General features: G+C 35.8%; 3 protein-coding genes and 1 long non-coding RNA gene across 6 annotated transcripts; 3 read left to right on the forward strand and 1 right to left on the reverse strand.

Moving 5' to 3' along the window:
• The first annotated feature begins 9722 nt into the window (after positions 1-9722).
• LOC141623250 (TPR repeat-containing thioredoxin TTL4-like) lies at positions 9723-21164 on the forward strand. Of its 3 annotated transcripts, none has more exons than XM_074439336.1 (10): positions 9724-9922; positions 11248-13845; positions 14262-14351; positions 15414-17257; positions 17466-17661; positions 17826-17998; positions 19193-19526; positions 19805-20012; positions 20296-20396; positions 20666-21164. In XM_074439336.1, exons 4-10 carry the CDS (start codon positions 16281-16283, stop codon positions 20816-20818), a joined length of 2142 nt encoding a protein of 713 aa, XP_074295437.1. In that variant the 5' UTR covers positions 9724-9922; positions 11248-13845; positions 14262-14351; positions 15414-16280; the 3' UTR covers positions 20819-21164. The 3 variants fall into 3 exon arrangements, with proteins under 3 accessions (XP_074295439.1, XP_074295437.1, XP_074295438.1); XM_074439337.1 differs by having other exon boundaries at positions 11248-12483; XM_074439338.1 differs by having other exon boundaries at positions 9723-9922; positions 11248-14351; positions 16261-17257.
• Positions 21165-21639: 475 nt separating this feature from the next.
• Positions 21640-23472, reverse strand: LOC141623251 (PLAT domain-containing protein 3-like). Its single transcript, XM_074439339.1, has 2 exons — positions 23281-23472; positions 21640-22233 (listed from the first exon to the last, which is right to left on the reverse strand). The coding sequence occupies exons 1-2, from the start codon at positions 23344-23346 to the stop codon at positions 21769-21771; spliced, it is 531 nt and encodes a 176-aa protein (XP_074295440.1). The 5' UTR covers positions 23347-23472; the 3' UTR covers positions 21640-21768.
• A 21137-nt stretch (positions 23473-44609) lies between these two features.
• On the forward strand, positions 44610-44993 carry LOC141621353 (uncharacterized). Its single transcript, XR_012532253.1, has 3 exons — positions 44610-44687; positions 44783-44867; positions 44946-44993. It is a non-coding gene; the product is annotated as an uncharacterized LOC141621353 (long non-coding RNA).
• A 120-nt stretch (positions 44994-45113) lies between these two features.
• LOC141621354 (uncharacterized) lies at positions 45114-46428 on the forward strand. The gene is made up of 6 exons (XM_074437924.1): positions 45114-45193; positions 45311-45442; positions 45542-45651; positions 45731-45815; positions 45908-45973; positions 46110-46428. Exons 2-6 carry the CDS (start codon positions 45362-45364, stop codon positions 46119-46121), a joined length of 354 nt encoding a protein of 117 aa, XP_074294025.1. The 5' UTR covers positions 45114-45193; positions 45311-45361; the 3' UTR covers positions 46122-46428.
• Positions 46429-72089: the final 25661 nt, after the last annotated feature.

The following is a 72089-nucleotide window of genomic DNA, read 5'->3' on the forward strand; positions in this document are numbered from 1 at the left end:
CTTAGTTTTAATCGATATTACCCGTAATGAAAGGGAATATTGATTCGGTTGTAATTTAATGTGATCTCGTATCACTTTTATTTTTATTTTTATTTCATTGGTTTTTTCCATTTTACAAATGTATAATAGGAATAGCTTTGTATTTTTATTATTATTTGTAATTATGGAGCATCTTCAAAGACGGTGCCATTCGGAAGGGTGATCCGACAAAGACGGTGTCTTGGGAGGCGTGCCATTTGAAGAATCAAGGGACCAAAGGAGTTGGTTTCCGAATATGTAATAGATTATTTGATTTTCTATTTTTAGGAAGGCCATACTAGGAATTTTATTTATTGCTTTGCATTTCTTTTAATATGTTGCATGCATTGCCAAATCGTCATAACAACACATGCATTTCATATCGAGTCTTCGACCGTGTCAATTATAATTATCGTAGTTCACCGCTTTAGTTCACTCAAAACGTGATAGATAATAAATTGACAAGACCTCTCACATATTAAAAATTGAGAAAAAGCCTTACCAAATAGTAGAAACTCATGAAGTACCAATTTCACAAGGGAGTTAATCCGGCTTCACCGTAATACAAACCTTGTTACGTTGGCGAAGTGGGGTAGTAAAAAGTTATTACATCGAAATTTGGATTGAGCTCAACGGAAGTATTGTTGACCGTAGTCGCATGTGTTCCGGGCTAAAGATGAGAATTAGAGTAATTTTTATCGACCGAGAGTTCTAAAAGTAGAATAGATTAAAAGGTTAATCTACCGAGTTATATTAATAAGGGATGAATCGGCTCACCGTGCCCAAGTTGATATGAATTTGGATCTCGGAATCATTTATGTAGTTGGGTGGAGGTCACTATATAAATGCAATACTTGTAGTTAAATTTACGAGTATTATTAAAACGATAGATGTATATTAATTCCTCATTTCCTATTTTGTAGTCAAAATTTGTTTTAATCAACTGCAATGACAACTCCAAACGCGTCCGCATCCACTAGTTCCACCCCGCTTTCCAATGTGTCATGGCTCCGATCCTTCATGGATCGATGTAAGTTAGAAAAGAATGGGTCCAATTTCGCCGATTGGGATGCACAACTTCGCTTGGCCGCGCAAGGTGACGACAAGCTTCGTTACCTTACCGAGGCATCTCCCACCGAACCACCTAATACTAGGTCCGCCGCTAGGCAATCCTATGAGGATTACCAAAAAGAGTCGGCCGCAATGAAAAATGTATTGATTTTTGCTATGGAGGCCGAACTCCAATGAAGTGCTATAAAGATTAGCACCGCTCATGAGATCTACATGAAGCTTGTGAACATGTTTTCACGAGCTCCTAGGGTCATTCAATATGAGGCGGCTTCCGCATTCTTTGATCTAAACATCAAAGAGGGCCAAAAGGTGAGCCCACATGTGCTCAAGTTGATAGAGCATGTTGAGACCTTGAAATCGCATAAGGTGGAAATTCCCGATGAACTCGTGATTGATCGAATTCTTCATTCCCTAAGCAAAATCAAAGCATATGTTCAATTCCGGGTGAATTTTAATATGCAAGATAAGAAGGTTTCCCTTGATGAATTGCACAAAATGCTTGTGCAAGCCGAAAGAGATATGGGGCTAAGTGTTAGCACCACCAAAGATGTGCTCAACGTCAATCAAAAGAGCAAAGGAACCTTCAAGAAAAGTGGGAAAAAGGGAAAGAAGCGAACTCCCAACAGGAACAAAGCTAAGACTTATGAAGCAAGCATCTCCAAGCCCAAGTACAGTGCCCCATCCGGGGACAAGTGCCACTATTGTTGTGGTGTTGGGCATTGAAGAGAAACTGCATTCCAAGTATCTTGGCGACATCAAAGTGGAAAGGTTACTCCGTAGGTATATAAATATCCCTATCTTTTATGTTTCAATCTCAATTAGTATGTGATACAAGTTGTGATGATTACCCTTTTTATTGTAAATAGGGCCCCCTCCTAGCAAGGACAAAGGCAAGGAAAAGCAAGTCTAGAGGATCACGAGGGAAGCTAGAGTAGCCGACCATGGTGATGGATCAATGGAAGCTTGGCTTTTAAATTTGCTTTGTCTTTAATTTTATGATGAATTTCATGTTTTTAGAACTATTTTGATTTCCTCGTGTGACTTGGAAATTGGTTTGTATCCTTTAAACACGGGTTGTATTTTGGATATTGGTGATTTGGTTTTCAACCCAAATCACTTGTTTTATTATGTTGTTTGTTCTAAAATCATCATCATTAATTACTTGCGTAGAGAAACATTAGATGAATAACTTAAATTGATCAAGTAGACGATTATGATGATGGGATCATTATATGTCCATAAGCTATGAATCTGATTCTCCTTATGACTTTGTTACTTAAAGTAACAACTTATTTATATAAGATCAATTCTAAAGTTGTAATGAGTTTTTGAATTCATCAAGTAGGGAATTCATAATAGTAATTGGACATATTATTCTAATTGGATGGTCAACCGTGAGATACCTAGAATAGAGAGTCTATTAAACCAGATTACATGGATCAGACTGTCATATTATCAAGCTGCCATGTGAGGATGGCCTCTTGAAAGTTAATATATTGTCTTTGAAAACTCCTAATACTCCGTTAAATATATCTTTGTGACTCACAAAGCTATCTCTCAAGAAATTAGGTGTATTCCTGAGAGATAGAGTGGGAGAAGATTGTATCGTCACAAACATCTCTTATAGTAGTCGAAGAAGCAAGATTCCTAGATGTATTTGGTGGTCGGACATCTAATGGTAATAGAGTCTCTTGAGCCACCCATGATTGGCGTATGGATAGGGAAAATACAGGATTTCCCGTTCCTACTCCTCTGCTCCCTGCTAGCTCATCTGACGAAAGGGAACGAACTTTGTTTCGTTTCCGGGGGTTATGGATTGGATTCAGTCAGCGTCACGTCATAATAAAAAGGAAGGAGTGACGGTTACCGGCGAACGCTTTCATACTTTGTGAAAGTAATAGAATTATAGAGTTGGAGTGTATATGAACTATAGTCTATGAAGATAGATTAGAAGTATAGTTCAGTGGGAGTTTATCGCACATGTCTTATTGTTTAATAATATTACTTTGTGAAAGTGATAGGATCATGACCATCATACATACGAGCCGAAGCATTACAATCCAAAAAATTGTGACTCAAGAGTAGATTTACTTTAAGGCGCGGGTCTCCTCAAAAGTAAATAGAGCTCCAGAGTACACAAATGCATAAGATTTACATAAAGATGTTGATCAAGACAAATTGTGTTAGGAATTGCCGCATTTCATTTTAATGAAGAATGGCAAATAAAATTCGCTTTTCTAAAATGGGAATTTAGAGAAGGAAGTGTTTGAAACACAAAATCTTAGATGAAGATCTAAGAATCCTAACATATTATGCATAGCTATCTTAAGTGATCACAAGATGGTCTTAAGCTAGCATTAAAGGATTATACTTTTCGTTCATGTGATTATAGTGAATTGTTTCATTCACATGATTGAAGAATCATGATATACATGAAGTTAAGTGGGAGCTATAATTGTTTCTCCATGTCTTATATGTAGATAACATATTACTTATTGAGAATAATATACCAATGATCTCTTCTGGTAAGAGTAATTGGGAAACATGGAAGGGATGCAAAGTATTCTAGATTTTGAATCTATGTGAGAGAAAATTGGCATAGAATTGAGAGTCTTATGAAGATAAGTTCTTTCGTATCTGTTTAACATCAACAAAGTTGAATGGCTTATTCATGATGATGAAAGTGGAATTACTATGATGGAATCATAGTCGTTCACTGAACCCATTAAGTTGTTGATTACATGAAATCGATTACTAATGTTTCCGCCATTAGAGCGATTATGTATGCCAACAGACGCACCTGCTGTGATGTATCATTTGCTAGGTACATTATGAGTCAATAATAAGTTAATTCATATGATGGGCTTGTGAAAGCCTTAAAGTACAATTGATGACTTATACACTTGTTTGGATGATAAACTAAGTTAGGTGTTGAAGGGTTGCACAAACTTTAGTTTCCAAGCTTAAAAGGATTTGATGAAATCTTAAGCAAATGTTATTGACAAAGGAGTAAGAAACTAAGAAATGTGTTTTAGTTTCGCACATTGCAAATTCTACAAAAGGAATCTAAGTAAAATTGTGATAAAATAGTCAACGGAGGGATTAAGAGTGAATCTCTCCACAAATGACTTTATCACAAGTCATGCGATAACAGTGGGAGCTTCTTTCAAGTTAAAGAGCTCGGGTCTAGTATGAAGTCTAGACATATACTTAAAGAAATTCATGTCATTAAGAGATGACATTGATGTCATTAAGAGATGACATTGAATGGAAGGAAATAACAATTAAAAAGGTTGGAATATATGGATATCAGGTATATCCAGTTGCCAAGCTTGTATTGCATTTTAATTAGTGTTTTTATACACTAAAGATTATAGAATATGAAGTAGTAATAGTGTATTGACTATTCATATGTGATGATCACATTTATCGTTTGAGTTTTATTAAACTCACCCGCTACCTTGTCGTATCCGAATGGGTTGTAGAGACAAATTGAACCCCATTAAAGTGAACTGGATTGACATGGTATTCGCCCCTAGTTACTTATATGAGGTGACGTCTCCAAGTGACTAGAGTGTGATGCGATTGATGGCAAGTTCAAGTGTCATAGAGTCATATGGGATGACTAGTCGATCACATAGGCAGACTGTATGGGACAATCTGTCGGGCAGTGACCACTTATAGAGTTCTGGTAATTCATAAAGCCTGGTCGTGGCAAGAGCTACTATAGTTTTCTTATGAGTCAATTCTTTTGACTAGAGACTATTCGCCCAAGTTAGCACAACTTCTGACTAGCTTTGATTTATACTCTACGATTTCTTAAACGAGGTCAAACTGGGTATATTTTGGGTTATGATGGGTGTGGGTGAACGAAGGAATAGGGCGATAGGAATTGTCCACCTTGTCGGGTTTGTTTGAAATCTCAAGGCCACTCGAGGAGTAGTTAACCGGAAATGCGTGGCCACGCTCGGAAGGTATCTATGATTGATAATTCGGTCGACAGTTAATCTCCAAATCGAGAAAACCACTCAAGATATGATCAAATGTAAGTACGACTTCAAGACACCTTGCATTGAGTGGGAGATTGTAATAGGACAAGAGAATTGGTGACGCACACTTGTCGAGGACAAGTGGGAGATTGTTGGGAAATGTGTCCTCAACAATAGTGCGATCACATGATTTAAATATCATAATTAAATCTCAAATTAAGAATACGTGAGGGATGATTCTTTATACTGATGTTGGACCGTCATTAATCGGTAATGATTGGCTAACTAGAGTTTGACATTCTTGTCGTATGACGGTGGTGGTCGATTGATCCCTTTAGGTCACACCTATAGGATGAGGCCCAAGTAGATATTTAATTAATTGTATGCGATACGAATTAATTAATTCCTTAATTGTGGGAGTGCAATTTTGCGTCTTATTTTAATGTGATTAAATAAAGATTAAATTTAGTAATTAAGCGTTAAATTGCTAAATTAGTTGAGGTATTAATATAAGTTTTGAGGTAGAGGTAATTAGTTATTTAAAGTTACAAGAAGTTGTAATTTTAACTAACTAGTAATTTTGGGACCCATTATATGTTGATATAATGGTAGTATACTACTCAAAAAGTGGAGTGTATATTATATTATTAATTGTAATATTTAAGTGTTAAATAATTACATTAATAATTAAATATGTAAGATTGCTAAACATAAGACTTATAAGCATTTGTGGGACAAATGACAAAAGGCAAAAATGGTCCATAAAAGACCAAAATTTCGGCCATAATAAGATGAGCAAAGATGCTCTTTTGTCTTATGTTGTTGTTGGTTATTGTGTGAAAGAGACACTACATACTAGCATTGCATACTACATCTTACACCTACATCCTACAATCTACCAAAAGCAAAAACAAGTGAATAAAACAAGTGGAAAAAGATTCCCTTGTAGCTCAAAAAGGCCACCGGTTTTGGCACCATTTAATGGGCATTTTGGTTGCTCATTTTTCACTTGCTTGTTTTGCTAGTTTTACTTGTCTTTCTCTCTAAAATTCCTCACATGCAAAATTCATTCAAACTCTCAACAAATACTAATATACCAAATCTATTACTAGTAGTAGTAATATAAGAATATTAGTATTATTAAGGTATTGTTTCTACTATATATCTAGTTAATATTAGTAGAGATTTTTGGGATTCATCTTGGGTGCAATTTATTGGAGTGGCTTCTAAACTTGGAGTCTTAGGAGGATCATCCATTATTATTAGCTCAAGAACAAGTGAAGGAAGGTGACCTTACTTGTGCCCAAATTTTCGAACCATTATACAATGTAAGGAACATTGTTTTTCTCATAAATCTTTCATTTTGTTATGCATGCACTAGATCTAAAGAACAAATAATTAACAAGTTAATTAGTTCACTATTAGAGGAGTCTAATAATAGGTATATGAACCTAACACTCTCGACCTTATTGTCGACCATAGAACGGGTCCTAACGAGCTCTCGCTATGGCTAGGTCGGTCTACTAAAACATGCTTAGTCTAATTCATTTTCGTGCCTCTCGACTTATAAAAGTGAATTAACAAATTTAATCAACGATTATGGCCAATAATCAAAGACTAACAAAACAATGCAATCATGTTAAAGAAACAATGAATTGATATTAAAACATCCTATTTTAACAATTACAAATACTACTCATGCATGGCTCCCTTAATCCCTAGACTAGTGAATTACTCATGAATAATGAAAACTAAACTAATGACAAATGATATAATAAAGATGAACATACTAACTACTAAAGTAAATGACAAATGAATAACAAAACAATACTAGAAATAAGATTACCTTAACAATTGGAAATGAACTTGGAAATGAAGAACAAGATAGAGCAAATGGAAATAACTTAAAATGTAATTGTATATAACTTGAACAAAATTGTTTATAACATAAAGGAAATGCTAAACGGAAAGCTAATCTAAACTATACTAAGAACTTGAAATAGTGTGAAAAACATGTAAAAGTTGTGTAGGAGTTCTGTATGAGGTGTGTCGATCAACACCCTTTATATAGGAATAAGGGAGTAACGTAAACGGGCTAGAAGGGGGTAACCCCGATCGGGGACACCACACCCCGATCGGGGTCGTGGTATTTTATGCTTTTTCTCTTAATTCCGTCTTTAATTTCATGAGGAATCCAATGTTGTATGTTAATGCTTCATAATCCTCCGGTTAAATGCTTCAAATGGAATCCTAAGCTTGCATGGACACTTGATCATTTGGACTTTACTTGGGCTTATATTTCATTTCTTTACTTGTGTATCAACCCAAGTTAGTTTCGTGCTCGGGATTTTCCAATTCTTCCCAAAATGCCCCTATGCTTCCCGATACACCTTTGCATGATCAAGACTTGCTCTTATTAGCCTCGTTAACTTGGGTAATTGCTAATTTAACGGGAAAAAGCTACCAAGTGCTTTATTTCCTACAAAATGCAATGAATACAAGAAAAATCGCCTAGAACACGGAATTAGCTCACAAACACATTATTAGAAATGCAATAATCAAATAAACCGAGCTAAAATAGGGGGTTAAAGACTAAAGTATATATAAAATGGACTTATCACTTGCGCAAACCTAAAATAACAGAATCCTCAACCCACTGCCTGCACTTAAGAGGTATATGTAATATAGCAACTGTCATAAAATATCGCGAAGAATAGCGGCGCGGCGATTCATTTTAGGGATGAACAAACATAAGGGTTGACCCGGCCCGACTCGACCCTCAGATCACTTTTGACCCCACCCGCTCGCCCGCATGCAACCCACCTTCTCGTTCTGGGGTCCCCCAAGTGAAGCCCGATTACGGATGGCAGTGTCACCCTTATTCTGTGCATATCCATCCATCTTAAATTAAATGGGTAGGACTAGGAGATGGATAGTGATTTTTTTTTTTTTTTTTTTTGGGAATATAGGGTAGAATATGTATATGGACGAATTAAGAGTGGGATATGGATGATCGTTCATCACCAGGTGGATATCCTGAATTGATATTCCTAAGTAATTTAATCTACATATAAAGTTAGAAAAACCGACACAAGAAAATAATATCCTAACATATTTTAAATTCATGTAATCTATTGTGTTTCAATATGTAGTATATCTATTTATGTTTAATTAATTGGTTTAACTAGTTAAATATTTAAAAAAAAATCATTTTTCGAGTTTTATCGCTTATAAAAATATCCAATGGCTATCCATTTCCTTCACCCGTTTTGTGTTATCATGTGGATATGAATATAGATGGAGGAAAAAAAATATCTAATGGATATGGATATGGATGGATGGAAATTTATTAAATGGATGCTATGGATACGACTTCATTCCATTCGTATCCTGTCCATTAGCATCCCTAATCCCAACTCGTCCCCAACCCGAACCCATCCTAGGCCTGCCCCCGGGCCACTTTTTGCATGGCCTGCTTGTAGCCCGGCCCGACCCACCCTCTATTTTGGGCCGGTTTCGGCCGTAGAGCTGACAAACAATGCCACGACACAAAAACACGACATGAACCCGGCACCAAATTAACGGGTTTGTGTTGAGGTTTAATGACTCATTTATGTAAGTGGTCGACACGAACACAACACGACATTTAATTGGGTTGGTTTCGGGTTGAGCTCTCTAAACACGAACCCGACACGAATTACCTGTTTACTAAATTAAATTAATCCTAATTTTTCTATATCCTCCATCGCATAAATATACTTAAACCTTCAAATATGGATAGGGTACAAAAACACGACACAAACCCCGATACGAAATTAACGGGTTATGGTTGAGCTTGATGATCCATTTACGTAAGTGGATCGAGAGACACAACACGAAATTTAATTGGGTCGGGTTTAGGTTGACGTTTTTGTGACTCATTTACATGTGACACGAACACGAACCCCGACACGATCCATTCTGTTTGCCAGGTTTAATGGGTACCCCAACCTAGCCCGACCCGCCACCTCTCGTTTGATCAGGCCCTAGCTCATACAGTAATGTTGTACACATGGCAAAATATTCCCGAACCCGAAAAACCGATCGAAAATATCTGAATTGATAACTTATCGAACATCCGATATCTGTAACCTGAATAGTACCCGGAACCTGACTCAATCCGAATCGAACTCAAAGGAACTGAATTCAGTAATAACCGAATGATACCCCAAACCTGAATATATCCAACTCGATAATAATTGAATCGATAAATCCGAATTATAAAAGTTATTTTCTAAAAAAACTACATATTTTAGGTGTTCTTCATTAATTTTTTATTTATTAATGATTTATGAATTATTGTATTCAAATGGAAAAGTATAAGGTGCATTTAAGCTAATTTTTTTAGCTTTATCTCAAGAAAATTATGATATGAAATTAAATTGAACTGATGTTGACCCGGTCTGAACCACACATCCACACCTGACTCGAAATAACACAATCCGATTAAAATGGCTGAACGAAATGAACCCAATCGAATTCGAACTAAACATAAACTTAGGTCAGCCCGATGGAAACTGAACTGATTTTATCCGATCCGAAATCGAACTGAATTAACCCGTTTGCTAGGTCTAGTACTCTAGTTGCAATGGCTTCATAAGTTATGCTTCTTTCACACGTTACATTTGAGAATTGCGGCATTTGTGTAGTCCCGTCGCTTCAAAATTCAGACGAGAGTGCCGCATTGCCAATTTTGTGATTTACAATATACAATATGGTGACAGTTCACATAAACTTATATATACTTCCGCTTTTCTATCCTCCAGATTTTTTCGCAATACTCTATTTACCGGTTTACTACAATGGTTAGTTATTGACTTGTTGCTTAGTTTGTTATTATATGAATACTCCTCCGTCCCGATCATTTGTTTATTTTTTTAAATTCTTAATTATCGAAACGGAGGGAGTATAGTTTTGACGATGTTATTGAATTATGGATGTATTATTTATATGCTTGACTACTTGCAATTTGCGGCGGTCGGATTTTATGAAGTGTTCAATTCATGATATATTAATAGATAATGTCGTTTTAATTTGATGTTAGGGTTTCGATAGTATTCAGTTCTATTGAATTTCCCTATTATTTGCGGAAATGTAATTTTTGATTAGTTTTTCTAGTTCTTGGAAACTCGTATGTAATGTTTGTGATTGCGTTATAATAGGGAAATTTCCGTCAATTGGAAGAATTAGTAGGGTGATTATACTGTTATAGAGATAACACTGGAAATTCATAATAATGAGGCTTATGCCTTAACCAATCAAGCACGCGTGATAATGTATGTAATTTTAGCTGATTTGCGGAGTATAGCTTAGTGCTCGTAATATTCGATTGCCAGAATGTAAATACCAACATTATCTCAACACTACAAGGTCTCCACTCTCCCACAGATATTTGGGAGGTGAAGAGGGGGGAGGTGTTTCAGAAGAATACAGCCTTAACCTTATGTTAGCAACATAGAGATCTCGTCTATGACGCCAAATGGAAATTATGCCAAGAATTATGTTGCGTGACTGTTACTTCTCAGTTCAAAAAAGCGCAATCAGTTTAGTGTGTCATTTTGGTTTGTTCTATCATTATCTCGAACCAAAGAATAATGAGTCTGACTCCATTGGAAATGTAAATAAATGCAAAAATAAGTATTTACATGGAGTATTCATCTATATACAAGTACACAAGTAGAGCATATTAGTTACTTAATCTATACGGAGTACAAGTAAATCAACTACCCTAGGATTTGATTGCAGATTACGCATTATGATTTTATTCTACTGTGAATTGTTATGTTCTTGATCGTAGTTACGATCATGACTGTTATGTGGGCGAGGTACAATCATCATGATTATGATTTTGGACTATGTTGTGGTTTTTTTCATTCATTGTACTTCTGTTGCTTCCATTTCCAGTTGATGCAAAGTCTCATTATTGTCTGGTTATGCATTTTGATGGAATGTAATAAAACGGTTCATTAATCTAGTTGCACCTCTTTTTATTGTAAACTACGAGTAGCTGTTTGTTAATGTAGATTTTGATACAATTTTAAGGTATGGGTTGTTTGGAAGTAGTCTCTTTGTGTTGTTAAAGTAAGTTAAGGCTGCATACATCTGACTCCCCCAAACTCGGCATTTGCAGGAATCCTTGAGGTATTGGGGTACTGTTGTTAAATCGTGCCTGTGTAAACAGTTCTCATGGATGGGATTGGGCTTTAGTTGCTTTGTACCAGTGTTACTCAGGAGACATGTTAAAGAGCTACATGTAATTTGAAGAACACAGAAGCCACCAGCTTACTTAACTTTACTGAGCAATTGAGCATTGTTGCTTTCTTGCTTGTGGGTTACATTTAGTACTGTTCTGTAGAGAGGACAATCAAGATGGTCTAACATCACTATAACTTAAAATGACCCGTGTTTGGGAAAAAAATATTTCTGCAGTTGTTTTGTACTAGCCTGTTTCACAGTTCCTTGACCTCTTGTATTTGGTGGCTACTAGCTAGTTATGTTTGTACCGTTGATGAGAGAAGATCTCCTTATAAATGTCCTCTGTTCCATTACTCAACGGTTACTTTCTTAAGGAACCTTCGGTTTTAGTTAATTTTATGCATGTGTAGTAATTTGTCCACTGCATGTTTGGGGTTGCTAATTTATTACCAGTATGTATTTTCACCATATCAACTTGGGTATCTGCTGTATATGAGTGTTGGAGTGTACTTGTGCTACTGCAGTTTGATCTCAGCTATCACTTTCCATGTGTGAACTGTGAAGCAGTTTTTCAATTAGAGTCAAACCTTGTTTCTGAATTAGCAGAGTCGGCTGAGGTAGTTTCTTCGTATTGAAATATCTTTGGAAGCTTTGTTGGTTACATTAAAGGGTGTGGCTTCAAGATTTTTGGTCTATTCCTTGTTTAATTCATTTACTTTTGGTCTATGGTTCAGATCTTCTTACCTCCATATGATTATTGACAAAGCTTATAAGCAATCTACTCAAATTAAGCTCAATTAAGCGTATGATGGGATTGTGATGATGAGCTATATTTTGCATGAACATTTTTATCCTTCTACATGCTGAAGCTGAATTATTGAGGAGCTATAGATATTAGACAAGCTTTAAGCTTGTGTATGATTTTTACATGATTTATTATGCTTAGTGAAGGTGTGGAGCTAGGTGGGTGAAAGCTATTTTCCTTAATTTAACGTTGTTTCAGTTGATCAGGCGAAGGATCAAAGATACAAAGGAAGGAATTACGGTAAAAGAGCCCACAATCGGTTGGCTGTTTACTATGTTTAATACAAAGTTCAAATAGATGATAAAGGGATCTAGCTGATGTAGGCCAGCTGAATTGCAGAAATTGGCAAAGCCATTTTCATGTCAGGTTCCGTTTTTTTCCCTCTAGTTTATGTGTATTGCTTGATTATATGCTCCAATTAATTATACATCTTCTGTTGCATGTAATAAGAGCTGCAACAGAATATTATACTTCAGCCTTACTAGGTGAAAATTGTCCACAATGTGATTCACCTTCACAACTGGATGATTATCCTCAAGGAGGTGGGTTTTCCTGTTGTAATAAATGTTTCTACTTCATACCCATCTAGTATTAACTTGTTTAGAAGCTCTCACAGTCAGATTTGTTTCTCCTTCTTTCAAGAATTGTATTAATTGATTGAAGATTGTGTAGTTCACTTGACCTGTAAGCTCAGTAAGGCAAATGGCACAAGATTATCATTTCTTTTTCAATGGTTGAAGAGGATGCAAGTGACTTCTCTTATTGACACTGCAGTCGCATGAGAACACCCTAGAATCATTTTTGTTATCATAAAGGAACTCTACAAACTTGATGACAACAAACATGGATTTAGTAAGATGTTTTGGGATGGAGTAGGTGCTGAAGACCTGTCTAAAAAATGATGAAAATTAAACGTAAATTGGCTATTGTTGAGTATCATACGTAGTTTATTTAGCGGAAGGCATAAGTGCACAACTCATGTTAGAGGCATTTTGCTGCTAAGCTGATGATATTATAGGACATGCAAACCTCTTTTATGTTTTTGCTGGCAGGTTGGCCAAAAATATTGAATTTTTAAGCTTGCCAATTTGAGATTATTTGCCATTTTAACTTATCAAAAGGTTTGTATGCAAAGCTAATTGTTGCAATGTAGTGGTATACATTCATAAGGATTAATTTTCTTTTGAGTAATTGCCCCAATTATCTGTATATGTAAAATATCCAAAACTGGACATTGAATAGAAATTAGGTCCGAAATTTACGAAGTTGCTGTTGACCTGAACTCTTGAAGCGAGCCTTGAGGATAGGTGGTAACAAATGATGTAGGTTGTTGCTGATACAGCGGATCTGACTTCAAAACATGTTTGTTTATGTGTCTTAGTCATATCCATAAATATGTTCTGTCATTGATGCTGGATTGCACAGCGAGTTGGCATTGTTTTTCACTATTTATATAGCTCTGCAATATCTTATTAGTTTCTGCTTATGTTATGGTGTTGACCTGCACGTTTTGCAAATCAGTAGAGGAATTGGTCCTAACCAAGGTATATTCATTCTTGTGAATTAAAGTCAAATGTTTGTTATTCCATTATATGATAGCCTGATGCATTCATTTACCACCTTAATTACTGCTTGACAGAATTACTTTATTGAGTGCTCCATTAGAGTTTTATGACAGATGCTAAATATTTATCCTACTGCTGTGCATTTACTGCTCTGAGCGTCCAGGTACCAAAATTGGCCAGTATGGTATTTTCGTCAGTTCTTCTCAATATTACATATTTGTAAAAGTATATCAGAGAGTAGGCATGACATAACCGACCCTACTTCGAATGACTTGATGACCTGACTCGAATAACACACATTTAAGTTGTAACAGATCCAAACCTGACCCGTGCATAATACGCTCCAAGCGACCCATACCCGATGTAAATGACCTGTTTACCAGTCTTGCTAAGAGCAGAACCATGCATGTTCCCGAGTCTTAACCCTTACTAGCGAGTTAAGCGTAAAGTAGATTTAATGCAACATACGATGTACTTCTTGTCCTATCTGTATGCCTTGCCATTATTAATCCCTCTTGGATTTGACAGTTGATGAAAGCTCTAAAATTTAATATTATCTTATTATGTCATTTCGGTCAGGGAAACGGAATGTCATTTTCTGGTGAACAAATCAAGACTTTGGATGCTAGTCTGTGCTTGCTGTTAGGTGATGATGATCGCGGTTGGATGGTAAAATAAGGACCTCTCTTCCCATGACTTTTTTTTTTTTAATTGTTTTCAGACCATAATATGCATTGCAAACTCGGCTTCAAGACTTTAAACCTCAAATACATGTTTTGATATAAAAAAGTTGAGCTATATTCTATTACGTGTTGTTGGTAGATATGGACTCTAGAAACGTGGTATAGACTACACTATATATTTTCATTTTTCTCCTCTTTGATTAGTTTAATGATTTCGTCATTAAGCACATCATTTTCTTTTGGTAGTTGCACACATAGTAAACTGATTTAATCTTCAGTTGAAAAACAGCAATACTTTTAGGTTTGGTGTGTAGATGAAAATGGTAAGAAATATGACTGTAAATGTTTGACTAAAGGAGCATAAAAACTAACACATGGATATGCTTGGAGATTGCATGACTATAGTCCTGTCCTTGGCCTGGAATCTGTACTAGCTTGATTATACTGCATTAGTGTTTACACATCAAGGACTCAAGGCGAGTCTCTTTCGTCCTACCGAAACTGTTGAAACTGCAGTTCGTGTGCATGGTTGTACACACTTCCTGCTAAGTATACACTCAAAATTGTGATACAGAATCATTCTGTACACCCATGTCTCTTTCTTCTTTCTTGTGAATGGAACTACGTTTTTATTGATCAAGCACTTTAATTAAGTTCACTTTTAGCAGTTAGCTAGCATAGTACTTGAAGTTCGTCGATCTCTCTCAAGAGACGATCTCACATGTGATGTGTGAGACAAGGTCATTAACAAGTTAGTTAAACCCGTAATTATTTTTGATAATTAGTGTGTGACAAGAATAATTTGTGTTAGTCCGTTTCTTGAAAGTATTTGCGTTCATCTGATAGTACGTGTAGCCTGAGTTGGAAATATATTTGCATTAGTACAAAAAAAATACTCCCTCCGTCTCCTTCATTTGTTTACCTTTTTATTCTTTATGAGAAGTATTTTATCAAAGGTAAACAAATGATTAGGATGAATAGTCGAATATTAGATGATAAATTTTCCCTGGTATTTGTCTCTAATTTCCAATTAATTCTATTCTCCTAGATTTACGAGGACCCAACACTAAAATGGTGGGGATATGAAGACAAGCAAGGAGATCTTCATTTTGTTTTAAAAAAATGGATTTCCAAAATTGTAGAGATCCTTGTTCTTCCCCACGACCAGGTCCCCTATCTTTTCTCTGTCCCATCAACCAAATGCCCAAACAAAAACTTTTTGCTGATGGAAATCAATTTTACTATTGAAAAAAGGGAAAAAAAAACTAAACCAAATAAAATGTTAAAAAAATATACTCCCTCCTATTCTATATTTTCTTCCCTATTTCCTTATTCGGTTATTCAAGTTTTCTTCCCTATTTCCTTTTTTGGGATGATTTGTGTGGTCCAAATTCAATGACATGTGAGATAGTGTGTTTTGTGTGGTCCAAATTCACATTATTATTTCTTGTGTAAAAATGAAAGGGGAAGAAAATATAGAATAGGAGGAAGTATTTCATAAAAAAAAGGGAATATATTTTCTTTCCCCCCTCTTGTTCAACATTATTTAAATTAAATATATTTGGTAGTATTTCTTTAAAATCCTGTGCATTATTACCTCCTCTCTCCATTACATTTTTGTTTACATAGTTTTTTTCATAATTGAGAAAACATAAAATACGTGCATGAAGTAAGGATTTTGGCATTCTCCTGCAGCCACTAATTAGGGACTTTCTAGCCCTTTTTTTTAATGAAATGACATGATGATCAACCCTACATTTTAAGGGAGGCTTAATATTAATCCCTCCTTTTTCCATTTTCAATCATCTAGTTACCTTTTCCATCTTTCTCCCTTTTTTTTCCGGTGCGTTTGCGTGCATGGATGCTCAAACTTGTTGATATATTTGTGGGGGTAGTTTAAGGAGGGAATTTGAAGATGAGCAGTGTTTCATCCCCGGAAAAGAAATCAGGATGTGGGCTTTTGAATGCTGTTTTCGGAACAAAAAAGTTTTGGCCTCGAAGAACCACGTCTACAGGTTCCATCCCTACCCAAAATGGGAGCATTAACAGTATTGAAAGTACAATGAAAATTCCCAGTGCCGGCCATAATTCCAAAAATAGAAGGGGCAGTTTTGATGACTTGGAAGCTAACAACCCTGGTGCCTTAAAACCCCAACCTAAGGCCCCTCTTGCAAAAGAACATCAACAATATCAGAAAAGTCATGGAAGAAAGCTGTTGGCGAATGACACAAGTATGGTCCCGGCAGCTTCAAGGAACAATGGTGTAAGGCAAATCCAGGTTCAAAGTCAAGGTCAAAATACAAGAAAGATGGTCCCTAAGGAATCAATGGGAATCTCTGGGGAATTAGAGATGATGCTAGCTGAGAATCAAAGGAATCGAGGAGGGGCTAATCTTGTCCGGGTTTCTTCTGGGAATGTGATGGTCCATAGCAATTTAGGAAACTTAAGGCAGTGTGGAGGAACGGCTTATACGTATACAAAACCCGCGTCTAGTAATAACAGGCAAGAGTATGAGGTGGGCAATAAGCATGATCAATCAAGGTATGGGGTGGGAAATATAGTGAATAAGAAACCGCAGCAAAATGGAGGCAGTAAGGCAATTGAACGTAAATCAAATTCACTATGCAGAGCATTGTCCTGTAGGATGGACCCTGAGGAATTGAAGATATTGGGAAATGAGGATTATAAGAATGGAAGGTTTGCAGAAGCCTTGGCATTGTATGAACGGGCCATTGATTTGGACCCATCCCAGGCTTCCTATCGGAGTAATAAGAGCGCGGCTTTGACTGCTCTTGGGCGATTGCTTGAGGCTGTTTTCGAGTGTAGAGAAGCCATCTCCATTGATCCTCATTACCATAGGGCTCATCACCGTTTGGCAAATCTTTATCTTAGGTACCATGTCAATTTTCAATTTCATGAACTTCTTGTTTTTTGTTTAAAAAGAGGCATCATGTCAACACAATAAATGACTTACGTTCACAGGCACTCAAAGACTCAACCACTAGGCCAAAACCTCAACGTTTTTTCACAGTTTGACCTATACATGAATGAATTTTGGTCTTTTACTTATTGTTGGTAATTTTTTATGGATGCTTGTTAGATTAGGAGAAGCAGAGAAGGCGGTATATCATTTCAAACAAGCAGGTCCAGAAGCAGATCCAGACACGACAGCTAAAGCGAAAGCTGTTTTAGGCCACCTGAAGAAATGTGATGATGCAAAGAGGCTAAAAGATTGGCACACAGTTCTCAGGGAATCTGGTAAGGCCGTAGCTGCTGGAGCGGATTCTTCACCTATGGTATGTCCCTTCTATCCTTAATCCTTAATACTACGTACCATATTCGTCCTGAATTTTTATGTTTTTTACTCTGCATTAATCCTTTTATAATTTTACTTTTATGTCCAATGTTTTATTTCAAGTACATAGCAAAGTAACAATGTTGTTTTATTCACTCCACACAGATTTCTGCACTGCAAGCTGAGGCATATTTGAAGCTCCACCGGTATCAAGATGCTGATATCACATTAACAAATGGTCCAAATTTTGACGTCGATCAATGTACAAAATTCTTTGGCCCGGCTGGGAATGCCAGTTTTTTGGTGATCAAGGCTCAGGTTGACATGGCTGCAGGAAGGTTGGTATATTTTCTTTGTTTATTACCTTTCCATATCTGGCATTATCTTTGTTGTTGTATGTTGGTTTCCCTCTTGGGACAAAAGTAAAAGGCGATACTAAAAAAATGTAGAACAGAACAAAATCTGATTGGCCAAAAAGGTCACCTTATTGATTAGTAGCTATAATGATAAATCATGATTATGCTAGTCACGTATTTGTTGACAGCTCAAGATGCTTAATTGTAGATTAAGATAAGCATAAAGTCCATACTAGTCAGTAATTACCCCAACAAATCACCTATTCAGTACTAACAAATGTCTAATATGATCTTTTCATGTGTGATTTGGTCTTTTTGTTTGGTCCACTTTCGAACTTGTCAAACAAGAAAAGTGTCCTTGTCCGATTCACTGTCAATTACAAATAAAGGTTTCATTCCTAGCAAATATCATTTCTGAAAACTTGCTATTTTACTAAGTATGATAAATGTTGGTGATACTTTTATCGGGATTGGAGTTCTAACCGTGGTGGTATCAGTATTAGCACAAGCCCTCATTGATTTCAAATATATGAATAAAATAAAATAGTGATGGTTTGAAAAATATGTTTTCACTAAAGGATGGGGAATGATAACGCCAAAGGGTAAATTGCCTACGCCACTCGTTTTGTGAGTGAATTAATTAATCGGTTTACCTGAGTGGCGTTATGGCCACCCTAAAAGTTTGGACTTGGACAACATGCTACAGTGTTTACTGTTTAATGACTTTTAAGCCTGAAAGGTTCCTGTAATCAAGCATAACTCGCCTAAAAATCTGTGGTGGTTTAGAATTTGAATGAACTTTACTTTCTCTCAGTAAGTTGGCTGTTATTCCTTCTCAAACAAGACACTTTTTTTGTTGACAAAATCTCAAACGAGACTTGTACATAGATAAGTTTCCAGCGACAGTCTTACATTATTTAGGTCATATCGTGATCAACTGATCATGTTAGTCGCCGTACTAATAGCTAGCCATGAACGGAAGTATTTCAAAATACTGATCTAAAATAAACTCGGTAAAGAAAAACTATTGCGGATATTGTTACAACTCTCAAACTCATGGACTACAAAAGTAATTTTATACTCCATAAGTCCATATGATTATGAGGAGCTATAAAAAAGAATTGATTTGAAATTAGGCATTGTAGTGGTTTTGAGGAGGATGAATGGTGTTTGAAGGTTTGACGATGCAATGGAAGCAGTACAACAAGCAGGTAGATTAGACTCATCTAACAGGGATTTAGGCGTTGTCACACGAAGGGCTCGGGCTGTGTCAGCTGCCCGATCCCACGGGAATGACCTCTTCAAAGAAGCACGATTCTCAGAAGCTTGTGTGGCCTATGGCCAAGGGCTTGAACATGAACCCTACAACTCTGTCTTACTATGCAACCGAGCTGCATGCCGTATCAAGCTTAGCCAGTTTGAGAAAGCAATCGAGGACTGCAACGCTGCACTCAATGTCCGCCCCTCATACTCCAAAGCCAGACTAAGAAGAGCAGATTGTAATGCGAAGGTATGTTGTTTTCAGATCGTAGTGTAGTTGAGTCTTCGATTGACTCATTTTGTGACTTTCGACCAGTAAACCAAGGAGGAAAGAATGAATCTTACATATTCTCTTAAAGATTTTGGATCTGTGATAAATGTTGAGAGTTTGAGCAGCACCTCTAAAATACGTAAGATAATTTTGTTGATGTTAAGACTCATGCAGCCCTGCTGAGTCGTAGGTACAAGGTTAGTCTTAGGGCTGTTTTGATACTTAGGATTCGCATTTTTTTCCCTTTGTTTTTATAGTTACGAAAATGGGAAGCTGCAGCAAGAGATTACGAAGTCCTGTTGCAAGAGTCACCAGGAGATGAGGACGTGGCAAAAGCATTGTTCGAAGCCCAAATGATCGTGAAGAAGCAGCGTGGAGAAGAGGAGTCAACTATGAGATATGGGGATCTTGGTGTAGTTAAAGCCGAAAGCAGCGAACACTTTAAAAACTTGACATCCTGGCCTGGTAATTCGATATTCTAGAATGATATTTTCCTCAATAGGGGTTAGGCATCCTTAATTAGAATTGAGTTCAAGATTGAGTCTTAGCTTCAGAAATTTATTCATACTTCTGTAATATATGCAACATCCTCATACAAGTTTTGAATGGGAACTACGGAGAAAGAAAGTGAATCCCACATAATCTCTGAGGGACGAACTAAACAATGTAGTGGGTTGAGTCTAATATACTTATTTCGAGTCTGAAGGAGATAGTCTTAATTTTTGTCTTATGTTGCTGGTTTGAACAGGTTTGTCAGTGGCTTGGTTCCTTAAGAAGCCAGGCGATAAAAGAACGCAGAAGTTTATGGAACAACTTAGCAAGAAATATCTAACTGTGAAATTTCTCAAGGTTGGATTTCCAACTTTAATTATTAGGCATGTTGCTAGTAATACCAACAACAGATTGTGAAGTAGTAGTCATTCGATACAAGTTTTGCTCATATTTCTTTATGGGTCAGTCAAAACAGTCTATATCATTAATATATGGTGTTAAGGGTGTTGACACCCGACTCCACTTACCCCTGCCATTGATTGGAGTCTACAAGACATTGTGAGATAAATTGTTATTCTTCGTGTTTACTTTAATAAATCGAATACTGATAATCACAACGTCTTCAGGTTGAGGTTGACGATAACCAGAGCTTGATGAAATCCGAGAGCATTAGCTCAGTGCCGGTGTTCAAAGTATACAAAAGTGGCCGAAATGTACAAAATGTTCAAGGAGAAGACTTCGAGTCACTTGAGTCCTCCATCAAAGATTACATAAGCTAGCATTCCCAGAAAAATCTATTGACGAACATGGACCTCCCCATTTATTCATGGGCTTGTTGCCATGCCATAGAGATAGAGGGCATTGTGACGATAAGGGGCAATATGGCAAATATTTTCGATTTTAACGAAGATGCCGGTATGACTTTCTTTCTGAGTGTATAACTGTGGAAAAGAACCCTCCATTCATATCACTGCAAATCTACAATGTGAATTATATCATCATTTCTTGTAAAAAGGTTAGCTTGGTGGGTTTTTTTTTTGTTTTATCTTTTTGTTAGCTCATTCAACTGAAATTCGGATTGATCGATTCAAACTAATGAAGAAAAACATTGTTGTTTCTTGAGTATTCTTTCACACACTATGAAAGGACTTTTATGTTCCTTTTCATCTTGAACTTTCGTCTCAATCAGTTAGCCAGCCTATGTCACTTTCAAGAACTTTCGTCTCAATCAGTTATGCTTATGCATATTACGGTTCTTCCTTCCGGTCCTTTGGAAATGTCTCACTTTTCAGAAATTGTGAGGGGGATTTTGACTTAATTGGGCAATTTGTGATTTCAAAGAGGATGAAGTATCTTACAATTGAGGTTTTCCAATGTCCACTATTATATAATCACCTGTCGAAATACTATCGATTCATCTAAAACTCATTGTTGCTGGAGAAGATGCAGTGAAATACATACTTACTTGCTTTTTAACACTTTATAGATATATCATGTATCATGGACATTAAAACATACCAAACTTATATCCGTAAAATTAAAATGAATTGCGTAAATCAAAATTATGACGTAATTATTTGGAAAACAAAATACAAATTCATTTTATTCGATCAATCACATAGTATATGCATCAAATGAAAGTCAGTCTAGTACAAATTACAAAGACAGAGACGTCAAAAACGAAAAACAATACTTGAGCTTACAAATCTCAATGCAAACAACATCCATTTTAAGCAGAAGAAACAGCCCTCAAATTTGTGGGACGACCCTTGCTAAGGTCATCGTAAGGGCAGAAGTCCCTCTCCGCGGTTAGCTCATATGGTGCAGTGTCAGTGGCTAGCCACTGCTTAACCTCAAACTTGTGTTGAGCACAACTCGTGTGGGGGCCAGTGGTGGTAACCTCAACGTAGTCGAGGTACCAGCCGTGGTGTGGGCCAGACCCGTCTGAGACTACCTTTAAGGCGCACACTGAGGCACTAAGGCATGGGCCTTTACCACTGAATATGTCCAAGTTTCCTCGCTCGAAATAGTCGTATTTTTGGCCCATTAGCCCGCCCCAGTTCTCAATGTCTGAGATTCGAACACCGTCTCCATATTTGTTCCAGAGTTCTAGATTGATCTTTGAGTCTGTTCCAGCCTTGATTATTGACCCGGTTTTAATGTAGAAGGTGTACACACAACTGAAATCATCTGCCTGTCGATCCGGATTATCCGTTAGTTAAACCCAATACATTTATCATTAATTTAGCGATGTAATGCTCCATCTCCAAATTTTAGGCTAAATAAGTATTCTTGTATGAAACGGTTTTATAATTTGTGTTTTTTATATGAGACTGACCCACGTAAAATCATATCATCCCTTGAATTCACTTTCTAGTGAGTCAATGGTCTTTTTAGTTACATTAATGAATGATTAACAAATCTCATTTACATTATTATTCCTTCTATCTCAATCATTTATTTGCCTTTTTTTTTATTCTCTGTGAGGCGTATTTTAATCAAAAGCAAACAAATGATTGATACGAAGGGAGTAAGATTTCACTAGATATCATTCTAGTGAAATCTTATCATTAATCCAATTCAATAATCAATGTTTAAACTTAGGTGGCAGATCAAAAAATGTACTCCGTACATTAAATATTTAAATCAGCATGATTTATAATGTTATGAGACGATATAACGGTAGTTTTACTTGATTAAATGTTGGGTGACAATGAACTCCTGGTTTCGAATTAGTTATATGAGTCGATCTCACATCCTCACGTTATGTTAATATGAGACGCTGATGTTAGAAATCCTATTGATAGATCTTACTAGCGGATCCATTTAAAGTAATCGTACTCATATTCATTTCAATTAGTCTTGCTGAAGACGGGTCGGAGCAAGTGACGGGTAATGTCACTCACAAAACGAATAGGGGATAAGGTGGGGTACCTCCATGTGCTTCCCTCTCTCCTCTATTTGGGTCATTTGTGAGAGAAAATGGTATCCGTCACTCCAAAGTGACGGATACGTGCCGTCACAAATGAGATTTTGTGTATTCTTAAACAAACTATAGATTCAAGCTGATCGAACAAAAACAAATACTACGTCCATTCATATCCAAATAATCACGTACTTAATGTTGATCGTTCAATGTAGGAATGTAGTCAGGGAAAATAATAATGCAGAATTAAGGCAAAAGATACAATTAAACTAAACTAATTAAGATTTTAAAAAGTTAAATGAATAATGGACTTACAGATCGAGCAAGAAATGCAAAGGATAACCAGATCATGACTTTGAGCAAACATCTCATGCTCTCCATTTTTGTCGACTTTTTTTGTCACCTTTTTGTTTACCAATTTCTCTCTTTTTTGTCTTAAAAATTGGAAGATGGATGCGCCTTATGGAGGAGATTTAAATGATCTTTATGGAAAACACGTTGGTAGGGACTGGGACACTTCCCCATTTTTTTTTTAAATATGCATTAATCATAGTAGTGGACTTGCATGACATTAAATCGTACCATATGATAATGTTATTCCAAATTCTTGTTTTCGACGGCCACTTTTCGTCTAAAGCTTGAATATTTTATGGTTAATGCATATGTGACCATTACATGGTTAAAGCTCTGTTTGGTAAAACCAGCTGAAAAGTTAGTTGAAATCTGAAAAGTTAACTGAAACCTGAAAAGGTAACTCATATGATAACCGAAAAGTAGAAGTTGAGAAGGTAACTAATTATAAAAAAAATATTTGGCAAACTAGTTAAAAAAGTGGCTGATTTTTGGTAAAATGATGTAAAAGGATATGATTATTATTTAATATTATAGATTGAAGGGTAATAAATGGAAGATAATTTAGGTAGTATTTCGTTTCAAGTAGCTTATTAGACCAAATAAGCTACTTGCCAAACACTTGCAAAAAAATCAGGTAGCTGAATTTTTGGTCAAATACGCTACTTTGGTCCAATAAGCTACCTGAAGTGTCGTGGCAAACGGAGCCTAAATGTAATCATAATGGTACAACGAGTGTTATATCTTATGGTAACTTGTATTTCAATAGTGGTTACATTTGACTGTATTACAAAATCTCATCTTATTATTTCAGACCAAAATAGCATGTATGAAGAGAGACAATTGTAATGTTATTAATGTAGCTGAAGGGTTTTGTAACAATTTTCAACATATTTGAATTACAAAATTTCCAACATCTCATGCATGCTCAGTATTAAGATTAAACAAAGGGGTGATTAACAAACTTACTTGAAAGAATTCTAATAAGATGCTAATAATAAGAAATATAATAAACTTAAATCGAAGCTTCTTGAATAATAATATAATCTGTAAGACCGTCTCACAATAGTGTTGCGCCTCTACTGGTACCCACACATTATGGGCAATTTTCTTCCCTTTTAATCCTAGTACAATCTTAAGGGCAATTTTCTTCCCTTTTACTCCCTTGAGATTTTTATCTTTTTAGAAAAATTGATCATCAAAGATCTCCCTTATATCTCTATATATATCCCTATATATAGGGAGTTCAATATATGGAAAGTTTAACAGAATAAGCTTTATTTGTAATACTCCGTATTTATGAGTCTTCGGGTACTCTATCGAGTAGGCCTTACTCTGTCAAGTAAGGGTGAGTTGCGTTTTAGAATAGCTTCTGACCTGTTGGGTACTCGATCGAGTAACTAGGATACTCGATCGAGTAAGGGGGTACTCGATCGAATACCTTGGGTACTCGATCGAGTAAGCCAGGTTTGGGAAGTTTTCTCGGGTTTTGTTAATTATGCGATTAAGATATATAACCTTCGTCGTCATTATTCTAAACACTTTTGCAAAACCTAATTTACTATTAAAGAGAGAAAGCAAGTACGTCCTTAATCCTAATCGCATCGTTAGCAAATCCCGGAGTTTGGAAGGTCGGTTTTCATCGTTGGTTATACCGTTGAGATCCTTGCATCGAGGGTAAGATCTATGTACCCTTTTTGTTGTCTTTCCTTTGTTTTGGTTAAATCCTAATATAGGGATTTGGGGGTTTTTTTGAGTAGTATGTGATTTGGTAGCATTTGTATGTTGTATGATAGGAGGAGGTTTCGTAGAGGAAGCTTTTGATACAAATTTGTAGAGACCGTCGATAGTGTGCTTTCGGGTAGGATTTCCTACTCGGTATTAGTCCCATAATGGGATGATTGTTGATGTGTTGAGATTGATTGTTTGCTATAGTAATTGTATTGTGACGGCTATGATTGTGATTGTGATTGGTTGTCTATGTTTCTCGAGGCGTGCCCTCGGCTGAGTGGGGTCACTTGCGGGAGTGGCTTCACGCCCTAGTTTCTCCTTCTGTGGAACCCGCCACAGGAGGGATGTGCACATTAATGGACAGGGTTATCGCTCATTACGAGGAGCGGGGATTTGGTGGGTACGGCTGCGGTCCCCCCAGCGGGAGGATCGGGTCAGTGGCGATCGGTGATTGAGATTGTTGGAATTGGTGTGGTTGTGTGTGTGACAGATTAAGGTCATGCATTTATCTTATTGTTGATATATATTGAGTTGTGTGATTAATCGACCCGGTTGTTGTTTTGTAAACTGCGGTGATCCATTCGGGGGATGGTGAGCAGATATTGAGCAGTATGAGATGAGTCTTTGGGATATTTGGGATTGCCACGATATGATGATAGAAGTCTTCCATTTTGTAGCTTAGTAGTTTCTTTACATTTGATTAGAAACAAAATGTGATCGGTTTGAGAACATGTATTATACTTTTGGTTTTGGTTTCGAGAATTGTAACCCTTCACTAAGTATTTCTATTTAAACGTTGTTTCTTTATTGTTTATTTGATTATCATTGCCTCGGGTAACCGAGATGGTAATATCTTCATACCTGAGTGGTCCTGGTAAGGCACTTGGAGTATGGGGGTGTTACAAATGGTATCAGAGCGACGATCCTGAAACCTGTAACCAATGAACCTAATGAACATAGGGAGTCAATTAAAATGAACCCGGGGTAAAGGTTGTAGGAGCTAATGCAAAGGCTTGGGAGACGTCTTGAAGTCGCGAACTCGCCCTACAATTTTGAACCGGTCACATGGGAGGTGTATGTCAAGGTCGTATGCGTTGTTTGATTAGCTTGTGTGTGTATGTGATGAAGTGTGTGTAACCGTTGGGTGTTTGCGGTAGGAAGTTGAGAATGTGAAAGAAAGGTTGATGATATATGTAGAATTGATGTTGGAATGAAAACATGTTGGGTGTTTACAATGTGGCATTTAATAACATGATATAATGATTTCGTAGATCGTATGAAAAGATGCGTAGCATTATATGCTTAGTTATGATATAATGTTGGTTTTATAAAGTTTTTAGCATGTTAGCATATGATATAGCATGCGAGTAGCGTTTCTGAGTTAACATGACTCGATCGAGTGGGACTGACTTGATCGGGTGGGTTTTTGACGATTTTGAGTCCAGAATCGTGTTTTTGGGCACTCGATCGAGTACTTCGAGCACTCGATCGAGTAGGGGGTCACTCGATCGAGTAGCCTAACTACTCGGTCGAGTATGTTAGAGATCAGAAGGTCTGTTTGGGGTCTGATGTTGGGGTTGGGGCACTCGATCGAGTATGTTGGGCACTCGATCGAGTGTGTTTTGGAACTCGATCGAGTAGGGCCTGGGCAGCTTGTTTTCGTGTTTCGAGGTTTTAGCGCGTATGTTTATATCCACCCCTTTTCTCATATAGTTTCAAGATGCCGCCCAAGAAGACTGCTTTGTATGCGAGAGCTGAGCTTATGAACTTAGATGACATCGTTAAGATGTTGGAGCATCAGGATGCTCTTACTGAGGCTTTAAAGGCTGTGGGGAAAGATAAGGATAAGGATAAGGAGAAAGAGGTTGATCACTCTAAAATCAGCCTCTATATAGCGAGGTTTAACCCGAAAGAGTACAAGGGGGTTGGAGAGCCGAACCTTCTTGATAGCTGGCTTAGAGAGATGGAGAACATATTAGATTTGGTTCACTTCGTCACGATGAGATGAGAGTGGAACAGCTGCATTCTATCCGAGGGAGGCGGTGGTAAGTGGTGGGATACGGTGAAAGTGAGTGCTAAGGAGTTGTATGTGAACCAAGGTTTACCTGCTATACCTTGGGAAGAGTTTCTTAGAGCTATGAGAAAAGAGTTTGTCTTGGAGCATGTGAGGAGTAAGTTGAGTGAAGAGTTTGTGAGTTTTAAGATAACCGAGATATCGTGGCCGAGTACTACAGGTTCAATGACAAGTCTAGGTATCTTTGAGGATATGGGTTTGAGTGAGGAGAATTTGGCGTTGAGGTTTGAGAGGGGTTGACCCCTAAGATTATGGATAAGTTACCCGTGGGAGTCCTTACTGATGTTAAGGAAGCTTGTGAGAGGGTGGAAGAGCCGAGAGGTTGGTGGAGATGGCTCGGGAGAGGTCGGGTGGTGAGAAAAGGAAGTCGAGAGCGAGGGTGGTGGCCAATCTAATCACAAGAAAGGCAACCACAATCGGTCTAAGGGGTTTTCTTCGGGTCGGGTTGATCTTTGGGGCTTCCTTTGGGCGTGGCCGTGGAAGTGTTAGTGGTAGTTGGGAGTGACTGCTATAGTTTGTGGTGGTGTAGGCCACAAGAGACATGAGTGCACAAGTGCACCGGGAACCTTCCAGAGACTGCTTGCAGAGCTATGCGAGCAATAGACCTAGGGTCATGGCCAAACCGGGAAAGTCGAGTTACCAGTGGAGGCAACCGCAACGGCGGTAATTCTTATCGAAACCACCAACGAACAACAACAACAACCAAGGGTCGGGTGCTAAGCCGACCACATCACCAAGATCTTGTCCAGGAGGTGGGAGAAGACCAATGGAAAGTTATTCATGATGAGAAGAAAGCGGTGAGGAGGATGCACACGTTATCACCAGTACTTTTTTGTTAATGGTATTCATACCTTTGTTTTGTTTGATTCGGGGGCTTCTCAGTCGTTTGTATCTTAGAGTCATGTTAAACGGTTGGGTTTAAGGGTGTATGAGTCACATCGGTGAGAAAGTTTTTATACCTTCGGGTGAGTACATATCTTGTGGGAGGTTATATAGGGATGTACCTATGATAGTTGGGCAAGTTGATTTCCTGTAGACTTGCTAGAGTTTCCTTTTGACGGTTTTGAGATGATAGTTGGGATGGATTGGTTGGGAAAGTATAAAGCTAAGATAGACTGTCATCAAAAGAAAGTGTCTTTAAGAGGTCCTAAGGGCGTTAGTGTGTCTTATCGTGGGTTTCTAGTCAAACCCAAAGTTAAGTTGATTGCAGCTGTTACTTTGAAGTCATATTTGAGGAAGGGATGTCCTTTGATATTATGCCATGTGAGAGATGACCGGATAGAGGGTCCGACAGTTGAGCAGATACCAGTGGTGGGAGAGTTTGAGGATGTGTTTCCAGAGGAGATTCCGGGTTGCCGCCGGAAGAGAGATAGATTTCACAAAGAGAGTTGAAACCAGGGACGGGGCCAATCTCTAAGGCACCGTACCGTATGGGTCCTAAGGAGATGGAGGAGCTTAGGAAGCAGTTGGATGATTTGATAGAGAAGGGATACATTAGAACTAGTGTATCGCCGTGGGGAGCACCAGTTCTTTTTGTGAAGAAGAAAGATGGAAGTCTGAGGTTGTGTATAGACTATAGAGAGTTGAACCGAGTGACGGTGAAGAATAAGTATCCTTTGCCAAGGATAGATGACTTGTTTGATCAGTTGAGTGGTGCATCAGTCTTTTCTAAGATTGATTTGAGGTCGGGGTACCATCAGGTGAAGATTAGAGAGGTGGACATACCAAAGACAGCTTTCACGTCGAGGTATGGTCATTATGAGTATGTGGGGATGCCGTTTGGGTTGTCTAATGCACCGGCAGTGTTTATGGATTTGATGAATAGAATCTTTAGACAGTTTTTGGACAAGTTTGTAGTGGTGTTTATCGATGACATCCTAGTCTACTCTAAGACTAAGGAGGAGCATGAGGAGCATCTGAGGATCGTGTTGCAAACTTTGAGGGAGCATGAGTTGTATGCTAAGCTATCCAAGTGTGAGTTCTGGTTAGAGAAAGTTGTTTTTCTGGGGCATGTGATCTCTAAAGATGGGGTAGTTTGTGGATCCAAGCAAAGATAGAAGCAAAGTGACAAAGTGGGAAGCACCAAAGAATGTTCTTTGAGATCGAAGTTTCTTGGGTTTAGTTTGGATACTACGGGACGGTTCGTGAAATATTTCTCCAAGATAGCTAGACCTATGACAGCGTTGATGAGGAAAGAGAACAGGTTTCGTTGGGATGAGAGTTGTGAGACGGCGTTCCAAACATTAAAGGAGCGTTTGATCACAGCTCCTGTCTTAGCATTGCCTGAAGGAATCGAGAACTTTGAGGTTTATACAGATGCCTTAAAGAATGGGTTGGGATGTGTGTTGATGCAGAACGGTAAAGTGATTGCCTATGCTTCTAGCAAATTGAAGCCTTATGAGGAGAACTACCCTACTCATGATCTGGAGTTGGGTGCAGTGGTGTTTGCTCTCAAGATTTGGAGACATTACCTTTATGGAGCAATCTTTAAGGTATTTTCTGATCACAAGAGTCTCAAGTATATTTTCACTCAAAAGGAGTTGAACATGAGACAGAGGAGGTGGATGGAGCTGATTGGCGATTATGACATGGAAATTATCTACCATGAAGGGAAGGCCAATGTAGTTGCTGATGCTTTGAGTAGGAAGAGTGTACATTCTCTGTGTACAGCTCTATCTTTGATAAGACTGAGAGATGAGGTAGCGAGGTTTGGGATACATATGATGCAGAAAGGAGATGCCATGGGCGATATGACAGTGCAGCTTGAGTTTTATGATGACATTCGAGGTAAGCAGGCGTTGGATCCTAAGATGATTGAGTGGAGAGCTGGAGTAGAGAAAGGGACAGTGTCTCGATTCTCTATTCATACAGATGGTAGTTTGAGGTTTGATGGTAGGTGGTGTGTTCCTAATGATGAGGAGTTGAGAAAGACTATCATGACAGAGGTGAAGGAAATCTATATCTCATTACTTAACATATTCTTATATGTTTCAAATTTATTTAGTCATAAAATAAATTCTAGATCTTATGCATGCAAACTAAAATAAAAGGAGATAAGAAAATCAATTTCTCACCAAATAAATTTCGGTCATATTGGGCACCAACAAGATCTCCTTCTTGTTAGTTCTTGAGCTTTCCATATTGGATGAACATACATGACCTCAAAATAGAAGCCCTCCAATTAGTTGCACCCAAGACAATCCCTTAAATCCACAAATAAACATGTACTAGATGTTTGTAATGTAGTTTACCTTAAAATCTATTACTAATACTCATATACTACTTTTAGTATTATTAGTGTTTGATTTAAACAAATTAGATTCACAAAAATGAATTTTGTGAAGAAAAAGAGAGAAGTTTTTATGTTTTCTTAGAACATTAGAAAGTGAATGAAAATTGAGAGAAAACTCTCTAATTAAGCTCACAAAACCGGTGGCCTCTAGGTAAAATAGACCATAATTATTTTTCTTTTTGTCTTCACAAGACAATTAGGTGTAAGTCTTTTTCATTGTCATGTCACTATCATGCAATTTGGACAAATGAATAAGACAAATGGAAAAAGACAAAACATCTCACAATGCCCACCAATTTCGGTTTTATGTGTGTAATATGGAGTCCATTTTATTTTTGTCAATTGTACAATTGTATTTCATGTGACATGTGACATGTCTTATGTCATGTTTTAATTTATAATGCATATTTAACAAATTAAATATCATTTACAAATTAAATAAATCATATTTAACAAATTGACTAGTAATTAAAATTACTTTCTCATAAAATGGTCATTTAATTACTAGTTAGTATAATTCACAATATCTTGTAATTATAACTAACTTATCATTCTCTTCTCGCGTGTTTCGCAAACACCGATTAATTTTAGTAATATAACTTCTTAAATTACTAAATAAAATCTCATTTAATCACATTATAATAAGATGTCATTTTCTCTCTTATGATAATTTGTTCAATTTTAAGGAATTAATTAATATGTATCAGTATACAATTAATTAACCTTTTCAATTAAGGGAATCGTCCTTTAGGTGTGACCTCAAGGGATCAACTGGTCACCACCGTCGCACGACAGTAATGCCAAACTCTAGCCAGCCAATCATTACCGATATGTGTGGACCAGTTGCCTATATATGTAATGTATCATCCCTTTCGTATTCTTGGTATGAGATTTAATAATGATATTTAAATCATGTGATCGCACTATTGTTGAGGACACATTTCCCAACAAGAGGCACATTGCACACCATATTCAGTTCATCCAGGTGGAGACAAATTGTACAAGGATTTAAAGAACACGTTTTGGTGGCCTGGGATGAAGAAAGAGACAACTGAGTTTGTGTCCGTTGTTTGACATGCCGAAGAGTTAAAGGGGAACAATGACGACCACAAGGTAAGATTCGGTCTTTAACGGTGCACTGAGTGGAAGTGGGAATCCATTTCCATGGATTTTATCGTGGGTTTGCCAAAGAGTCAACAAGGTAACAACATGATTTGGGTAATAGTGGATCGACTGACCAAGTCAGCTCACTTTGTTCCAATGAAAGATACATGGACTAAAGCACAATTGGCTATGGCCTATCGAAAGAACGTGCTTAAGTTACATGGAGTCCCTAAGTACATAGTGTCTGACAGAGATGCGAGATTTATATCAAGGTTTTGGAAAGAGTTGCAGGAATCGTTGGGAACAACTTTGAAGATGAGTACAGCATTTCATCCTGCGACAGACGGACAGACTGAGAGAACAATCAAGACTCTTGAGGATATGTTGCGAGCTTGTGTGATGGATTTTGGTGGTAGCTGGGAACAGAGGTTGGACTTGATAGAATTTTCTTACAATAACAGCTATCACACTAGTATTGGTATGGCACCGTTTGAGGCTTTGTATGAGAGGAGATGTAGGAGTCCAATTTGTTGGGACGATAGTGCTGAGGCAGTGGTTTTAGGACCGGAGATGGTACATGAGATGGTTGAACAGATTAAGATGATCAGGGAACGGATGAGAGCAGCTCAGGATAGGCAAAAGAGCTATGCAGATCTACACCGCCAAGATATAGAGTTTCAGGTTGGGAACAAGGTTCTTTTGAAAGTGTCTCCTATGCATGGGGTTATGAGATTTGGGAAGAAAGGCAAGCTAAGTCAGAAGTTTATAGGGCCTTATGAGATCTTAGAGCGAGTTGGGGAAGTTGCATATCGTTTGGCTTTACCAGCTGCGTTAGAGAGAGTGCATAATGTGTTTCATGTATCGCAGCTGTGGAAGTATGTGAGTGATCCGTCACATGTGTTAGAGGCAGAGAACTTAGAGCTCGATGAGTCCTTATCATATCTTGAGGTGCCTAAGCAGATTCTTGACCGAAAGGTTAGGAAGACTAGGAGTGGTGAGACAGTTTTGCTTAAAATCCTTTGGTCTAACCACGAGACTGAGGAAGCTACATGGGAGCCAGAGGAAGCTATGAAAGAGCGATACCTTTTTCTGTTTGATCAGGTATGTGTGGTTACGAGGACGTAACCTTGTTTCTTTTAGGGGGTAGGAGATGATCGCAAAGAGTTTTTAACCGTTTTATACCCTTTTTGTATGTTGTGTCGGTATGTTTGTCGGGATGAGTTGGGTTAGTAACATGTTTTATGTTGAGTTTTGTTTTGGTAGTGAGTCGGAAGCGTTGGGGGAGTACCTTTGCTTAATAGTGGTTTGAACTTCGAGGACGAAGTTCTTTTTAAGGAGGGAAGACTGTAATACTCCGTATTTATGAGTCTTCGGGTACTCTATCGAGTAGGCCTTACTCTGTCGAGTAAGGGTGAGTTGCGTTTTAGAATAGTTTCTGACCTGTTGGGTACTCGATCGAGTAACTAGGATACTCGATCGAGTAAGGGGGTACTCGATCGAGTACCTTGGGTACTCGATCGAGTAGCCGGTTTGCGGGGAGTTTTTCTCGGGTTTTGTTAATTATGCGATTAAGATATATAACCTTCGTCGTCATTATTCTAAACACTTTTGCAAAACCTAATTTACTATTAAAGAGAGAAAGCAAGTACGTCCTTAATCCTAATCGCATCGTTAGCAAATCCCGGAGTTTGGAAGGTCGGTTTTCATCGTTGGTTATACCGTTGAGATCCTTGCGTCGAGGGTAAGATCTATGTACCCTTTTTGTTGTCTTTCCTTTGTTTTGGTTAAACCCTAATATAGGGATTTGGGGGTTTTTTTGAGTAGTATGTGATTTGGTAGCATTTGTATGTTGTATGATAGGAGGAGGTTTCGTAGAGGAAACTTTTTGATACAGCTGTAGAGACCGTCTGATAGTGTGCTTTCCAGGTAAGATTTCCTACTCAGTATTAGTCCCATAATGGGATGATTGTTGATGTGTTGAGATTGATTGTTTGCTATAGTAATTGTATTATGACGGCTGTGATTGTGATTGTGATTGGTTGTCTATGTTTCTCAAGGCGTGCCCTCGGCTGAGTGGGGTCACTTGCGGGAGTGGCTTCACGCCCTAGTTTCTCCTTCTGTGGAACCCGCCACAGGAGGGATGTGCACATTAATGGATAGGGTTATCGCTCATTATGAGGAGCGGGGATTTGGTGGGTACGGTGCGGTCCCCAGCGGGGACCGGTCCAAGGTGGGACGATCCGTGATTGAGATTGTTGGAATTGGTGTGGTTGTGTGTGTGACGTTTAAGCTGTCTGTTTATCTTATTGTTGATATATTGAGTTGTGTGATTAGTATCGACCCGGTTGTTGTTTTGTAAACTGCGGTGATCCATTCGGGGATGGTGAGCAGATATTGAGCAGGTATGAGATGAGTATTGGGATAGCTGGGATTGCCACGATATGATGATAGAAGTCTTTTTTGTAGCTTAGTAGTTTCTTTACATTTCGATTAGAACGATGTGATCGGTTCGAGAACATGCATTATACTTTTGGTTTTGGTTTGAGAATTGTAACCCTTCACTAAGTATTTCTATTTAAACGTTGTTTCTTTATTGTTTATTTGATTATCATTGCCTCGGGTAACCGAGATGGTAATATCTTCATACCTGAGTGGTCCTGGTAAGGCACTTGGAGTATAGGGGTGTTACATTATTATTCTTATTAATTATAAAATTGCAAAACTCATCTAGTGTGTGATCGTGTAGGACCGATTAATACTACCCGAACCCTAACTCATTTAGCGCCTCCTAGCAGAATATCGTAGCCACATAGGATAAATTAGTTATACAATATTCTAGACATATGAGCACACTAACTCCTTCGGTAGCCATCTTGGAAATTTTATTCCTTTTAATAATTAACTAGTTTAGACCCATGCAATAAATGCATGGTATATATATATATATATATATATATATATATATATATATATATATATATATATATATATATATATATATATATATATATATATATATATATATATATATATATATATATATATATATATATATATATACATATATACATATAGAGTAAAGTTCTTATAAGTCCTTCATATCTTTTGAGTCCATAAGTCCCTCCCATATCCCTTAGATCATGCTTGGTGGATGCTTGAGATTGAAAGTACGAAACACACTTAACACTAATTAATTCACTTCTCTCTCTAGTTTTAATAATACATTTACTATTCATTATCATACACAATTAACACCACCATTTATCTTATACTTCCAAGTTTATGAAAATTTTGTTAACACTTTTCCAGTTTCAGTTTTTTTTTCGTTTTTTTTAGACAAGTTTTCGACATTTTAGGATTTTACTAGTGTAATTCTAACAGCAAAAAATGCAATTTTAATCTACGAAGCGGTTTTGACGGATATTATTTTGAAATTTGTAATTTTAAGGAATGTTTACGAGAATTTTGCGTCTTACGAGTTTAACTTCAGTCTTTTTTGACTGATTTTGACGAATAATATTTTAAATTTTTGTAATTTTATCACAACTTATTGTTATTTTAGCATTTTACGAGTGTTATTTTAACGACAAAAAGTGTTATTTTAGTCAAGGAAAGTGTAATTTCAGTCCAATGAGAGTGTTATTTTAGTCCAGGAAAGTATTATTTTAGTCCAGGCAATTGTAATTTCAGTCCAATGAGAGTGTTATTTTAGTCCAGAAAATTGTAACTTTAGGCCAGAAAAGTATAATTTCAGTCCACTGAGAATGTAATTTTAGTCCATTGAGAGTGTAACATTAGTCCAATAGTAGTAAGTGTAATTCTAGCAGAAAAAGTGTAATTTTAGCCGAAAAAAGTGTTATTCTAGCAGAAAAAGTGTAATTTTAGCCGAAAAAAGTGTTATTCTAGCAGAAAAAAGTATAATTTTAACAGAAAAAAGTGTAATTTTAGCGGAGAAAAGTGTAATTTTAACAGAAAAAAGTGTAATTCTAACAACAAAAAGTGTAATTTTAGCAGAAAAAGTGTAATTTTAGCCGAAAAAAGTGTTATTCTAGCAGAAAAAAAGTATAATTTTAAGCTAAAAAAGTGTAATTCTAACCACAACAAAAAGTGTAATTTTAGCAGAAAAAGTGTAATTTTAGCCGAAAAAAGTGTTATTCTAGCAGAAAAAAGTATAATTTTAACAGAAAAAAGTGTAATTTTAATGAAGAAAAGTGTAATTCTAACAGAAAAAAGTGTAATTCTAACAAGAAAAGGTGTAACTTTAGCAGAAAAAGTGTTATTCTAGCAGAAAAAAGTGTAATTTTAACAGAAAAAAGTGTAATTCTAACAACAACAAAAAGTGTAATTCTAACAGAAAAAAGTGCAATTTTAATGGAGAAAGGTGTAATTTTAAAAGAAAAAGATGAAATTTTAATGGAGAAAAGTGTAATTTTAGAAGAAGAAAGTGTAATTTTAACTTCATTAGAACATAAAAATCAACAAATATAAAGAAAATTTGGAAAACAAAAAATAGATCTAGGTTTAACTATTCAAAAATAGATTTAACTCTTTCATTTGTTTTGTTACAAACAAACTCAAATTTCCATTATCAAAACAAAACCAACACAACTTAACTAAAAAGAAGGCGACCTCCACTCACCCCAACACAAAACTAATATATATATATATATATATATATATATATATATATATATATATATATATATATATATATATATATATATATAGAGAGAGATTGAATCATGTGAGGCACCCTTCTTAGGGTAAGGCGGCTGAACCATTTACTCACCATTGGATCTAATTATTACAGATGCACCAGATGTTGACACCTGTCCCCTATATACTCCCAACTAACTCACTTTCCCTCATTTACAATCTCACTTCCCCTCATTTATTTCTCTCTCTTCCTTCAGTTACTTTTCCGCCATTTATTTCTCTCTCTTCCGTCTCGCTCATCTTGACTTCACTCCGTCTTCGCCATTCGCTGAACTCCGTCACATTTGTTCCGCCATTGAAGTAGATTTATCCTCTTCTTCGTATGTTCCTTTCCGTTTCTTTACTAAATCGACTTCGTTTGATTTTTATGCATTTCGTTTGTTTATTAGGTTTTTCTCATTGTTCATTGCTTAATATGTTTCGTTTTTGTTAATATTGTGCTTTTTTGTTGTTGTTGTTGTGGTGATCTGTTGATTCTGCAATGTCGACATAGTTCTGTGTTTGTGTATCATGAAACTTGGAGGTGATTTTGTGAATATTGGTCTGATGTGTTGTTGTTAAACCTGAGTTAATTTTGTGAATTTTGGAGTCGTTTTTGTGAATCTGGTGGAATATTTTGTGAATCTGGTGGAATATTTTGTGAATCATTCTCATTATAATGCAGGAAGTTAAACCTGTGTTTGTGCATCATGAAACTTGGAGGTGATATTGTGAATATTGGACTGATGTGTCGTTGTTAAACCCGAGTTAATTTTGTGAATTTTAGAGTCGTTTTTGTGAATCTGGTGGAATATTTTGTGAATCTGGTGCAATATTTTGCGAATCATTCTCATTATAATGCAGGAAGTTAAACCTGCCTCATGATTGTCATCTTTTTATGATGAGTTTATGTGAATGTTTGTCCAAGCATAGACCTTATCTTGCGAAACCTATAGACCACTTTGTCCATAGTTGGTCATTTGTAAAACTTCATCTGAATGCTTTGCCTTGTTTTGATATGGCTTTTAATCCTACTTATCTGGAATGTACTTATACGAAACATGACATTTTGTGTATGTGTATGAAATGTATTACTTATTATGTTTTAGTTATTTTCATTTATTTTTATCGAACTGTGTTAGTTATTTATATGCCTAGGTCAATTGCTCCTATCTGCGTATACATTGCCAACTATGGACACTTGGTGTACGGGTCGGGTAATCGATATATTTGAAGAGGCAGAGTTTGAGCTCATTAAATGGATATGCTATCTTGCCGGACAGCTTGCTGACTGTAGGGACTAGTACTGGTAATTTGAAATATAATTTAGTAGATAAATTCCCTATTACGCAAGGGTACACTTTTGAGTCTTACAAATGTGTTCTTAAGGTATTACTATGCTCAAACTCTGCCTCATCTGTACAATTCCTTGGGTTGTATTAAAACGGAATTTTAGGTTACCTTTCTTTCCATGTACTAGTAGAAAGAATATGTATCATAGATGAAGATGATAACGATGAAGATCGATCCCTACAAACAAGTCTTTCTCACGACCTATATTTTCTGCCATATCCCAACATTTGTGTTGCTCATTTAGCCCGGCCTTCTAGTTGTGACGGTTTCCTGGCTAAATGAGCAACACCAAATGGTGGGATATGGCAGAACATATATGCCATGAGAAAGACTTGTTTTGGAGGGATCGATTATCTTCATCGTCCTCATCTTCATCTTTGATATATTTGCTTTCTTGTACATCTAAAGAAAGCTTGCCTACAATGCCCTTATAATACAACACAAGGAATTACTCAATTGAAGAAAGCTGAATATGAGGACGGTAATACCTTGTGAACACGATTGTAGGACTTAAAGTTGTACCCTTGCGTGATAGGGAATGTAGCTACTCAATTATATTTCAAATGAACCTATTATGTTTAGTTGTCGGTCGGTGTACTTAGGTCTATCACCGTTAGTGTTTAATCTTACTTTTTGTATACTTGCTAAGGCACCCTTGTATAAATATGTAATCAGTAGTTTTCTATTTCGGATGTTGTATCAACATAATGTATGAATACTATGTTCCATTAATGAAGTTCACTTTCCTTTTATTTTGTCAATCCTCGAGCATATATCTTTCATAATAACTTTGAATACAACTTTCATAATAATTTAGCTGGCATGCACTTGGTGAGATTCTGTTCTGTCTCTCGATGCTGTAATGTTGATTCATAATTACGTGAATCCTATACTTGATTTTGTGAATCTTGGAGTAGTTGTTGTGAAACCTAGATCTGCCATTGTGAAACTTATTCATTTAGTTACTAACCTACTATGCGTTCCTATTATTATTTTTTAGTGAATTATGGAGTCTTGGTGCAAAGGGTGTGTCGTTAATGCTTTTGAAGAAGACGAATCGTCATTTCGTGCAGCTTATGTCTGTCAAAAACAAAATGCAATCAGTTTGTCTTTTAAGGAAGCTGATTTGGCAGAAGTTAAATTGTCTTCCCCTCGCTATCACTCACAACATTCTGTTTTCAATATTCAAGGAGTTATGCATAATATATTTTCTAAACTTGATGCCTTTGAAGACAAGGCAAATATGGCTATTGTGTGTCGGAATTGGTCTCAGTTATTTCTTATCCATCCCAATGCTCCCGGTGTAACCGCTGCATATTGGCTTTCTCTTGAAATCAACCATGTGGAGGGTATTCTAATTATTCATAGGGGTGCTAACCTAATCTTCCAAACGTGCAAATGTTTGCTGACTGATAATATGTCAGCTAAATTCATCCTTCATTTTCACCAATATAACCATCCAAGTGTCATGAACCTTCTGAATGCTATTGATCGCGCTACAATTTATGAAAACTTCCGTTCTTTACCTCCAGTGATGTCTACTGAACGAGCCACTGCAATTGCTATTGCTGTCAACTTATTACGCAATTGTATAGATGCATGTTCTATTGATTTACCTTCTATTATGGACCTATAGCCTACATTTGTATCCCTTTTCCTAAAATACTATCTTTGTGATTTTCGGCATTGAACGTTGCTATCTTGTTTGCCGTGTTCTATTGTCGATAGTTTATAAATATAATGTATGACTACTACGTTTTATTAATGAAGTTTGCTTTGTGTTCTTTGTTTTTTGTGAATCCTTGCGTTCCCTATTGTTTCATAATAACTTCGAATGACAATTTCAATAATAACTTCAATAATAACTTCATGCCCCGTTGACATTTCCGCCCCTCGTTAACCCCGTCCCCCAAAAAGGGTTCACCCGTCCTCTCCTAGGGTGTCTTTTGGTCTTGTCGTTGGTCGAATGACTATGTACAAGGGAAAGGGTTTAGGGTTGGGTTAGGCGGTTCCGCGGTAGCGGATCCGCCTAACCCAACCCTAAACCCTTTCCCGTCCCGTTTTAGGACACCCCCCTCATCGTTAACCCCGTCCCCCAAAACGGGTTCACCCGTCCCCTCCTAGGGTGTCTTTTGGTCTTGTCGTTGGTCGAATGACTATGTACAAGGGAAAGGGTTTAGGGTTGGGTTAGGCGGTTCCGCGGTAGCGGATCCGCCTAACCCAACCCTAAACCCTTTCCCGTCCCGTTTTAGGACACCCGTCCCCCAAAAAGGGTTCACCCGTCCCCTCCTAGGGTGTCTTTTGGTCTTGTCGTTGGTCGAATGACTATGTACAAGGGAAAGGGTTTAGGGTTGGGTTAGGCGGTTCCGCGATGCAGCGGATCCGCCTAACCCAACCCTAAACCCTTTCCCCGTCCCGTTTTAGGACACCCGCCCCCTACTATTAACCCCGTCCCCCAAAAGGGGTTCACCCGTCCCCTCTTAGGGTGTCTTTTGGTCTTGTCGTTGGTCGAATGACTATGTACAAGGGAAAGGGTTTAGGGTTGGGTTAGGCGGTTCCGCGGTAGCGGATCCGCCTAACCCAACCCTAAACCCTTTCCCGTCCCGGTTTAGGACACCCGGCCCCCTCATGTTAACCCCGTCCCCAAAAAGGGTTCACCCGTCCTCTCCTAGGGTGTCTTTTGGTCTTGTCGTTGGTCGAATGACTATGTACAAGGGAAAGGGTTTAGGGTTGGGTTAGGCGGTTCCGCGGTAGCGGAACCGCCTAACCCAACCCTAAACCCTTTCCCCGTCCCGCTTTAGGACACCCGGCCCCCTACTGTTAACCCCGTCCCCCAAAAAAGGGTTCACCCGTCCCCTCCTAGGGTGTCTTTTGGTCTTGTCGTTGGTCGAATGACTATGTACAAGGGAAAGGGTTTAGGGTTGGGTTAGGCGGTTCCGCGGTAGCGGAACCGCCTAACCCAACCCTAAACCCTTTCCCGTCCCGTTTTAGGACACCCGGCCCCCTACTGTTAACCCCGTCCCCCAAAAGGGGTTCACCCGTCCCCTCCTAGGGTGTCTTTTGGTCTTGTTGTTGGTCGAATGACTATGTACAAGGGAAAGGGTTTAGGGTTGGATTAGGCGGATCCGCGGTAGCGGATTCGCCTAATCCAACCCTAAACCCTTTCCCGTCCCGTTTTAGGACACCCGGCCCCCTACTGTTAGCTTATTTTTGAATCCTATAGCTTATTTTGTGAAACTGGGAGTTTATTTTGTGCATCTCAGGTCTTATCCCTGGATTCAGACTATATACATTTTATGAATCTGGGGTGTTTATTCGTGAATCTGGGGTGTTATTTTGTGAATCTCAGGTATACTCCTCACATTCAGACTATATAACTCTTATGCCTTATTGAAAAGAATCCTTGAGGTTATTTCGTGAAACTGGAGAGTTATTTCTTGAATCTCAGGTCATATCCCCCCAAAATAGACTATATAAATCTTAGTTCTTATGTTTTGTGTATCCTTTCAGCTTATTTTGTGTTTGTGACTCTAAAGATGATTATTGTGAAACAAAGCTACAAGATGAAGCGACCATCACAGCGGTTGTGCAAGCAAGCGCTTCACACAAAGAAAAAACAGAGGCGTTCGGAGGGACCGCCTACGGTGAGGACTCGAATGTCGCCAAAAGGGTTGTACAACTTTTCGAAAGATACGGAAAATCCACCGAGCGATCGCCAGATTCAATCTATAAAAGACATGGGCTTTGGCGGTCTGTTAATGATTGAAACAGACAAGATTCCCGGGGACCTTGCTTATTGGCTAGTGTCCAATTACAACCCAAAGACAAAGGGATGGTTATTTGACAAAAAACTCCTGTATTAGAGGAGGACATCCATCTTTGCATGAACATTCCAATGGGTTCAAGACCTGTTGAGGAAGCGTCACATGTGGATAAGTGCCCTGCTTATTTAGCTACGTTGGAAAACTTCCGAAAGCAATATCCACACAAATATATCGATGATCACCACGTCTTGAACCAATTATCCATGCAGAAAGATGGTGGAGATGACTTTAAACGAAATTTCATCGTTTACATATTCTCGTCTCTGTTGGGTGGTGTGCAAGGGAATCGCGCAAGTTTGAGGATTTTGAAAAGTTTAGGTGATACTTCATCGATTCCGAATTCAATTGGTGCAATTTCATCAAAAGTTGGTGACCAAGTTGAGTCTTGGCAAAAGGAGGAGTGGAGAGATGTCAAACGCTTGAAAGGAGATAATTTTTTTGGTGGACCCATTATGGTGCTCGTGTACATTTACTTGGACCGTTTCGTCTACAAATCAAGATTGGTCGTAAGAAAGTTTCCAACTTGTTGTAATTGGACGAAAGAAAAAATTGCAAAAAGAATTAAACAGGAGTTGAAGGCAAAAAAAGGTTTGGTCAAGGTTCGTGGAGCCTCCCCTTGTCATGAGCTACCACACACTCGCACCCGCACCTCATACCCACCGGTCACAAAGCTTGAGCATGTTCAGTCCAAATCAACCATTGAAGAAGGCATACCAGATATAGGGTCTGACATTCCACATTGCGGTGACAAGAAAACGATGGCCTTAGTGACGAGTAAGTGTGATATTGTTCACAAACTTGCCGACGCCGCAAAGGAAAGGTGGCCTGCAGACTTTCGCTAAGTACAGATCTCTTGCTATTCAAGCTACGAACAAGCTACCTTCGTCAGCAGCGGTCTCTACTATGGTGGCAGCCGTTAATGGTATTGCGGACGGGTATATTTCATCCCAACAGGATGAGTTTGATGAGAATGTTGGGGATGAAGAAAATGCCGATGATGGGAATAAGGAGGAAAATACAGAGATTGGTAATAATGAGGATGCTAAGAAGGATGAGGATGGTGAACTGAATTTGGACAACGTGGTCAATAATATCGTTGGAAACACGTTATCCATGGGAGCGAATGTTGTGGAGAATGATCACGTTGTTAATGACGATGTGGACAGGATGGGTGGATGGTCCGATTTACGTGCGGCATTGGAAATTATGGATGACACTTTTGTACCGATTCGTGCACCAGATCCCAAAGTGACAAGCAAACCCATTCGGAAACGTCGTAAACCAAGATTGCCAACCCCATCAGATTGCCCACGGTGGAGGCTGCTAGCAGACGACGATCATTTTTTGTCTTCTCAAGAAGACAGTCTATTGATCCTCGGCCCCGGCCAACACCAACACCAACACCGGTTGTCGAACTAGCCTTAACCCCCAATTGTTATTGATTTACCGATACTCCAATGATTCCAATCGTCCGTCCACCATCTCCAAATCGTGTGTGGAAGAATCGATCAATTGCACGAAAAACCATTGGTCACTCGCATTGATCGTCGTCGTCATGGAAACCGTTTGTCGGGTGATGAAACCACCGGTCCGTGCGAAGCGGACGAAGAGGGACCAGGTGAGGAAAGCATACAAGGTGAGGAAAGAATAGTTCAGTGTCAGAGGGAAGAGGATGAGGGAACCAGATTTCCTACATTATCGGTACCATCAGTTTCTGATCATGTTGATGTCACTAATGTTGATGTCAATAATGTTGATGTCAATACTCCTGCTATTGTGCGTTCTAGAAGAGAGATAATTCCAGCTGCTGCCTATCGATCTCCGTATCTCCAAAGAAACATCAGTGTTGTTACTGCTTTTAGTAGGGATGAGAAAATACTGTTGGATTTCGGGCTTTGCTCAACAGTAGAACAAAGGTATTTGACTATGACCTTGTTTTGTAAATCTCAGGTCTCATTTTGTGAATCAGACAATTTATAAATCGTAGGGCTTATATTGTGAATCCAATAGGCTGTTTTGCGAATCTGACGGCTTGTTTTGCGAATCTGATTGTTTTGATTGTTGAGTGCAGTGATATTCTTTTTCAAAGTAACACTCAGAGATTGACAAGGAGCATGTTGAGGACTATACCTGAAGGTGATCGAGTATGTTCTGAAGCTGTAAATATTTGGTGTGAGATCCTAAACAGTAATGAGAAGTTGAAATCACCGGATTCTCCTGTTCGTTTATTTGTTCCATACTCCAATGACGGTGTTAGTTCCCCCTGGGTTGTCTGGAAAATATTGATGTTTCTTGATTCAATTAGTAAGTTTTGGTTTGGTGTTATTATGTTTTGTGAAACCTATTTTCATCTGTATGTTCTTCTTTTCATTTCATCTTGTCTTGTTTTCAGATTTGCACTCCAATCATGTCTACATCATGCCCACCGTTCTTCTTTTGTTTCGACCTTCGATGGAATAAATTGACAGTCATACACCCTATGAATGGAGTAGATGTTAACTATTCTGATTATGTGCAACCTACGGTGCGTCTTTTCCTCCATTTCTGGTTATGCAAAGCTGTGAATTCACGATCAAAGTGTTTGACAAGCATGTAACACATCCACATAATTAAGTGCTAATTTAGGTTGTGTACGTGCGAGAAAGACAGGCTCATTAATTGGGTTTCACCGAGATTCGCAGCATGGTGACATGATGCCCGAGTTGTTTATCCCTCCTTCGATTTTGAAGTCTGGTGAAATGGATACCGGCGTCTATTTGTTTTCACTGTTGGAGCATTACAAAGGGAACAAAACTGACTGTCCTTTAATTATAACACGTAAGATACCTTTATTTAACCTTGTGAACTGAGAGTTAGATTTGTCGGACCTTGAGTTGATTTCCGAAACACAGGGCCGATTCGTGAACTTTGGAATAATTATAAGGACTTTTTGTTTTGCATTTATAGGTAAGTCAATCAAACGCTATGCATTGAAGTTATGCGTTGAATTATGACCTCCGGTGACAACATGTTGAAAGCTCTTTGTCGAACGAAGTGCGAAGAGTGGAATTGTGTGCCTATGTATGACCCATTCCCTTATTAACCATGTTTTGTGAATCTTAGATGTTATTATTGGTTTTATCTGTTGTTCTTAATTTCTGAATCGTGGGTCTTATTATGTGAATCAAAGTTCTTGATTTGTGAATCACAGATCTTAAGCTGTCTTATTAATATTTGTCAGGGGCTACCGGCGTCTACCTTATTCTGAAGACCACCTTGTGAAGGTTATTTGGCACCGCAAAGGAAGAGATGTCATACAGTAAGTATTTTTCCCCTTTACTTTTATTTTTTTGTGCTTTTCCCTTGCCCCTTTACTTTAATTCTAGTAATGTTTCTTAATGTGCCTTACTACAGCGAGGCTATGGTGTGTACTGAGTGGATGGAAGTCACACGAGCGGGATTATCTACGCTTAGACCGCGTCAGTGGGTTATGGATGAAGTAAGTAGTCTACTATCAGCGTTCATTCCATTGTATTATCTGTAATCTTTTGTTTCATTCCTAATATTGTTTTTTTAGGTGATTGATATGTTTGGGATTAAGACGACACTTCATCGACCAGATCTTTCAGACTTGCCATCGACTGTCATCGTGGTTAGCTTTGAACTTGTTTTAATATTCAAGTATCTTGATTATCCCAAATTGATATGGTTTGTAAAATCACCCTTTGTGGTATGTAGAACTGTACAAGGAAGAAAAACCCTTGTATTTGGAATCAATACATCAGTGGGACATACAAACCGGTGAATGGTGCCACAATCCGAAAGGTCTGGTCCCTCCACAATATTTTTTTTATTATTATTATTTTTTTTTTTTTTTTTTTTTTTTTTTTTTGTGGTGGACATGTAGGGCTGTAAATTGGAGACTAATCTTTATTATATCAGGTTTTTATACCGCTGATCAAAGACAAACATTGGTGGGCTTGTATATGCGATATGGATAGTAAAACGAATTACATCCTCAACTCAAGCGACTGCGTACAGTCTTATGATGTACATAATACAACCATAGACATGGTATTAATTATTTGCCTAATCTAACCCTCGACAGTTTGTGAATCAGAGTATATAAAACATTTTTAGTGTATAATCAGTATTAACTCGAAACATTTTCAGGTGGCCAAATTATCTCCTATTTTGGCACGTAGTTCCCCGTCATATTATCCCATGCGGTTTCTGCACTCTCACAGGGTTATAACTCTCAGAGTTCCTCAACAATCAAATAAGTAAGTTATTCCCTAATGTGTCCGCTTTACGGAAATTAAATATTGTTTACTAAACAGTTGAACACTATACTACATTCAGTTTTGATTGTGGAGCTCACGTGTTGAGGTATTTGAGTATGTTGGACTGTGAGATCGGTGATTGGCAGAATCCAGACAATTATCAGGTAAGAAACAAGTTGAACAGTATATGTACATGAAATCTGTATTTGAAACTGTGTTGTTCATTAATTTCATCTATAATTTCTTACAATTGCAGAGAATGCCAGATTTTCGAAAGTCTGTAATGATGCAACTACTTTCATGGGATGCAAATACTAGAACGGTACAGTCCCGGTTCTTTAATAACTTTTGCATATCAAATCCCCATTCATTCATAGTATCCGCGATATTTAAAATAGTAACGAGCCATGCTTGTCCGTGTATATATTTTGAAATATTTTATGTGTTTTCTGATATAGGAGTATAAGTAGCAAGATGTGCTTGTCTATGGTGGTGATATGATGTGAAGCAGGGAGATCGTTCTTGATGTATGCAATCAAGTCGACAAAGTGAGACCTGGGATTCACAAAAGAATGTTATTAGTGATTATGGTATAAGCAGGGAGATTTAACTTGTGGTGGATACAATCAAGTATTATGTTAGTATAGTATTAGATGGTATATGCAGGATCTATCAAGTATCCTAGTGAATATGTTATTAGTCATTTAGTTGGGTGCTAATCTGCTTATTGAGTAGATCTCCGTTTGTAATAGTTGACTTTTAATCAATGGAAATTTAACGTGGAAGATTTATAAAGCGTCTGATTCGCAAAATTAGACCTGAGATTCACAAAAGAATGTCTGAGATTCAAAAAAAAAAAGGACGATATTCACAAACAGATGGATTCACAAAATAAGTCGATAAAATGAGACCTGAGATTTACAAAAGAATAAGAATGTCTGAGATTCAAAAAAAAAAAAAAAGACGATATTCACAAAAGATTGATTCACAAAACAAGTCGATTCACAATATTAGACCTCGGATTTATATATTGTCATTCACACGGTAAGATTCATGAAATAATATTTAAATTGTGTCGTTCACAAAATAAGACCGTTTAGCTTGATTGACTGTTCCTTTCTAATAAGATTACGAATCTTCCTAATAATCGCGAAAATTAGACCAGGATTCACAAATTAATACCAACAAATAAGATTTCCGGGTCTTTTGTATATATTAAGATTTAAGATTCATAAAAAAACCTCTTACATTCACAAAAGAATCTCTCAGATTCACAAAAATAAGATAAACAAATAAATATGTTGCCAAACTAATTGTTCCAGGATTCACAAATTAAGATATGTGATTCACATAACAAGACCCAGGATTCACGAATTAAGACCTGGGATTCTTTTTGGATTAAACCGTCATTTACATGTTTCAAACATTTCATCTGTGTTAATTATTTACCACACATACACATTTCTAGACTTTTCTACCCATCGTGGCAAGTGCCATGAATGTTGTTATTTACAACGTTTCACACACAACATTCATTCATTCTCTTTATTTCAAACGTTTCACACCAAACACATTTCAACTCTATCCATTGCATCTGATGCATCTCTTTGTTTCATCAATCGGTTCGTTTTTATATAAATAGGTTTTGTTTCACATCTCTTTGTTTCATTCTCTTTGTTTCATCAATCGGTTCGTTCCTATAAATAGGTTTTGTTTCACATCTCTTAGTTTCATTCTCTTTGTTTCACATATATTTATTTAACCCTCCATACCCGTCTATCCCGAAACTTCAAACTTAATCCATAGTAAATTCCCTCTAAAACCATTATGTCTTCTAATAATTCATCTGATGCATCGTATGAAGAATCTGATGGCTATGAATCTGATGGCTATGAATCTGATGCATCCTTTGATTCAGTAGAAAGTTTCGGACGCCGTTCCGAAATATCGTACGTCAAACCTGCGATGTGCATTCTTCATAATTTGCCAAGCACAATAGATAGGTTTGGAAAGGAGACTCTCTCATATGATCTTGACAGATTAGTAGAAATTATTCGGGGTGCTGGATTGAATTTAGTTCAAGCTATCCACCCGGCTATTACTGGCGATGGGTCGTTCAAGGGACATGCAATGATCGAGTTTGGAGGGGGAGATGAACGCAATTGCTTCCGTCAAGCGCGCAAACTGGAGCGCGCTTTTTATAATAATGAAGCTTCGAGGTGGTGGTTTGAAAACGTTAAACCTCCGTCCGGACCATATTTATGGGTTGCTAATAGAGATGATTTGGGACTGGTCGCATATTTGTATGCGAAGGGGCCTTCTTTTGAGTTCGGGACAATTCCGCTTGCATGGGAGAACGACCCGGTGGATTGGGTTGAAGGTGATAATGATGTTTTCAGTGATATTCGTTTTGAAATCCGTAACTACTTTCCGGATTATTAATTTGTACTGTATTTTTTTTAAATGTTGGTTATATTTTATAATGTTGGTTATATTTTATCAACTTCAAAGATGGTGATTGGGTTGAAGGTGATAATGATCATTTTACTTTTATTTTATGTATTCATATCCTATGTATTCAATTAGACAAAGGTCATTACGAGTTGCGGATTTCAAAACAATCCGAAAAGGTAATATGCGGCACTTACAGAATAGAAGATGTACTTAGGCATTTTAAGATTTAAGATTTAAGATTCATAAAACAACCTCTTAGATTCACAACAGAACCTCTCAGATTCACAAAAATAAGATAACCAAATAAGATGTCCATATTTTTGGAAACGAATAAATAATATGTTGCCAAACTAAAAGACTGCTCCTTTCAAAATTGTCAGTGTCTTCTTCAATCATCATATCTATTTCTCAAGGCTTAAGAAGACTCTTTCCTTCATTATTCATCCTCATCCCCTTCCTCTTCTACTTCTTCGTCCGCTAGCTCTCCCTACGCAAAAGACACAATTGAATTAGAAAGATGTTTACAAACATTAAACAATAATAAAAGTGAGGAATTATATCAGGTTACTACATACAATCGGTCTCATTCTGTGATTCACAAATAAAGATATGTGATTCACATAATAAGACCAGGGATTCACAAATTAAGACACGGGATTCACAAAGCAACCTCTGGGATTCTCAAAATAAGATAAACAGATAAATAAAATACTTGATTAATATCGATTTGTAGTTGCGTAGATGAATGCAAACTGGTTCTTTGGAGGAAGGTCTGCAAAATCATATGGACAATTCCTTTTGTCGTGGTTGCCCTTGCGCTTACAGTTAGCACACAACCTTTTTGCTTTTTCCGCCTTCTTGATTGCCTTATTTTTCTTGCTCACCAACCGTTTACCATGACCTTTGTTCCTAGACACATTCGGCGGTAAGATGTTGGTTTCTTCTGGAACCTTGCAGCCCAAGAGAAGCTCAATGTTGTTGTTTTGTCAACGGTTGAGTGTTTCCCTCTAGTTTTGTCCTGAATTCCTTGATCAACTTGGCAAACTCTCTCACATCCGACTCTTCTTTCCTTTTGAGCATACCAACAGCTTAATCTGAATCTCGACCACACCACAGACATTCCAATCTGTTTTGTACTTTGGTATTGTTGTATTTCTCTAATGATTCCCATTCCAATCATAAATGTCACTTTTGAGTGCATTCTTGCTCCACCTTTGCAAAATATATTTATCGTGTATGTCCTTAAACTTTCCCGAACAAACCCAAATGATGTGACTGCATAAAATACCTCTCCTTTCAAACAGTTTACATGTGCACCTTACATCATTCGTGCTTCTACCGCACTCAATCGCAAATTTTAGTCCTTTATTTGCATCCTCAACTAACGACACTTCAAAGTTCGTCACGGGATCTCAAGTGAGTGTATCCAACCAAACCTGCAGGTATTTATTGAAAGCTTCACCTGGTTTTGGAACTCATAGAACATCGCATGGGTATAGCTTCTCACTGCTTGTGTCTCCCATTTTGACCCATACAGTGTTTCAGGGATTGAATTCGCATTCTCCTCTTCACGGAGCTCAAAGCAGTGCATTTGGTGGTCGGTGGCGCTTTCATAGCGCACCAAGAACTCGATTAATGTCCCGTATTTGTTTTCAAACCGCTTAAAGAAACTATTAGCACTCTCTGACCTTTGTGTAGTTCGTAGTAAACCGCCCATTGGCACATTTCTGAAATAAGCGGGTATCCATGTGTGTCTATCAGCGAACTTCCCATTCAACCACGTATTGTCTTCCAAGGAGAAATCGTTCATGACTTTAAGCCACTTCTCTTCAAATTCCCGGGCTCCGGTCATCGTCCCATACAACACCGTTGAGGACGGGTTAAAAAGTCGGTATCTCTACAAATTTTACTCCCAACCTTGTCGGTTATTTTCTTCATGATGTGCCACATGCAAAACCGATGTTTATTTGTTTTGAACTTAGCTGCAATGAACAAAATCAAATTACCGACCGTCACCATCATTTTATAATAACTAAATTCACTTGATTTCACATAACAAAGTCATACGATGCACTATTATGTAAATCTCAAGTCTTATCCTCAGATTCGGACTATACATTTTGTGCCTTATTCGCGATATAAGTACGTGAAACATATTTTTACCCCAGTTTCACAAATTCATGATCTAGTTTCGCATAATAAGCACTACGATCACATAAACAAAAAACCAAACAAATTATTACAACCATCATATTTTCCAGTGCCAACTAGAATCAACAAAACAAATGTAGGATTCACAATTTAATATGAAGTTTCACAAGTTAATAGGTACGATTTGCAAATTTGAAACATACCGGAACTCGCTTTAATTATTCCTGGGTCTTCGTCGGTGATTATGTAGTTGGGCTCTTTCCCACCCATACCGCATTTTAAATCGGTCAAATACCCACATGAATGACTCATCGTTTTCATGTTCTATAAGCGCACATGCAAATGTGATTGACCTTTTATGATGGTCAATGCCCGTGAAAGGCGTGAACGTCATGTTGTACTTGTTTGTACCATAAGTTGGGTCGTATGAAACTCCATCCCCAAACAGAGCATACGCTCTTTGCATGTCACAATTCGTCCAGAAAATCCTTGTCAATGCATTCTTGGAATCTTTTTCATAAACAAAGTGGAGCCCTTTTGTTTCAGCTAGGGTGTCTAAGCGTGATTTGAACATTTCCCCATCATGACTGTTCATTAGACACTTCATTTCCCTCTGAAAATTTTTGAATTGCTTGATCATTGTTGCCCGACATTTTGAAAACCACCCAATTGTTGAGTGCATAGTTGGTGTGTTAAGCTAGGACCAACATTTGCTTTTGAATTCTTGACAATCATTTGCATATGAAATTCATTGATATTTTCAGCAAGTTTCTCAAATTCCTTATTTTTCACAACAACATCAAGCGGGTGATTGTGACCCTCAATAAACACGTCAACCATGTACTTGTTCTCATGGAACTTGAACTTTATCATTGCTGGACATCCCCACCTTCTAATCTTTGTTATTCTTGTGGTTGACCCTTTGTTGGAACTCCGCCTCTCCTCCACCTTTTTTCACCCTACGTTTAGCGTTGGTTTGTTCGGCTTGCTCTTTGTACTACCTATTTCGTTATTTCGATGCAACGGATTCATCCGCCTTTTCCGCAACACCGTTAGGGCAGGTCGTCTTTTCTTCTTATTACTGACCTTCCCGATTGCAAACCATGCACTTTGTTCGATAATATCATCACGAAACCTTTTGCTTGAAGATTTCCTTGATTTAAACCACAAGCAAACGGCGACGTTTCATAAAACAAAGATCGGCCGAGTCTAAGTCGATAAATGTTTTCCCAATCATTGGTGTAAACTTTTCATCAATCCTATTTATCCATTGTTGGTCGCCACTTCGGTGTGTAAGTTATAAGAGTAGTAGGTGTGGAAATAGTTGGTATTGTAGGGCTTGTTAACACAAAGAGAGGTAGAAGCTTCACCGCAATTAACATTGGAATCAACAATTGAAAATTGTAGATTCACAAAATAAGCCAAAAGTGCAAGATAGGAGATTAACAAATAAAGTTCCACAATATTAGCATATAAGGTTCATAATCTATGCCACAAACCAAGTTTCAGGATCTTATAGTCTATATTTCAATAGATAACCTACTAGATACAAATAATTAGCTCTTATATTTACAAAATAAGCACTCTGATTCACAAAATAGACAATGTTAAACAATCTACGCCACAAATCAAGCTTCATAATCTTATAGTCTATATTCACTAAATAACCTATCAAATTCACATAATTAGCTCTTATATTCACAAAATAAGCTCTCTGATTCACAAAAAAAGGAGAATAGCAAAACAATCTCAAAAAAATAACATCTCAAATTCATACAAGATTGATGTTTCTTCGGTTCAATTAGTAAGTTTTGCCAAACAGAGCAACATAGGTGATTCACAAATCAAGTTTCACAATAATAGCATCTAAGTTCCTCTGTCACAAACCAAGTTTCGGGATATTAGTCTACATTTTTCAAAATAACCTCTCAGATGCACAAAATTAGCTCCTAGATTCGCAAATAAACTTCTCAGATTCACAAAACCAGACCAAAATAACGTCTCAAATTCATAAAATAGGGACAAAACAGAATACATTGCACTAGCACTCTTATTAGAGTTTTGTAGTATCGGGAGTTAGAACTGCAACATTAAAGGGGAACACTATAATAAGTAGGACGAAATTGATAAATTTCGATCAAATTCAGGATATTATAGCATACATTCACGAAATTACTTCTCAGATTTACAAAATTCACTATTAGATTCACAAAATAACCTCACATATTCACAAAATCAGGATAATAGCGAAAAAAAAGGAGATTACCTGTTACAACAAAGAATATTATCACCGATTCATCGTAATGTCCAGAATCTCCATTGAAATTGAAGTCGCAACGTCAATTTGATCCTTATTAACAACTACAGTTTCACGATAATAATGTTTCAAATTAACAAAATAGTAGGAACACCATAATAAGTATGAATACAAGGACAACCATAGATAATACTGATACAAGACAATTAAAGCATTCAATGGTGCGGACTTGTGCAAACTTTTCAGAATTTGTCATCTTATTTAGTTTTAATCTTACCCAGGTTGTATATAGTAGTTATTTAAGTTTCACAAAATAACCTTCTAGTTTCACAAACTAGTGTCCAAGATTCACAAACTATAGGCTGAGATTCAGAAAATAAGGCCCAAGATTCAGAAAATAAGGCCCAAGATTCACAAACTAGGGTCTGAGGTTCACAAACTAGGGTCCAAGATTCACAAGCTAGGGTCCAAGATTCACCAACTATAAGAAATAAATAAATTGCATCAGTAACGTTTAACAACAGAGATTCAGAAAATAAGGCCCAATATTCACTAACTATAGGCTGAGATTCACCAAATAAAATCCGAGATTCACTAAATAAAGTATCAGATTATTAGTTCAAATAATTAAAAAAAAAAAAAAAAATGGGTGAAGATTATGAATTCACTTTTAAGAAAAGGTCAGGTTGTATGTATCTAGATATTTTGTTGATTTGTTAAAAACACTTCCATTCCCAAGAAAAGGACATTGAACAATCAGAAAGCATTCAATCAAAAAATTTAATATAGGGGTAATGCGAACAGGCAATGTTGACAGTTGTGCCAAATACCAGGGCCTATAAATTCCTAATTTCTAAAACATAATAGTATATCCCAATAACCTCTCTTCTCTCTTCTGTAAAACATTTCAAAAATCCCTATTGCACACAATGTCTCATTTATTTGTATTTCCCTATACTTGTGTTTTGGCGAATGTTCCAGGTTATATGAATCAAAACGGGAAGTATGTTTGTCCTGACCTCTCTAAATTGGCGATTGTTTATCGAGCCAAGGTTATGAGATAGAGTCTTTGGTGCTCTGTTATCCGCAGGCAGACTTGTCATTTTATGGGATTAGTACTAATCCAATTTGGCACAAATGACAATGGTCGCAAATGGCTTTTAAGTTGCAGGAGAAGTTCGAGCAATTTGGGCGTACTAGATCCGAATGGTCGGCTACCTATTCCCGAGTTCGGGGCCCTTTCTATGGGTAGCATCAAGGCTTGATTCAAACTATTTTAGCTACACTCCAGTATGTAGAAGAGTCCCATATTCATTTAAACATGCGCAGAAGATCACTCGTGATGCGGATGAACGCCGCACCTATAGCTATATCAATATTGCTCTATGTTCATTGCCTCGAACAAATAGGGGTGATTGATAAACTACACAAATATCATTTCTTGTTTAATTTTTCAGCTTTTCAGTTTATTTTATTTTTGAATGTTGTTGCTTTAAGTTTATTTTATGTTTGAATGTTGCCTGTGAAATTTTATGTGATGAAAAATTACAAGATTTTTAAGTTTTCTGAATATTATATTTAGCTCTTATATTCACAAAATAAGCACTCTAATTCACAAAATATACAATGTCAAACAATTTCTGCCACGATCCAAGTTTCAGGATGTTATAGATTCGCAAAATTAGCTCCTAGATTCGCAAAATAACCTCTCAGATTCACAAAACCGTAAGCAGTCTATATTTACAAAATAACCTCTCGATTCACAAAATTAGCTCCTAGATTTGCAAAATAACCTCTCAGATTCACAAAACCGTAAGCAGTTTATATTTTCAAAATATCCTTTCGGATGCACAAAATTAGCTCCTAGATTCGCAAAATAACCTCTTAGATTCACAAAAAACAACAAAAAAACGTCTCAAATCCATAAAATAGGGACAAAAAGAATACCGTTGTAATAGCACTATTATCGGAGTCGTTGCGATGATCGGAGTTAGACCGCAACATCGCAGATAATACCATAATAAGTAGGGCGAAATTGATTATTTTCGATCAAATTTAGGATATTATAGCCTACATTAACGAAATAACTTCTCAGATTTACGAAATAACTTCTTAGATTCACAATACAACCTCACATATTCACAAAATCAGAAGAATAGCAAAAAACGACTTCATAAAATAGAGAAAAAACGGAGATTACCTGTTTCAACAAAGCAGTATTATCACCGATTATTGTAATGTCCGTAATCTCCATTGAAATTAAAGCCGCAACGTCAATTTGAGCCTTATTAATGAATGAATTATAATCAATTAATGAATGAATTAACAAAATCAACAAATTTTACACCGCGAATTCCGAAATTGCTCAATTTACGCTTTTGATCGAATTCAAACCCTAAACTAACGAAATACTTGATTTTGATCCTTATAAATTTACAAAACGATTCGATTTTGTTCAAATTTGATCATTATATCATCAATTAATGAACGAAGTTAAGAAAATCAATTTTTCATCAAATAATATGAAATTACCTGGAAATTACCTCGAAATCTTCTTAAAAATCGATTAATTTGATGAATTCGCCTCTTTGATTGTCAGAATTTGATTAATATGATGAAATCGTCTCACAAATTTGATGATATTGTAGCTCTCTTTGAAATCGACGCATTTACGTGTTTTTGTATAAGTGAAAGCTCGTTAGTTTTGGAAGGAAAGAATTTGGGCCTTTTGTTTAGATTAGAGAGAATAAGGTATTTGGGCTTTTTTTAGATTAGAGAGAGAAAGTGTTTTGGACCAAATGAAAAGTTTTGTGTTGACCCCTAATTTTCATCCTTGTTTTTCAAATTCAACATTACAAAAAATCACCCATCCATGTATAATGCAAATGAGTCCAAGGTAGTAATTTGGTGAGGCCGGCCGCCTCGCCATAATGAGGTGCCTCACCGGATCCGGCCTATATATATATATATATATATATATATATATATATATATATATATATAGAGATTGGATTTGGTGATTTTGGTTCTTATGGTGAGTTGTGAGTTGGGGGAATCTCAGCCACTAGATTATATTAGAGATGAGTGACCAAGATCAAATCTTACATGTCATATAAAACCATTGTCATTTACTTATTTTCTCTTTTTTCTAATGTTACTTTTTTTTTACTTTAATTTTTTTTTTTAACCTCGTGTTATTATGCTTTTTTTTACCACTTTGATTTTTGTTTTCTCTTATGTTTTTCTTTAAATTACTCATTATGTTACCTTTTTTTCTTTTTCTTTTTGTACCGGATTTTTTTTTACTTGAAATTTTTTTTACTCTTATTTTTTACCTCGTGTTATTATGCTATTATTGTGCTCTTTTTTTTACCTGGATTTTTTTTACGACTTTGATTTTTTTCTCTCTTTTTTTTACCACATGTTATTGTCTTTGTTATTGTTATTCATTTATGTTATTGTGATGTTATTATTGTTGTTACTTTGATTTTTTACGACTTTGATTTTTTTCTCCTTTTTTTTTTACCATATGTTATTGTCTTTGTATTATTGTTATTTCATTTGTTATTGTGATGTTATTCTGCTGTTATTGTGAATTTTTTTACGACTTTGATTTTTTTTTTCTTTTTTTTTTACCACATGTTATTGTGCTGTTATTCTACTATTATTCTGGTGTTATTGTGATGTTATTTCGGTGCCACTTTGATTTTTTTTACGACTTTGATTTTTTTTTTCTTTTTTTTTTACCACATGTTATTGTCTTTGTTATTCTACTATTATTCTAATTGTTATTGTGATGTTATTCCTGTCACTTTGATTTTTTTACGACTTTGATTTTTTTTACCACGTGTTATTGTCTTTGTTATTCTCGTTATTCTCATTTGTTATTATGATGTTATTCCGATGTCACTTTGATTTTTTTACTACTTTGATTTTTTTTACTACTTTGATTTTTTTACTCTTATTTTTACCGCATGTTATTGTGTTGTTATTATGGTGTTATTGTGATGCTATTCCGATGCCACTTTGATCTTTTTTACGATTTTGATTTTTTTTTACCACGTGTTATTGTGCTGTTATTCTACTGTTATTCTGCTGTTATTGTGATGTTATTTCGGTGTCACTTTGATTTTTTTTTACTATTTTAATTTTTTATCTTTTTTTTACCAAGTTCGCGTACCCGCATGCACCTCCTGCATTAATTTATCAATGCATTATTCAATTTTCGTTTTCCAGTAGAGCCAGTGCAATTGACACACATAATTCTGTACCATTTATGCTCACGACTTGTCACCACATTAATTATCTATAAGAATCTCTTGCACAATAGGTCAAAGTCTCAAATATGGATAAAATTTCAGGTAAAAAGTTAATGAGACTAGTTGACTTTTTATTGAAATTCACCTGTAACACCAATTTGTCTTTAAGACAGCACTATTCAATAAATTTTATAAAACCGGTCATATATCGTATATGAGAGCTAACTAACTCTGTAATGCATTCATCCAGGTTAACTATGTTGATTTAGTTGCTCGCTTGTTCCGCCATTCACGGAAGTTAAGGACAAAAATACGTTTCAGTTTTGAGTAATCGTAATGCGCCAAAAGTAACTTAAAGAAGAACCAATAACTTCTGCTAAGTTTTGAGTTAAGAAAATAAATCATGCATAATAATAATAATATGCCAAACAAAATCACACTCATAATTAACTGATAATTCCTGACATACGGAGCAAGACATTAATTAAATTACGAGGCGGAGACCAATGAATGAACCCGATTAAGAGAAAGACAATCAATGAATGAACCCGATTAAGAGCAAGACAATCAAAGCCACACCCACGCTGAGGATACTCATAAAAGCCATCAAGAGGGAAATTAGCAGAAGCAACACCGACAGAAAACTCAAGCTCATCATCATCATGAACAACCTCAACAATCTTAAGCCATACAATATGATTTTATGATTATAAATAGGAGTCGGAGCCGGAGTTGAAACCGTCACCTGCAATTGAACCCGAAACCTGCTGCTCCATTCATCACTAATCCGGGTTGTCATCTCCTTCAACATCAGTCACACTAGCAATCAAGCAACAACTATCTCGGTACCAGAGTCAAGCTAGTCACCACGACCGCCAGCAACACACGACGCGACCACCACCATTTTTAAACTCGGAATCAGAACCAAGTCAACCAATCGTATCCTCATGCTTAAACCGAACCCGCTTTCAACCCTCAAAAAACCCACCGACAACCTCAGTCGACGGACCACCTTAATCTGATTGACGGTTATGCTCTAAGCATAGTATGTTATTAGTATTGGAATTGTTTTTATGTTGATAGAGAGATTCTGATGAGCGATTGTTTGATCCCATGCCTAAATCGAATCAAATTCGTTATAATTCAAATTCATATTCATTGGATTCAATAACTAATAAATGAGAATGAGACGTTTTTGTTAAGAAATTGAAAGTAAAATTAGATGCTGTTATTTGTGAAGATAAAGAGAGGTTGAAGAGGGTGAAAATCTAAACGCAATAAGCCAATTATTCCGCAGCTTTAGAATAATGTGTCTTTTTTATTCTTGGGATGTCACGTTTGATCTAAGCCGCTGATTTTTCTTGATTGAATGGCTGAGATTGCACAAACTCACAACTCACCATAAGAACCAAACTCACGAGATCCCGCCTCTATATATATATATATATAATAAGAAAAGATTTGTTAAAAAAAAAAAAAAAATCAACGACGCACAAGTGCACAACAGCATACACCCAACATTTTAAAAAAAAACAAACAAATATAAGACCATCAAAACTTTGGTTTGATAATGGAAATTTGATACCATCAAAACTTTAAAAAAAAAATAGATTGTGGCTGTTCGCGTGGGGTGGCTGCTGGTGGCTGTGTGGGCGAGTTGTGGTGGCGAGGGGAGATGCGGTGGTAGTTGTCGGCTGGCGTGGTGTTAGATATTGTTGTTGTTGTTGATGTTGGTGGTCGAGATCTCGATTTTTTGAGGAAACAGTGGTGGTGGTGGTGGTGTTGTTGATGTCGTAAGGTGTTGTTGTTGATGTCGTGAGGTGTTGTGGTGGTGTGTGGCGGTATTTGCGACGAGAGTGGAGTAGGTGTGGGGTAGTTTTGGTGGTGGTGGTGGGTGTGGGTATGCGGTGGTGGTGGTGGGTTATTGGCGGCGGGAAGGGAAACAGTGGCAACGGGGTGGGAGGTGGTGGTAGCCGGTGGGTTGGGTTGGAGAGAAAAGGGGGGAAATTTTTTGATTTTTTTGTTTTTGAATTTTTTTGGATTTTGAGAGATGAGAGGTTTTTGAGATAAAATATGAGGGAAATTGTGTGAATGAGAGATAAGTAGGTGGGAGGAAAATGTATATATACTAGTTGAAAAGCCCGTGCGATGCACGGGGCTGCCATTAGGGTTATCTTTATAAATATATTCTATAGTTGATAAAAGAAGTTCAATTATGTTTAAATCATTGATAAACAAAAGTTCGTGGTTGGTATAGTTGATCAATGAACTATCGGTGTTTTTAACATAGTAGTTTTGTCATTTAGTAGTTATCATTTCAGTTGTAAAACATCAAATAACATAGTAAGAGTATGTAATTAGTTTTTCCATTTTTGTTATAGAAATCATTGGTTTTAATTAAATACTCCCTCCTATTCCGGATAACTGTCCCATTTTGAAATGGCACAGGAATTAAGAAAGTGAGTGAATAGACGGAAATGGACAATGAAAAGTACTAATAGGATGAGTTAAGGGTTGGTTGGGTTGTAAATAATGAAAAGTAACAAAGGTAGTATAGTCATTATGTAAGAAAAAAACATTACAAAAAAGGAACAATGGGACAGTTATGTGAATAGACGGAAATGGACAATTGGAAAGTTATCGGGAATAGGAGGGAGTACAAAACATTATCTCCATAAATATAGTGCAGCTCACCAAATGAACCGCCCTTAATAACTGAGAAAGACCTTTATGAGTTCTGCAAATTATTTTAACCCATAACAACTACGTAAAACTAAATGGTGTTACGTAAAGCAACAAGTATCATAAATATCTATATTTAGTGTGTTTAGAGAAATGTTAGATCTCCTATAGCAAACGTTTACCTTGACTATCTACAATTAAGAGAGTAGTTTGCTCTTTATATACCTTCTCGTAAAATCAAATCCATACTAAATTCTAATAAAATTAGTAGTCTCTAAACAACAGTACAAAAATATTTGTGAACCTGTTACATAGAATGCATGAGGCTCCCATTAGGATCATCTTAACAATATGCATGTTAAACGTTCTAAGAATTTGTTGAACAACAGATTGCAAACGTTGGTTTACATTGTCATGGTTTGATAGTAGAAGTCAATTAAGTTGATAAAAAATAAAGTCCAACTATCTTGAAAATCGAAACATAGAAAACTTTTGGGTTGATTATTGATGGATCATCAGTCCCTTTAACTTAAAAGCTACTCCTTTTGGTATTAACTATATCAGTTGTATAGCATCCGAAGACACGGTTATGTTATGTAATTACCTATTTTTATTGTTGTACGTGCCACCGATTTTAGTTAATTTAAAACGTTATTCCCAAAAATGTGGTTTAATTCCATAAAATGAACACGTGATAACTGAGACCGATTTTATAAGATTCACAAATTAGATTAACTTATAACATTTACGAATATTCCATTTTGTAAGCATACGACCATGTAAATGTTGAATGGTAGTACGCAAAACAACATGTATCTCAATTATATATGTAGCCTGTTTGGAGGATTTTTGTTTGATCTCTAAACAATAAAAAATTGTTTTTGACTATTAACCATTAAGACTGGCTGTTTCCTATGAACTTCATGTAAAATATATAATACGAAATTTAATTTTTTAGATGTGAGATATATTTTTAAGTGAATTAACGGTCAAATTTTGCAAAGTTTGACCTCCAAAAAACAAATCGGGGGTTTTGTGGATTCGAGGGAGTAGGATATTATGATACTACTCTTAAAATAAATTAGTTTTAGATTAATTCTATTAAAATTATAATATAACTCATTTTTGTTTATTTGAAATGTTATCTATTCACAAAATCAAGTCTCGTTATCTTATATTGTTATTCTACTTTTTAGTTATATAATAACAAAATGAACAAATTTTCAAAAATAGTTTCAATTTTAAGAAAATTGCTTCAAATTACTAAATATATACGTACAATCGTTTTTCTTCTTAACCAATATATATGCAATTATGTTTTTTATCTTAAGGTCAAACTCTTAAGTTTGACCTAATTTATTACACTAAGGAGTACTTTATATTCAACTAAATCCTTATGGGATACCCCATAGTTAACCATAAACAAAAAAAATGATTATTTCCACTTTGGTGCCCTAAGGTTCAGCCTAATTTAATTTTACTTTACTGTCCCGAGGTTTGCATAATTACACTTTGGTGCCTTGAGGTCTACTTCCCACTTAAGTGACCTATACATAACATTCTTAATATTTTATACTCCCTCCATCATCTTTTATCTCCCCGGCCACTTCTCTAATATATGTGAGAGAATTTTATTGAAATGAGAAGATAAAAGATAATGGAGGGAGTACTAAAAAAATATTTTGAACATAACAAATCAGGCATTTTTTGCAATATTACTATTTTGTATGCAGTTTAATATCCAATTATGCACTTCATTTTACTGTAAATATAAGTACTTAAGATAAAAGTTGACTATTAAATGTTTTAGGCCACCAAAAATGAAATTTTATTCAAAACTCAAGTTAACAAAGTAGAAGTAGTCGAAACCTTAGGACACTAAAGTGGAATAATGCAAACCCCATGGCACTAAAGTGGAATTAACCCAAATCTCAGGGAACAAAATGGAAATTTTGCAAAAAAAAAAAAAAAAAAAAAAAACACCTTTGAAAAGCTATGTAAAAACTATTGCACTTTTTAATATACAATCAATACATGACAAAGTAATAACTGACCATTCGCAAACCGCGGTAAATAATTAAGTGAATAAAAACACATAGAAGAATTGAAATTTAAAAAGTAAAAATTGATCTAACGCGTAATTTTGTATATTTGCAGTTCAATACATTTTTAATATCTATTATGGATTTGATATGAATTTGAAACCAGTTTGAAAAAATAATTCGGTGATATAATAGTAGATTATATATTGTTCTCACAATTTGTATATATATTTACATTGATTTATTCATAGTTAGCTGGTTCTTGAAATATTAGTCTGCATAAAATCGAAATTCTTGACTTTGTTCATTTGTATTTAATTTTTTGGCTCATTTGACAAAATCGATATGAGACTTATTTAATATTTTTAAATGGTAGCTCAATTTTTTTTAATCTTATGTGAATATTATTGGTAATCTGATCATACAAATTTTATACGTTGTAGAAAGTCAGAGTTAAAACTATTTCATGCCATCGTTGAAGTTCTTTATTTCTAAATAAAACTATCTTTATTACTACATGAATTTCACCAAATAGTTAAAATCGAATAACTTAGATTTTTGACAATATTTATATTTGTAAGAAATTATGATCTCTCTTTTTTTTTCTCACAAAGATTAATTAAATGTGTATAAAATATACAATTTTAACACTTTTATACGTTTATTGAATGACTTTTTTTAACTTTACAAATATTTTTAAAATAAATATTCTTTATAATCTATTATTATATTAGTAAAGAATAATCGATAAATTATTAGATCCACTTCCATTAGTATTTTTTTTCTTATAAAATATTACATTTATTTACTTCTATTAGGATTACTTTCTCATAAATTATTAGATCGACTTTGATTAGGATAATTTTATCATAAATTATTAAGAAAAAAAAAAAAGCTAAATCTACACTTATTAGGAATTCCAAAAAAGTTGGACTCTCTAATATCGCTCGAAAAGTTTCTACTTTATATATATGTATTGATGATTGATTGAATTAGTGATTAATTAGAATTAATTAGTATGGGTAGTGAGAGAGTGGTTTAATTAGCTTTAATCTCCTTTTTTCTTGTGTAAATCTCAGCCATCCTTTTCCCTCATCCAAGGGCTCTAAGAAGAACTTATGGACTCACACTTGAGGAGGGACTCATTTGATCCTAATACTATACATATATATATCTATACATATATATATCTATACATATATATATATATACATATATATATACATATATATATATATACATATATATATATATACATATATATATATATATATTATAATAATAAAGGAATTTTTTTTCGAGCGATTACAGAGAGTCCAAGTTTTGAGAACTACCCAGTCTCCACCTTTTACATTAATCCTAAAAGATGTAAAAAAACTCAGTCTCCAACTTTTACATTAATCCTAAAAGATAATGTAAAAAAAAAACTCAATTGATAGTTTTGGAGTTTGTACGGGAGTCATACAGCAATATTATTGGGAGTCATACAGCAATATTATTGTTATACATGTATAAAAGGAAAGAATTAATGCATTCAATTTCAATTATATTAGTGTACTCCATGCCTGCAATTTTTCCTGTTTTCTTTTTCATTATCAAAGTTAATTGTTGTTGATACTTTCCCTTTCTTTTTTATAGGTTTATGTTTTTGCAATCCACCTCTAACAAATCTCAGGGAAAAAAAAATCATATTAACGATATTAATTAGAGTTATTTCATGTAAGTATATATTGCCTAAATTTACTGTCGGTTCTCCGTATGAATTTATGATGTATCATACCAAATTAACAAGCATATTTTGATATATTTTCTTACGTTTCTCCTTATTTGATTGCAAATGTGTTTTTTGTTCTTTTATGATAATGATTATGATTATTTGATTTAATTGTTGTCATTGTGCTTGTGTATCTAACTAATTTTATCTTTCTTTTTAATGTCAGAATCGAAAAATACCAAGCAATATCAAAACACTTTGATGTAAAATTAGAAGAGATTCTATAACAAAAAATTAAGAATGTACACTCTGAAAGTCGCCAACTCAGATCAACCGTGTTATACTGTAAGTCTATAAGAATTCAGGACTCCTCCTGATCAAGTTTACAAAACTCCTCCTGAATAAGTTTTAGATAGAATAGGATTCTACTTATATTGATTTTTGCCAAAAATCGTATATGAGATTTTTTTTTTTTTTGGTTTCCTTTAAGAAATTAAGATTTTTTTTTGGTTGTGAACACAATTTCATATGTTCTTTAGATATTGAAGTTTTAATATACGTACTCCTTGTGATCTTTACATGCTAACTTATGATTATGTCTTTTTCTTTTATTTTTGTGCAGTGCAATAACGGAGTTGTCAGATATACTTTTTAATTTTTAATTTTTTTTTCTCTATGCTCTACTATCTATTAAGTGCAGTATCATCAAAATCAAGGAGATGATCGATGACCTCGAAAACCTCAGTCCTATTAAGGAAAAGGGGCGGCCCATGATTCATATTGCACTTTTTCGATTTTAAGAGTTATTAGAATGAGATTTTTTTATATTGGAGACTGCGAACACAGGGTGGAAAGAGATAGTTATAGCCAGTTAGCCACCATAGTGAGGCCGAAAGCAGTAGAAACTGAGAAAGGGTTTTGTTTGATTGGCCCGATACAATGAAAGTGTAATTTTCCGTGATTTATTATTCTGATCATTAGTATAAGCTATATAGTACGGAGTATAAAACAACTAGTTAGACCATGTTCTTATTATATTGCTACAAACAAGGATGACTAACTAACTGCCTACATATATAGATCAGAAGACTAACTAAATACAAGGAGTCGATCACATATGAGAACTTTTTTTAAATGTTTGACATATATTGAAGTGTAATAATGACCTTTATTGACATATTTGATGTGTGAGTACTGAATAAGACTCGAAAGTATCATATACGCATGATAAATTGATAAGTAAATAAAGGAAGTCAACACGCCCCAATTCTATTACGTGAAGCTTGCCATACGATTTTTTTTTGGGTTTAATTTGGATAAAGATTTTGTTTTAACTTAGAATTTAATATGAACATAAATTTCTGTTTTTGTCTCTGCAAACGAACATAAGATTACCTTTGGTCTTGAGGAATATGTGAGACATTCTTATCAAGTTGCTTATACAACATGTATAGCGTAGTTCGCAACACATATGTCAATAGGTATCAATGAGAAGAGTTAGGTGACATAGTAAGAATACAAAGAGAGGAGCCGGACATAAAATTAGTGTAAGGCTGTTAGTTTAACTCCATTCAGTTCAGTTCAATTTCTTTCAGCTGAAAATATCGAGATAATACATGGTAATAAATGTAATGATCAACAACTGTTTATCAAAAATGAAAGTAAAATACAATATGGCTAACTTGAATTTGTGTACACATGAAATTTTAGTATTAGTATGAGTGTATGACTTTGGTTGGTAATGAGATTCTTTCATGAATTAACAGGAAATTAAGAGTAAATGTTATTTCCGTAATTTTAAATTTCATTGAAGCAGATGCACCACTTGAAACATCGAGATCATATAATTGTGATCATGAAAGCACTTTTTTTTGTTACTACATTATACATGGCAGAGCATTACGGAGAGGCCCGTGCATCGCACGGGCATTAAATCTAGTATATATATATATATAAAAGAGTTTTTTCGAGCGATTCTAGAGCGTCCACATCATCAAAAATTAGTTTAGGAAAGTTTCATAGATAATATTTTACATATAAAAAATAAAGTGGAGAATCTTTTTGTAACACCCCGGCCCAAACCGGGTCGGGAGCGGTTAGTTATGATAGCTCACCACGATGTGTACATGGCCCACAGGTCAACATGGATCCTTATAGCGCATTTTGTCCTCATTTATGCGCATCACGGGAACCTTCCCAGTAGGTCACTCATCCTAAGACTACTCCGAGCCAAGCACGCTTAACTTTGGAGTTCTTTCGCATGGATGACCATAAAAGAAAGTACACTTTATTTATAAGCAGTACTTCAAATCCCTTTAAGTACTAGTCATTTAAGCCTATCACTAGACCTCTTCAATTAACGTGGGGTGTTACACTTTTAATTTTTACTATAATAAATATTTCCTATTTTATATTCAAGTGATGATTCTAATTTTTATACAAGAACTTTTACATTTCATTTAGCAAAAAATGTCGTTACAAAAATTATGAAAATAATATAATTAGATTCGTGCTAAAAAATGCTATTATTAGAGTATAAATTTCATATAATTTGCACATATTAAAGATGATGTATTTCTTAGTATGTTATATGTCCCACATTGAAAAATAATGTAGGTGTGTTGAATATACTACGTATAAATAATAGAATTGTCCCACATCGAAAGATTAACATAAGATGGGTGATCCTATGATTATAAATAAGAGGCATCATTGGAACTTAGGTATCAACCCAAAATCTTTTGAGTCTATAAGTATTGTCTTAGAGAGCTCTTAAGAGCTTATATCATTATCTCCCCAGTATGATATAAAAAATAAAATGGAATTTTTTTAATTATTATTATAATATATATTTCTTATATTATATTTAAGTTATGTTTATAATTTTTATATAAAACCTTTTACATTTTATTTGACAAAAATGTATCATACAAAAATTATGAAATTATATAACTAGATTCGTGGTAAAATAAATGTTATCATTAAAGTATAGATTTCATATCATTTGCACATATTTTAATTATGATACAAAATAAAAACGTACTAGTATCAAATAATTACTATGTCCCTCACTATAATAATAATAATAATAATAATAATAATAATAATAATAATAATAATAATAATAATAATAATAATAATAATAATAATAATAATAATAATAATAATAATAATAATAATAATAATAATAATAATAATAATAATATGCCATAATCCACTCATCAAGCAAACTTTTTTTTTTTGGTGGAAATGTAAGTGATATTATCACAAATTCTTGTTTCAGACGGACACTTTTGGTCTTATTTGTCAGACGGATAAAATGTTGCCATTTTTTAAGAAAATGTAACCAATTAATTCACAAAATGTTATGACTAGAGGTGTCATTTTTTACCCTGAAAATGATGTGAACAATAATGGTAACATGTTATCAGAAAATAAAAACATTTTATTGTAAAACTAGTTTGAATGCCCGTGCGTTGCAACGGGGTAATTAACTTATTTATAATGCAAACAAAAACGTTATAAGGGTTTAATGTTTACATTCTATGTCTAATGACTTGTTTACATATTATTAAAATATCGTTTTCAAAAAAAAATCCAAGATTAATATATGTGGGTTAAATCTTATTTATAATCATATAATCACCCCACCTTATTTCACCAAATTTGGATTATTTTTCTGATATGGGACAATTCTACTATTTATCTATAGTATATCATCAAACCTGCATTGTTTTTCAATGTGGGACAAATAACAAACTCGGAATTACACCATCTTTTTTGCATTTAGTTCGACATTCAACCAGATCCCGAATATCGAATACGGACAATTGCTACTCATTATATCTAATAGTTATATTTAAATTTAATAATATGATCAAGTATTCTCCATTAATATTTGTCGTTGTTTTTCTTCATTTTTTTTATCATAGTTGAGATACGTAAATTTCCCGTGGTACCTCTTAATTTTGTCAGATTTTCCATGTTACCTCTACTTTTAAGAATCTGTCTATGGTATCCTTGAGATTCCAATTTTTTGCCCATGGTACCCCCTAACGTAAAGGCTGTTAAATGGACGCTAAGTTTGATGGCGTGACAATAAAATAACAATTAAAAAATAATACCCCTTTATTGTTTTATTGGCACGAATATCTCTCTCTTTTAAATGAAAATTTAATTAACTATATAATTATAATATTGAAAATTTCTCATGGTAACCTTGAACTTTGATAGATTATACATGGTACCTCTAATTTTAAGTTTCTACAAATGGTACCCTTGTGTCCACCTTTTTCTTTCCCTGAATACCATTTGACAACTTTCATCATAACGTCATTACTCCTATGACTTTTGACACCTTTTTCTTTTGTTATCTATTACACAAACACTTCATAATCTAATTCTTAAATCCATATTTTATTTAATAAACTAACATTTAATACCTAAATAACAAAACACAAATAGCATGGCATACTCAATTACTCATCTAGTTACTCATAGGAGTAACAACGTTATGAAAAAAGTAAACACAAGGGTATTATATGTACAAACTTAAAATTAGGGGTACGATGTGTAATCTAACAAAATTCGAGGGTACCATGAAAAATTTCCGTTATAATATTAACCATTTTATCGATCTTTTTCACACCTAAAAAAATGTTATAACTTTAAAATTTAACATTTAATTCAAGATTATTTTTAAAGTCTCTTATATAATAAGTATACTTTGAGAGATTCAATATATTTGGGGTGATAGCTAAGTTCCAAGGATAAATCCTATTTATAATCGTGGGATCACCCCACCTTATGATAATCTTATGATGTGGGACAATTCAACTATTTATACGTAGTGTATATTTATCACATCTACATTAATTTTCAATGTGAGACGAATAACATATTTAAAAGTACACAATATTTTTTGAACCTAATTCGACATCCGACCCGATTTAATAATAAACAAATACTATATTATCTATTAATATTCATACGTTTGTTTTTTTATTTTTTTTCATAATTAAAATATGTTATAATATTGACCATTTTATCGATCTTTCTCACACCTAAAAAAATGTTACAACTTTAAAAATTTAACATTTAATTCAAGATTATGTTTAAAGTCTCTTATATAATAAGTATACTTTGAGAGATTCAATATATTTGGGGTGATACCTAAGTTCCAAGGATAAATCTTATTTATAATCATGGGATCACCCCATCTTATGATAATCTTATGATGTGGGACAATTCAACTATTTATACGTAGTGTATATTTATCACATCTACATTATTTTTCAATGTGAGACGAATAACATATTTAAAAGTACAACATATTTTTTGAACCTAATTCGACATCCAACCCGATTTAATAATAAGCAAATACTATATTATCTATTAATATTCATACGTTTATTTTTTATTTTTTTTATCATAATTAAAATATGTGAAAATGATATGAACCTATACTCTAATGATAGAATTTTTTTAACACAATTCTAATTATATTATTTAAACATAGTATATTTACCACACCTACATAATGATATGAATCTATACTCTAATGATAGAATTTTTTTAACACAATTCTAATTATATTATTTAAACATAGTATATTTACCACACCTACATTATTTTTCAATGTGGGACATATAAAATCTATAGGTAGAAAATATAATGATATAAACTTTTAAGAGCTCTCCAAAACAATAATTAAGAGACTTAAAAGGTTTTGGGTTGATGTCTAAGTTCCAAGTATGCTTCCTATTTATAATTATAGAATCACCCGCACCTTATACTAATCTTTCGATGTGGGACAATTCTACTATTTTTTATGTAATATGTTCACCACACCTACTTATTTTCCAATGTGGGACAAAACATACTAAAAAGTACACAATTTTATATATATATTAAGAACTACACCATTTTTAATATGTCCAAATAATATGAAATTTATACTCTAATGATAGCATTTTTTATCACAAAGCTAATTATATTATTTTCATAATTTTTTTAACGATATTTTTTTTGTCAAATGAAATGTAAAAGTTTGATATAAAAATTGGAAATATCACTTGAATATAATTTAGGAAATATACATATTATAATAATTAAAAGATTCTCCACTTTATTTTTTACATCAAAAATTAAACTTTCCTAAATTTATTTTTGATGATGTGGACACTCTCAGATCGCTCGAAAAAACTCTCTTTTATATATATATATAGATGATGACATGTTACCCGTCTTATTTCAGACCAAAAGCAATGGTCTTAAGAAAAACGGACCGTGATATTATAGCTCATCCCCTTCAAGGGCAAAAATTGTCACCAGTACAAGCTATTTCCTCATCTACCAACATCATAACAACCATAATACAAAACTTCCTACAAAAAATAATTACATAAGACCCCTTTTTTAACACCAAATAACATCATGCTGTTTCAAAACTCCTTTACTAACTGCCATCAGACGCATTTTGCAATCAGTCTTGATTCTTCGAATCAGAACACCTGGCTGAGTAACCATGCCTTCCAACCTACAAGTATTTCTGGTTTGCCAAATAGTATACTGCAGAGCCACCATCAAAGCACATATAACCAGTCTCACAAACCCAGACCATCCCCGTTGCTTCAGCATTCCTTCAGCACTAACCACCCGCCTCTTCTGATCATAGATTTCCAACCAATCATACAACTCCTTATAACATTTTTTCACATACACACAATCTTGAAATAAATTCTTATGAGTCTCATCATCCTCCTCACATAAATAGCAGCATGTGATCTGGGTAATACCCATTTTATGCAATCTGTCAAGAGTTAGTAACCGTTCATGCTTAATTAGCCACTGGTTAAAGCAATGCCGTTTAACATTGAAACGGTTCCAAACACTCTTGTGCCATTGAACTTTAGGAGTACTCTGAACAAGCTAATCATAGCCTTTGGCAATAGTATAATCATCCCTATCTGCCATCCATTTCCCCTGACTATATGCATCCTGAAACTTCCTTTTTACCTCACATATTTTTCTCCAAGCCCAAGAACTAGAAGCAGTAGGTTGATAATCTAGCCATGGTTTCCCTTTCATATAGATTTTATCAACCCATTGAATCCATAAATGATTTTTCTTCTTTGCAATCCACCACACGAGTTTCCCAATTGCTGTTATATTCCAAAGCTTCAAGTCAACCAGGCCCAGCCCCCCCTGCTTCTTTCCCCCCTGCACAGAATAGACCAAGCCACCAGGGGAGCTTGGGTGCAGTCCTCACGACCTTCCCACAAAAAATTCCTACAAAGAGCCTGAATCCTGTCCATGACCCCAGCAGGAAGAATGAAAATTTAGGACCAATATGTGTGAATTGTAGATAGCACAACTTTCACCAAAATCAATCTGCTAGTATAAGAGATTTTATTTTTATTCCATCCTCGAATCCTTTGGACCATTCTATCCACAAGTACATTCCAGTCATTATTTGAAAGTCTTTTGTGAGAAATCTTCACCCCCAAATACTTGAAAGGTAAGGATCCTTTCTTAAAACTAGTATGTTCCAAAATAGAGTCTACAGTAGCAGGTTCTCTGCCATTCAAGATAATTTCTGATTTCTCACTGCTAATGTTCAGACCAGAGGCATTTGAGAAGCACTGAAACACTTGTAACAAGATAATCACAGATTTTAAGTCTCCTCTACAGAAAAGAAGCAGGTCATCAACAAACATCAAATGTGTTAGCTTGATGCCTCTACATAGAGGATGATATTTAAACCCAGTGAACCCTCTAGCCTCAACCATCAGCCTGCTCAAGTACTCCATGCACACAGTAAACAGAAGAGGAGGCAAAGGATCCCCTTGTCTGAGCCCCCTTTGCCCCTGAAAGAAATCATGTATCTGACCATTTAGCACAATAGAGAAAGAGGTAGTTGTTACACACTGTATAATCCACTCAACAAACTTCACAGGGAACTGCAGACTAATCAACATCTGCCTCACAAACCTCCACTCAATTGTGTCATAAGCTTTCCTCAAATCCACTTTCAACATACACCTTGGGGACAATGTCTTCCTAGTGTAGAGTCTAACTAGATCTTGACTAATAAGGATGTTCCCCATAATACTCCTGCCTCTAATAAAAGCAGACTGGGAGGGAGAAATTAAATAAGGAAGCACCTGAGATAGTTTGTTACACAAAAGTTTAGAAATCACCTTTAGAAATCACCTTATAGAGAACATTACAGCAAGCTAACAGCCTGAACTCTTTAACTGAACTAGGGTTCTCAACCTTAGGGATCAACACCAGATTGGTACAGTTAAGTTGCTTCAGCAACCTCCCACAAGAGAAGAAATCTTTGACAGCCCTACAAATATCCTCCTTAATGATATCCCGGCTGGTCTTAAAGAAACAACTTGAATACCCATCTGGTACAAGGCTCTTGTCATTAGGAATAGAGAACACCACAGTTTTGATTTCATCATTGGTAGGCATGGCACACAGCTTTTCCCAATCCTCAGTATGGACCTTCTCATCTTTCTCCACAATCTGAGTGTAAAAACCAGTAGTGTCACCATGGTTCCCCAGAAGGACCTTGTAATACTCTACAAAAGCTTGTAAAATATCATCAGGAGTAGTACAACACTTCCCCTCAATATCCTCAATTCTCATTACTTTGTTCTAGATGTTTCTTTGTTGTATGATTTTATGGAACATAGCAGTATTATCATCACCATCTTTAGCCCATCAAGCAAACTTTAACGGCGAGTTATAGGAATAGAATTTTTGCAGCTTTTAAGACTATACTTAGCACCAAAAATTATGAATGTCGTATGTTTTTAATAAGTGATCTATCATGCACACACCGGACTATTATATACATGAATCATGAT

Source organism: Silene latifolia, chromosome X, assembly GCF_048544455.1.
Source record: "Silene latifolia isolate original U9 population chromosome X, ASM4854445v1, whole genome shotgun sequence".
Lineage (NCBI taxonomy): Eukaryota > Viridiplantae > Streptophyta > Magnoliopsida > Caryophyllales > Caryophyllaceae > Silene > Silene latifolia.

Bases quoted from the DNA above. Each gene is read 5' to 3' on its own strand.
- LOC141623250 (XM_074439338.1), top strand. From the start codon at position 16,281: ATGAGCAGTGTTTCATCCCCGGAAAAGAAATCAGGATGTGGGCTTTTG. The intron at 17,662-17,825 runs GTATGTCCCTTC...CACTCCACACAG, and splicing joins GAGCGGATTCTTCACCTATG to ATTTCTGCACTGCAAGCTGA. The intron at 17,999-19,192 runs GTTGGTATATTT...TGGTGTTTGAAG, and splicing joins GTTGACATGGCTGCAGGAAG to GTTTGACGATGCAATGGAAG.
- LOC141623251 (XM_074439339.1), bottom strand. From the start codon at position 23,346: ATGGAGAGCATGAGATGTTTGCTCAAAGTCATGATCTGGTTATCCTTT. The intron at 22,234-23,280 runs GTAAGTCCATTA...CCGGATCGACAG, and splicing joins TTGCATTTCTTGCTCGATCT to GCAGATGATTTCAGTTGTGT.
- LOC141621354 (XM_074437924.1), top strand. From the start codon at position 45,362: ATGGATAGTAAAACGAATTACATCCTCAACTCAAGCGACTGCGTACAG. The intron at 45,443-45,541 runs GTATTAATTATT...AAACATTTTCAG, and splicing joins ATAATACAACCATAGACATG to GTGGCCAAATTATCTCCTAT. The intron at 45,652-45,730 runs GTAAGTTATTCC...TACTACATTCAG, and splicing joins GTTCCTCAACAATCAAATAA to TTTTGATTGTGGAGCTCACG.